Source organism: Arachis stenosperma, chromosome 6, assembly GCF_014773155.1.
Source record: "Arachis stenosperma cultivar V10309 chromosome 6, arast.V10309.gnm1.PFL2, whole genome shotgun sequence".
NCBI classification, from domain to species: domain Eukaryota; kingdom Viridiplantae; phylum Streptophyta; class Magnoliopsida; order Fabales; family Fabaceae; genus Arachis; species Arachis stenosperma.
In genome coordinates, this window is record NC_080382.1 from 8,966,174 (window position 1) to 9,038,262 (window position 72,089).

The following is a 72,089-nucleotide window of genomic DNA, read 5'->3' on the forward strand; positions in this document are numbered from 1 at the left end:
TTTCTTGAGATTGCTTTGCGTGTCGACCACCCCGCTGACCTGAGTGATCTCTTACGCTTCTTCGTCCTCTTTTCGTTACTTTTATTTTAAGCATTTTCTTTCAATTTTGTTTTTCATTTTGAAACGGGGAAAGGAGTTTTGACAATGAGGATATAAAAGCTCCCTCTTCTGAAATCTTTAGTTGAGGAACATTGCTGGCAGAATCGAACCATAAAAACCTTTGCCATCACTGAGTTATCTCCTTTCCCCTCTTCTACAAGTTTTCTGCTCTATTGTCTTCTTCTGCTCTTTCTTTCATTTTTTCCTGTTATCACTGTGTCTTTTTTTTTAACTATAAGTTTTAAAGTACATTATGTACATAAAATTGATTTCACTTTTACTTTCTCTACTAATATTGATCTAGCAAATCTATAATATGGTTTAGAGGGAGGAGATAAGAGTAGTGATTTAACCGAGAACTGTACCTAGGATTGACGAGGATATGAGAATTCCATTCTAGCATCTGAATCTGAATTAGAAGCAGCGAAATGCAGTGTTTTCACACACTCGGATTTCTTTGCGTGTCAATCACCCTGCCAACCTGACTGATCCCTTAAGCCTATTTTTTCAGTTTGTTTTTGTAATTTTGAAATTGGAAAAGAAGTTTGACAATGAAGACGCAAAGCTATCTCTTCTGAAATATTTATTAAGATGCTATTATTATTAAATTTTCGAGTAAATGTCCAAAATAGTCCCTCAAATTTAAATCGGTGTTCAATTCAGTCCTTTAATTTTTTAAATGACCAAATAAATCCCTAAAATTTAGAAACGTGCGTCCCTGTTAGTCCCTCCCAGAATTGTTGTGTTAACGTTGCTGATGTGGAACGTTAATTGCCATGTGGGCATTCTATTAAACGACGTCATTTGAGTTGTGGGTGCCCTAAACCTGTAAAACAACGTTGTTTGAAATAACGTATTCTCCCCCTTTGAATAAACAATTGTTGTTGGTCCCCCCTTCCACTTCAACATTTCCCACCAAAATTTCAGAAAACCTTTCTCTTTTCCTACGTCCCTTCATTCTCCCATACTTCCTAGTTCCTACTCAACATTTCATCGGCGAGGATCATCCTTAGCATATGTTCTCTCCGGTCAGTGAAGAAGTCATCGACGAAGCATCACCTTCGTACACTGCCGACGGTGAGAGGTAACAGTTCGACTTGATCATTCTCTTCCATATTTTTGGTTTTCATTGAGGGTTGTTGATACTTATGTGTGAATGCGTTGTTGTATATGTAAGGGAGTGGTTTAGAATGTTGTGGTTGTTGATGGCGCAAATGTTAGGGTTTAGGGTTTCTAATATGAAACTTGTAATCACATAAATCATAATCTTATTTAAGTTATAGTCAGTAGGAAGTAAATATATGCATCCTTATTACAAATATAGTTTGATTTCTAGTTCTTTGCAATATGGCTGTTTTGCGACAAAATGAATAATCCTGTCTGTTTTGTGCATTGTGTTGTAAACTTCAGATGTCTGATCGATTGAGACTTGTTTTCCACCATGGTGGAGCGTTTGAGACAGGTCCTAGGGGAAATTTTATCTACACTTCTGACTTGTATGATGAATGGGTTGGAGTTGATGAAGACTATCTTGACGTGTTTGCGGTAACAGGTTATTATAAAGAGTTGGGGTATAATAAGGCTGAAGCATGTTGGTATCTGGAGCCTAAACATGTGTTGGAATTTGGTCTTAGGAGATTGAAAGTGGACTAGGACCTTGTTGATATGATAAGCACTGCTATGAGAATAACAACGTCATCCACATCTATTTTGAGCACGGAACTTCGATTCCTGAGATAATTGATGTAATGAATTTGTCTGAGGAGGATGGTGCTATAGGCCAGAAGGTCGGAATGGAAGGCATGGAAGAAGATATAGTAGAAGGTGTTGAATCTGTGAAGAAAACCAGCACAATATTAAGTCAACTTGAAGAACCAGTTACCTTTATCCCAGTTGAACTGAAATCCACTACACCAAGTCCACTGTCCACTACCCACTGCCCCATCTCCACTGCCCCCCAAGCCACTGCTTCCCAAGCCACTGCCCCCCAAGCCACTGCCCCCCATCCCACTGTGACACAGCCCGTTGCTCCGAAGCCCATTCCCCCCTAACCCACTGCCTCCCAGCCCGGTGTGACACAGCCCGTTGCTCCCCAGCCCACTGCCCCCAGCCCACTCCCTCGAAGCCCAGTACACGAAGTTCAACTGCCCTGAATTTTAATGGCGACAAATCATGTTCACAGGCGAAGTCCCCTAAATCTCTATCCCAACCAAATCCCATTACATCCAAACCTGTGTCTCAAAAAGTTTGGTCTCAACCCACTCCTTCAACCAAGAATGCACAAATTAAAAAAAACAGCGCATCAAAGAAACAATCCAAGCCTATTAACTTTAAATTCAACACGTCTACCAAAATGCCTAGAAGGTATATCACAAGATCATAAGGCTGGAGAAAACAAGCAAGCAAGGAGCCAGTTCAGTTGAATGTTGATAGCTTATCTGATTCTTATGAGTCTGCAGATGACAGTTTATACAAGCCACACATGCCACTTGACTCTCTCGACTCAAGCAGTGACAACAATGATGATGTTAGTGACAAATAGATTTTTGCCGGTATAGAAATTATTAAGTAGTCAATCGTAGTATAGTCTAAATCGACGCAAAATCCATCGTCAAAGTAAATCTACAATCTATAATCGAGAGTATTAGTCCCGAGTCGTTCTTCCCTAGGAATGCTACAAGGATGCATGTATTGGTTAAGTGGTCTTTTTGTGGTTTGAAGAGTGTGGCATAAAAGTGCGAATAAAAGAAAACAACAATCAATCAATATTAAAAGCCTTGGCCAAGGTTGAACATTGGAAGTCCCATCACTATAGCTTCCTTCAATTGCGATAACAAAGGAGTGTTGCTTCACTTAGTTAACCCCTAATTATAGAGGAAAGTCAAGTAAAAGTAATTAACTCAAGTCACAAGTCCTAGTCTTACCCTAGGGAAGTCTAGCTTTAGTGCACTCTAAGTCAATTAGCAATCCTCAATTCTTAATCAACAATTGACATCCATTATTCAAGTGTCTCCAATGACTCAACCACTAGGCCAAGTGAGGGAATTCTACTCCATATCTAAAGTTGGCATTTTCTCAAACATGTGGAGAGCAAGAATGAAAGACATAGTAAAATTGAGAAGAGATTTAGAATTAAAGCAATTCAACACAAGAGAAAACAACAATCAACAATGAACAACAATGAAAATGAAATCTTTATTGAATCAATAGAATCCAAAACAACAAAGCTAATTCTAAGATCTACAAGAATTGAACAATTACAACACTAATTGAGATTAGAGAAGATGATCTACAACATGGACAAAGTAAATTGAGAGTGGCAATAGATCTCACCAAGGAGTGGTTGAGAATTGAGAAAATGAAGATGAATCCTAGAGAGAAGTTGGAGTTTCTCTCTCTACAAATGTAACTAACTACAAAATATCTATCTAATGATCTAGAATTAGTCTATGGGTGTGAATGTGTCAAGTTAAGTGTTAATCCCCTTCAATCCTTGGCTCTTATATGCATTTTGGCACCAAAGTTGGTTGCTGAAACCTTCCAAAATCGCCAGGCACGTGTTGCAATAAAAGAATCACGTGCGGACTACGACGCGTGCGCGCACGGTACGCGTGCGCGTCCCTTGCCAATTCTGCGATGTGCGCGCGAGCGCCTTGTGCGCGTACGCGTGCTTGGCCGAGATCAACTCTTTGGCTTTTTGTGCTTCTCTCCACTTGCATGCTTCCTTCCTTGCTTCCTTTGATCCATGCCTAGCCTATTTCAATCCTGGAATTACTAGCAAACACATCAAGGCATCTTATGGAATCAAAGAGAAATTGGAATTCATCAAGATAAGGCTTAAAAAGCATGTTTTTACACTTAGGCACAAATATGGGAGAGATAACAAAACCATGCTAATTCCTAGGCTAAATGTGACAAAAGGTTATCAAAATACTCCAAATTCAATACAAGACAAATCCTCAAATTGGGGTTTGTCAACCTCCCCACACTTAAACCTTAGCATGTCCTCATGCTAAAATAAGAAGGAACTAAGGGTCATGACATTGAATGCAACTAAACTATATGAGTCCTATCTACATGCAACTATCTAAAGCAATTGGAAATACTTGGTTCAAACAAATCAATTCCCAAAAGACATGCGTAAGCACAAGAGCTAGGCATATAGGAACTAAGTCCAAACCACAATTGTATTGAATCATCAAAAGAGTCCAACTTGCAAGAATATAGATAATATGGGTGAATACATGTGATTGAACTTTTGAACCCTCACCGGATATGTGTATCCGCTCTATTCACTCAAATGTTTAAGGGTCAATTCACTCAATTCTCTTCTAATCAAGCTTTCCAAAATTTGATTTCCTTCTAACAATCAACATTTATTCAGTGCATGCATACATTCATCATGAGGTCTTTCATTTAGGTTGTAATGGGGTTAGGGTCAAGGTAGGGTCATTTATGGTTAAGTGGACTAGGGTTTGAATCTTTGATTAGCATAGACTTTCCCACCTAACCTATATAATGACCTATACAAATGCAAGCTATCCTAACTACCCATTCTTCACTTTTCTTCTTACATACTCATGCATTCTTACTTGATTCATAACACTTATGCATTGATTCCTTTTTTATTGACTTCACTTTGGGGTAATTTGTCCCCTTTTTATTATTTTTTTTCTTCTTTTTTTTTTCATATACAATTTTTTTTTTCTTTTCTTTTGTTTTTCTCATTTTTACTTTTATTTCTCTTTTCCTTTTTTTTTTCTTTTCATTTCTTTTTCTTTTGTCAAACTATATACAAGAGCATCAATGCATAAGGTCTATTCATTTAATCAATACATGAATATGTACCCAATTCCTAAACATGAAAGTGTACTACCCCCTTTTATCCCATCCAATGTTCCCAAGCCTCACCAACTTTGAATGATAAACACTCTCACTAGCCTAGGCTATCAAAGATCCAAACAAGGACTTTTATTGGTTTTCCGCCTTGGGCTTGTAATGTGCTAAATTGAGAATAAGTTGGTTAAGCATAGGCTCAAAATTGGCTAACAATGGAGAGTAAAAGGTTGGCTATTTGGGTAAGTGGCTAATGAAGTGATGGCCTCAATCATATAAATGCATAAATTCAAGAAATAAATGGACATATAGAATCAAGCAAATCAAGGATCACAATCATAGAAAGAGAATAAATTCACACAAGAATGGAAGATAAGTGGCTATAAAATGTAACCACATCAATAGGCTCAAGTCTCACAAGCTTGTGTTCTTAGTTCAATACATGCTTCACAAAGTATGAAATTTAAGCAAGTTTCACCAAAAATTTTCTTTCAATCAATTGGGTTAATGCCCTATATTTAAACTTCTTGGAAACTTTCAATGTTCAACTAAGCATTGTTGTGATTGAAAAAATTCAAAAATTTTCTTAGTTCACCCTTCCCTTTCACTTAAAACCAATTTCTTATGCAAAAAGGGTGACTAAGTGCTTGCAAGTCAAAGTATGATTTCTAATCACAACCACGAACTAAAAAGAAAGATATGCAACAATGTATAAAGAAAAATTCAACTAAAAGTAAAAGTATGAAATCTATCATCTAAAACATCTAAAGATATCCATAAGCATCAAAGTATCTAAAATCCAAAATAAATCCAAAATAAGTAGTAAAAGTATCAAGCAGTAAAAGTATCCAAAATACATCAATTATATACAAAAGGTGTGCAAAGTGAGATAGCTAGAAAAGTGGCTAAAAATGTTCACCGGTATCTAATGATGCCACCGGCTACCTCCCCACACTTAAGATCAAGCATCGTCCTCGATGCTAATCCTGAGGATCCGGGATAGGTACACCGGTAGGCTCTGGCTGTGGCTGTGGTACCGGCTGAGACTCCTGTGTCTGAGGTGGTGCCTCCATATGTGCTGGCTCATCCGCATGAATACCCTCAGTCTGTAAATCTGTCTCCTCATCGGAACCGGAAGACTCTGGTAGCGGGGGTAGCTCAAGGCCCTGGGCCACAAACATCTGGTCAATCCGATCCAGGCGACGCATGATCTGGCGCTTACTGCGCTCCATGTACCGGAAGAGACGCTGAACTAATAAGTACATCGGCTGAGGTGCGGCTGCGGTAGATGCTCCCGCAGGAGCTGATGATGAAGAGGGTCCAGCTCCCTCAACTGCTGCTCTGGCTCGAGATCGACGGCGCGAGGCGGGCCTCTCGTGCACCCAGGATCCCCACGGAATAGTAACTGGCTCCTTCTGAGGGAGCGGTGGAGGTGGTGATACATCATCCTGGTGCCACAGAACTCCGGTCCGCTGAATCATCTGAGTGACCAAAACCGGAAACGGAAAGATACCTCGGATGTGGGCTCTCCACATGAACCGCCTGATCAGCTGGGGGTAGTAGACCTCTTTCCCATCCATCACACAGCTGATCAGGATCAACATGGCAACCGGGATCTCTGTGAAGTGAGTCGTCGGCATGACGTAATGAGCAAAAATCTGCTGCCAGGTCTTGGCCTCTCGGCTCAGATAACTGAAGTGCATCCCTTTGGGTGCCGTGTTATCGGCATCCATAACCCACGGAGCATCTGGAGTAGCTACCACTGCCCTCAATGCCTCAAAATCAAAAGTCATGCAATGAAGGTCTATCTCGGCCTGCATGAATGCATCGGTGTCACTGGTCTTAGGCCGGCAAGTAAGGGCATCCTCTATGGCCTGCTCTGTGATGGGTACCTCAATCCCCCTAACAAATACCGAATCAAGGGCGTGGCGGAAGAAATTGCAGTAGAACTCCTGCACCCAAGACCGGTTCACCCGGCTCAATTCCCTATCCAGAAAAGTCAAACCCATCCGGTCAATACGCTGGTGGATGATGTCGGTCAAATCTGATGGAATAAGCAGTTTCTTCTCAGTATTCAGATTCTTGGAATTGTAGCTTGGGAATCTGAGTTCACAATAGAGATTGGGGAATTTGACCGTATCCTGAGCCGGTAGTAGTTGGTTTGCCTTATCTATGTCATTTAGAGGGTTTTGAGCATAGGCAAGTAGTGAAGCAAAGGTGGGGTCTGGTGTTTTCTTCCTCTTTTTGGAAGATGATGCCTTTCCTTTCCCTTTATCCGACATCCTGAAAAATGGAATAAAATATAGGCAATTAAGCACTTAGCACTAAGTAAAACATGATCAGGATGTAAAGTAGATGGCAAGCAAACATGATTAAAAGTGGAATTAGAGATTAGTAGTATGATGAGAGATGCACCTTTCAAGCACACAAATCATGTTTACAATGTTTAATGCAAATCCCGGAAGTCAAAAATAACGAGAATTGGCCCAAAATTCGTAATAAAGATCAAAATGAGATTATATTTCTAGAAAATTGGACAGCATCTCGGCTTAAAATTGGACGTTTCCGGATAGCAAATTAGCACAAACAGCAACAATACAGTATCAACCAATCACAGTAGCAATAATAAGGCATTCAGGCAGCACAAATTGCATACAGAGCAACTCAAAATTCGCACTTAGCAGACAAGCAAACAAACAGAAAATAAACACAAACGGAGCACTTATCAGGCCTAGAATCCTCTATCCAGCCCTAGCTACCTAACCGCAGTTATTTCTAACTAATCCTAACATACAACAGTTGAATGCAGACTATCTAACAGAAATATACAGTAATTAACAGAAATGAAAAAAATTTAATGAAAACGAAAATTGGAGCAGGAACCTGGGGCGACAGGGGGGTCAGTGACGGAAGGGAAAATGGGAGAAATGCAGCCAAGAACAGCGCCGCCGTGAACGGTGGCGGGAAAGACGAGCAGCGGCGGTGAATGGTGGTTCTGCCGGAGGAGTGAGGAACCGAGGGAATGAATGAGAGAGAGAGAGAGTGAGAGGGGACAGAGCGGGAGGAGAGAGAGTGAGATGGGCTGCCGGCGGCGAAGATGAGGTGGTGGCGGTGGGTGTTCGGCGGAGGGAGAGAGAGCGAGTGGATGAGAGGGAGAATGTGGTGAGTGAATGAGATAAGGAGGGTTGATGGAAGAGAGAAAGGGAAGAAGAAGGAAGGGTGGCCGGCGGTGGTGATCGCCGGCAGAGCAGGGAGGTTATGGGAGTTGCAGAAATGGAGATGGAGGTTGGGGGGAAGGGCGCGACTGTGCGACGCTCGTTGAGCGTTAGGGTTATCATCATTTTAAAACGACGCGGGCGCGCACCTTGCGCGTCCGCGTGCATTGATGACACTAGGGGCCTACGCGTGCGCGTACAGCGCGCTTAAGCGTGGAAGGGCGAAATGGGTATGGACGCGTGCGCGTACCGTGCGCGCACGCGTGAAAGGAGTTGGGCTGTAGGCCTAAGGTTGGCCCATAGGAGGCTTAACTCTTGGGGGCTTGGCCTAAGATCTTGCAGCAGCAATTCGACGCGTGCGCGGCAGGTGCGCGCACGCGTGCTTCTCCCTACGTGTGTATGGCGCGCACGCACGTAGTGCGCGTAAGCGTGAAGTGGGTTGGGCTTGCGGCACAACGTTGGCCTAAGGAAGGCCTAACTCTCTGGATTATGGCTGATGATGCATCCGCTCATGGACGCGTGCGCGTACAGCGTGCGCGCGCGTCCACCCCCTCTTTTTTTTTTTTTTGAATGCCTAAAAGCTCTAATTGCCCAAAGACTCCCCATGGTACCTACTGCTCCTTATTTAGTCAAAAACCTACACTTTCTAAAATGCAAGTTGATTTTGAGATTTATTCTATTTCTACTAATCACAACATACATGTCAATATTCTAGCTACTAATGTATACAAACAAGCTAATTATGATATGCAAACCTACCTACAATGGTAACTCAAATCATTTATTAAACAAGGTTAGCAGAGAGTGGAAAGAGTTTACCATGGTGGGGTGTCTCCCACCTAGCACTTTTAGTTAAAGTCCTTAAGTTGGACATTTGGTGGAGTCCTTGCTAGGGTGGCTTGTGCTTAAACTCTTCTTCGAACCCCCACCAATGTTTGCACTTCCAATAACCTCCGGGATCCCAATTTAAGCGTACAAGGCCTTCAAGGGGGCCTAAGCAAGTAACAAGGCCCTTAAGTTGATAGTGATCTATGTATGTTCCGGGGTCCCATACTTTGTTTGTTAACTCCTTTTCTTCTTGATCTTCATGCTTCCAATGTGGTAACAAACTTATTGAATTCTCCTTGTAACTCATACTCATCATCCTAATCCCATTGGATTTGGCTTCATTCCACCTTTGAGACTCAAGGTTTGGTATTCCATCCTTTATGCACCTTGATTCAAATTGTCCACCGACATCTAATCCGTTCTTACTCTCTAGCCCACAAAGAGCTCTAAGTTGGCCATCCGTTTCTAACAATGCATATTGATATGGGCCAAGAAAATTAAAGGATGAGATGATTACCCACTCAATTTGTGATTGGGATGGCGACTTAGCAAGGAAGGTATCCAATGGTCTTGACATTGTAGGTTCTACTTCCTTTGGCTCCTCCATGATGATTTCCATCTTTGATAACTCTTTTCAAATTCTTCTTGTTTGCTAACTTCCTTCAAACCTTTACTATTGATCAAGTCATGTGTTGGAGGTTGCGCACCCTCCTCAACATCGGTTTCACATTCGAAGGGGGAAGCTTCAACAAGATCACCATTGTCACTTGATGTAGAGTTATTTTCGTTGATGGAACTTCCTTCTTGTTCAACCTCCTCTAGGTCTTCTTCCACTTCTTTATCTTCAACATCTTCATTTCCTCCGCTTGTTGCAACACGCACTCCATTTCCTTGTGCTCAACTTGAGACTCTAAAGTCTCTCTCATACCTCCATCTTTGGTTGCTTTCTCACAATCATCCTTGAACTCATTTTGCTTGTGATACGAACCCCAAGAGTCTATCTTTTGACGGATGGTTGCTTGAAGTCGATCCATTTCTTCCTTGAAACAATCCCTTAGTTCTTGTTCCGCTTTACTAACATGAGTAGGATCATATTGCTCTTGGATTAATGGACATTGATATGCTTCCATGGAGGTTTGTGGCGGAGAAGAGAAATCATAATATGGTTGGAAAGAAGATTCATCAAAGCTTTGAGGTGGGAAATAATTTTGGTTATTGGTAGAAGGTGAAATTATGCGGGACGTAAATTCTTGGAGGGTAGAGGTGAAACTAGTGAAGACGGTTGGGAGTTCTTCTTGCTCTTGAAGAATAATGCCAAGTGTATCATCCATGGGAACTTGGGTTGGGGGATAAAAATGTTGGAGTAGTGGTGATTCAAGGGTTGCTTGTTCATAGTCGTCATAAGGGCATGCATAAGGGGAATATAGATTTGGATCATATGTGGGCATTTGGTGGAAATAAGGTGTGGGTTGAGAGTATGGTGCATAGAATGGTGGTGGTTGGGTGGTATAACCATGATAAGAATCGTCATATTCATAGGAATGATATGCATTATAGGGAGGATTACCATCATAGTAGCTTGAAGGGGAAGGTAGCCATGATGATTGCTCATATAGATATGGCTCCCTTCCTAAGGATTCATCTCCCTCATAATGTGAGCCATCATTCAAGTTTTCATCGCCTACAATATAGTCATAGTTATATCCAAAACCACAAGGATGAGAATTCATAGTGGCAAATAGAAACAAAACCAATAGAGATCTTAAAACTAACAAAAACTAACAAACAAACAAAAGACAAACATATTCACAATATTGACATATTTACATTAACCAAAAACATGGCACTCATGCGCATTCCCCGGCAACGGCGCCATTTTGACAAATAGATTTTTGCCGGTATAGAAATTATTAAGTAGTCAATCGTAGTATAGTCTAAACCGACGCAAAATCCATCGTCAAAGTAAATCTACAATCTATAATCGAGAGTATTAGTCCCGAGTCGTTCTTCCCTAGGAATGCTACAAGGATGCATGTATTGGTTAAGTGGTCTTTTTGTGGTTTGAAGAGTGTGGCATAAAAGTGCGAATAAAAGAAAACAACAATCAATCAATATTAAAAGCCTTGGCCAAGGTTGAACATTGGAAGTCCCATCACTATAGCTTCCTTCAATTGCGATAACAAAGGAGTGTTGCTTCACTTAGTTAACCCCTAATTATAGAGGAAAGTCAAGTAAAAGTAATTAACTCAAGTCACAAGTCCTAGTCTTACCCTAGGGAAGTCTAGCTTTAGTGCACTCTAAGTCAATTAGCAATCCTCAATTCTTAATCAACAATTGACATCCATTATTCAAGTGTCTCCAATGACTCAACCACTAGGCCAAGTGAGGGAATTCTACTCCATATCTAAAGTTGGCATTTTCTCAAACATGTGGAGAGCAAGAATGAAAGACATAGTAAAATTGAGAAGAGATTTAGAATTAAAGCAATTCAACACAAGAGAAAACAACAATCAACAATGAACAACAATGAAAATGAAATCTTTATTGAATCAATAGAATCCAAAACAACAAAGCTAATTCTAAGATCTACAAGAATTGAACAATTACAACACTAATTGAGATTAGAGAAGATGATCTACAACATGGACAAAGTAAATTGAGAGTGGCAATAGATCTCACCAAGGAGTGGTTGAGAATTGAGAAAATGAAGATGAATCCTAGAGAGAAGTTAGAGTTTCTCTCTCTACAAATGTAACTAACTACAAAATATCTATCTAATGATCTAGAATTAGTCTATGGGTGTGAATGTGTCAAGTTAAGTGTTAATCCCCTTCAATCCTTGGCTCTTATATGCATTTTGGCACCAAAGTTGGTTGCTGAAACCTTCCAAAATCGCCAGGCACGTGTTGCAATAAAAGAATCACGTGCGGACTACGACGCGTGCGCGCACGGTACGCGTGCGCGTCCCTTGCCAATTCTGCGATGTGCGCGCGAGCGCCTTGTGCGCGTACGCGTGCTTGGCCGAGATCAACTCTTTGGCTTTTTGTGCTTCTCTCCACTTGCATGCTTCCTTCCTTGCTTCCTTTGATCCATGCCTAGCCTATTTTAATCCTAGAATTACTAGCAAACACATCAAGGCATCTTATGGAATCAAAGAGAAATTGGAATTCATCAAGATAAGGCTTAAAAAGCATGTTTTTACACTTAGGCACAAATATGGGAGAGATAACAAAACCATGCTAATTCCTAGGCTAAATGTGACAAAAGGTTATCAAAATACTCCAAATTCAATACAAGACAAATCCTCAAATTGGGGTTTGTCAGTTAGTCCTAGCAGTGATAGGAGAAAAAGGAAGACTGCCAGTGACAAAGACAAAGGCAAGAAAAAGGTTGTTAATGATGAAGATACTTCTCGTCCCCCATCAATGGATGCATTTGATTATGAAAAGGAGGTAGATGATGATGAGAACGAAGAAAACTTGCAATGTATGTACCGCATATTATAATTAATGTGCATATGTATTGATTTTATTCTGTTTCTGTTGGTGATGTAATGTATAAATTTGTATGGCAGTGTCTTTCTCTGATGATAGCTGGAAGTCTGATGAACTGAAGACTCCACCAGACTCTGAAGATGAAGCAGACCTAGCTGCGAATCCCATCTTCAATGATGCTGCCAAGTTTGGACATGTGAGATTAGAGCTAGGTATGGAGTTTACCACTAGGGATGCCTTTAAGAAAGGGGTTAGAAATTATACATTGCAAGAGGGTAGGGGTGTAAGGTACAAGAAAAATGATACTACTAGATGTAGGGTGGTATGCAAGAATGAAGATTGTCCCTGGATGGTGTTTTGTTCTTATAGCAAACCGAATGGATGTTGGCAGATTAAGACCTTTAATGATGATCATATATGTGAGAGAACTTTCAAGAATAGATGTGCAACTAGGTTTTGGGTAACTGACATACTTGTTAAGAAGGTTAGGAAGCTCCCAGCTTTTAGACACAGTGAGGTCTTTAATTACTTTAAAGCAAAAACTGGAATACAAACTGTCTAGGACTACAATTACAAGAGCTTTGGGTGATGCAAGGAAAATAGTGAGGGGTGATGAAGCTGCTGAGTATGCTAAACTCAGAGATTATGCGGAGGAGCTGTTGAGGTTTAATCCGGGCTCAACTGTCAAGTTAGGTGTTAGTCCAATGCCTAACGGAGAAGGTGTCTTCGAAAGGTTTTATGTGTGTTTGCATGGATGCAAGAAAGGTTTTGTGGGTGGCTGCAGACCCTTGATAGGACTTGATGGGGCTTTTTTGAAGACCTATTATGGAGGATGGCTGCTGTGCGCCATGGGTCAGGATGCGAACAATCATGTGTATCCAATTGCATGGGCAATTGTTCATATTGAGAACGAAGACAACTGGAAGTGGTTCTTGGAGCTCTTGCAGGAAGACATTGGAGATCAGACAGAGCATGGTTGGTGCTTCATCTCTGATATGTAGAAGGTAACCTAACCTATATGCTTTAATTAGATGCACGATAAATTATTTGAAGGACCATTTTGGATTAATGAACCAAATTTGAAGGACTATTTTGGAGAATTGCAGAATTTAAGAATTTAAGAATTTCAGTATATGGTAACCTATATACTATTGTTATGGCAATTGCAGAATTTAAGAATCCTTAAGCGCATAAGTTCAAAATAGAACCTGTTTTTCAATTTATTATTATATATCTGGTAAAAATTAAGAATCTGTTATTTGCTCAGGTTTTTAGGTGACTACTTTGTTATCTTGTAGGGTTTAATCCCAGCATTGCGTGAAGTTATGCCAGGTGCGCATCACCGCTTCTGTGCGTGGCACCTTTGGCAAAACTTTCAGAAACAATGGAAGGACTCACACTTGAAGAGTTTGCTTTGGAAATGTGTTAGAGCCATGACTGTCCAGGAATTCAATGGACATATGCAGTCTATAAAGAGGGTGAATGAGAAGGCGTGGGCATATTTAGACAAGTTTCCTCGGCAGGCATGGACCAGGGCTCACTACAAGGACTTTCCAAAGGTTGACAATGTCTGCAACAACATGTGTGAGGTGTTCAACGCTGCCACCAAACCATACAGATGTAAGCCCGTCTTGACTTTACTGGAGGAGGTTAGGAGGTATGCCATGACTAGTATGGCAAGGAACAAACTGAAACTCTCTAGCCATATGGGATACTTACCTCCGATTCAACAAAGTAGACTTGCAAAGGAAAGGCATTACAGCAGGTACTATACACCAATGTGGTATGGAGATGCGGCTGAAGTGATGTTTGAAGTGCATGGTGAACCACATAATGTGGTGGTTGATTTGGGAAACCAAACATGTAGCTGCAGGTCTTGGCAGTTATCGGGTAAGTACTATTTTGTTTGATTGTTTTTATTTTTTTGTGTAATTGCACCGTAGTATACCTATCAAGACACTTAGTTACTCAAATTTTTTATGTGGTAGGGTTACCTTGTCGTCATGCAATAGCTGCGATTTCAGTCATGAATGGTAGATCTGAGAATTATGTCCATGCATGGCTAACAATGGGCTTATACAACAAGACTTATGAGTACCATATCAACCCGGTAAGAGGCCAACAGTTGTGGAAAACATCAGAATACCTCCATTGCTTACCTCCTGTAAGGAGCAAACTCCGTGGCAGGCCATCACATTATGCAAGAAAAAAAGATCAACATGAGGCACCTGTTTGGGGGAGCCAAGAGCGCACAGCAACAAAATTGAAGAGAAAATATGGCAAATTCACATGCGGGACATGTGGGAATGTTGGTCACACAACAAGGAGTTGTAGAATATCAAAGAAACAAAAGGCTGATGAGCTAGCAGCTGCTGCAAAGGCTGCTGAAGATGCTGCAGATAAGGGTGACACTGGTTCTAAAGGTAACAAAGGTGAGGTTGTTACTGAAGAATGTGAGGTTGGGGCTGAAGGAGGACAAATTGATACTCAAACAGAAGTTGCTGCTGAAGGGGGTCTAGGAGCTGAACAAGAACCTGCAACTAAGGTATTGTTGTTATTGATATTGTTGCTATTGATAAATCTGGAAACAAACAAATCCATATAATGACTCTTGTATTATTGTTGTTGATATCATAGGCTGTAAAGACTACAAAGACTGCAAAGAAAGGCCATCTGAGAACTAAATGTGAGAGACGCATAGACAAACTCCCTGTCAAGAGGACAACTTCATCCACTGCTGCTACTGCTGCGGCTGCTCCACATCCAACTGAGATTTCAAGAGAGACTATTCAGGGAGCTAGTGCAGCAACCTCTGAAAAACTTGCCTCCTTCTTGAAATTTGTTCCAAATCCAGGATCCAACCCACCAAGGAAAACTGTCTAACCAGCACAAAGTGTGGTGGCTTTTTGAGTTCATGTTGTTGTAGCTGAATGTTATGCTTAAAGAATTCTGCCTTTTTTTAATGTAACCTATCAAACTTGTATGTATGGCCTTTGAATGTTGTTATGGCCTATGATGCTTTGAGTTGTGATACTATGTTATGCACAATGTGCTTTAGCACAAACAACACTTGTTTCGATATTAGTTATCTTAAATTAATGAAGTTTTTGGTTTAGTTCATGTTGTGATTTATCTCTTTCTGGTTTAGTTGAACACAATTTTTAGCAGAATAAGTGCAGCATCAAGAGTTGAACTCATGTCAAATTAGTGTTTCATTTCATTTCATTCCATCTTCATCAAGACATTACATACCACTTAAGAAATTTAAAATTTCATAACATTATCATCATTTGTTGAATATAAACCCCAACAAACTAAAACCTAAACACACACCAAAAGTAACAACAAAAGCCAGTAGCATCATTGTCATCATCTTCACGGTCCTAACATCACTCTCCAAGGTTGTCATCCTCCAACTTAACTCATGCAAAACTTCTAGTGGAATGGGTGCTGCAGAAACTTGATCTTCACACCCATTAGCCCAGCGAAAAAAATTACAGTGAATTTCATACTGCAAAGTAAAAAATGCAGGTGAATCCAAACTCAAACTCAAACCATCTTAACATTTTCTTCACAGCCATAACCTTACCTCATAGTTCGGACAACCATAAAATGGTCTACCAGGATTTTCTGCAGTTGTTGAGTGCTTCATCACCGTTCGAAGCCCGCAATAACAGAAAACACCATTCTTACCTCCCCTATTTCGCATTCCTTTGTTGCCATAAGGTCTGCCTGCGGCGTTGTTCCTACTTGAGCTACTTTGGCTTTTCTCGCCACCACCCATCATCACTCACACAGACAAGAAATCAATTTGGGTTTTACGGCGAAGAAGAGATGTCGAACAGAAGAGAAGGAGAGTCGGAGAAGAGAAGCAGAATCAAAGAAGACAAGAAAATTAGGGTTTTATAATTGCAATGGACTAATTTGGGTAATATTAGGCAATTCCAGATACCAATTTGAAACAAATTCAACCTTGGCACACATCAGCATCCAGCTGGAACGCCCACATGGCAGTTAACGTTCCACATCAGCAACGTTAAGAGGGCAATTCTGGGAGGGACTAACGGGGACGCACGTTTCTGAATTTTAGGGATTTATTTGGTCATTTAGAAAATTAAAGGACTGAATTGAACACCGATTTGAATTTGAGGGACCATTTTGGGCATTTACTCTTAAATTTTCATTGATTGGTTTATCCCAATTTATGCTATTTATTTTGATTGAATTCTGCATCTGAAATTGATTGAATAATTTTTTTTATTCCGTCAATTTTAGAGTTTATTGATCACAAAATCCTTCTCTATCTAACAAAACTCATTGAATAATTATCCATATGAAATTTGTAAAACTGGGAAATAGTGTTGATAACGTTGCCGATTAGTTCGAAGTTTAAATCATCTTTTTTTTTTGGTCGGAAGTTTAAATCATCTTTGAACCTCGTAGTAATACTTGCAACGGAAACTAACCACTGAAAATGGTGGAGATTAATATCACTTTAGCATTTCTGTTGCAAGGCTTAATGGGCTTTGTGGGCTAATAACACAGTTCATTTGGGCTAATAAACATTACTGGATCCTACATGTGCGCCGAAGACATGTCAAACAACGGAAAATTCTCGAGGGATAGTGAAGAGGAAGTTTATCAGCTTATTACTGTTTTAAATATGTATACAGAGGCTTTCGGGCAGCGAATAAATGTTGACAAGTCTGGGATTATCACGGAGCATGCGCTGCTGCTCTGTCCTTGGACAAGGGCTGTGTGGTTTGGAGCCCAAATTCAGTGCTGTCCTACGGCCAATACAGTCACATCTTTTGGAAAATGGATAATGAATCTTTTTAAAAAAATGAAGGTATGCACAGGGAAGCATTAGCGGTTAGGGAAGCATTAATATTAGCTCAGAACTTTCAACTAGAACGAGTTATTTTTGAATCGACAGTTTAATACTCATCCAAGCTCTTAAATCAAAGGCATCAATTACAGAAATTCAAGTTATCTTGGATGACATTTTGGATTTAATGCGAAATGTCTCAAATTTTGGGTTTACCTGGGTGCCTAGAGAAGGGAATGCCCTAGCCCATGAGGTAGCTAAGCTTACAGCTCACGGCTCTCTTGGACAGAATTGGCCTAGCTGCAAGCCACAATCCATCATGAAAATTTTGAATGAAGAGCGCTGCTTGTCGCTGCATTGGGTGAGCAGATCATGAGCATGGCAGTTTATTTTGGACTAACTGAGTTTCAATTTAATTAGATAGTGACTTACTTTGATTGCACGTTGAAACTTCCAGGGCTTGTTGAAAGCAGAGGTTGGCACCTTCCTTGTTGGGAGGGGATGGAAGAGAGATCATCGTTTTTGGGACTCGGAAAACAACGGAAAATTCTTGCTAAATAAATTACTTGTACAATATTAATTAATGGAAAAAAAAGTGCAAAAGCCTGTTCGATAGAAAATGAAATTTTTAACTTAAATTTTAATGTATTCAAAATTCATTATAGACATAAAGTTGTTCTCACTTTTCACTTCCTTACCAATAGCAAAATCAATAATAATATTAATAACAAGATTAAGAGGGAAGAGTTAGGAACAGGGATGTTGAATTGAAGCACAAACAACATAAAGGTCCTATTCAACCAAAACAATTTTAACTTTCTTAACATGAATTAAGTGACCAATCCTTAATTCATCATTCAAGTCATAATCAGTGAATTTTTAAGAGACTATATCATATCAAAATAATAGTAAACAATATTGAATAAAATTTGATTTAAATGCTTGTTTATCTTTAACAAGCATGGCCGATCAAATGATCTTGTCTTCTCGAAGTATATCATTATCCCTAAATCGAGTTTCTTAAACACTACCAAAATCTCTCAAAGCTATAGAAGAAACTATATGCTAAGAAGAACAAACTAGTATTACTTAAAAAAAGAAACAAAAATCAAGAAATCAAGATATAAAATTTGATGGAGAAGCAAGCAGCTAATAAGGGGTGTCATGGTGAACCTTAAACTGGTCAAGCCGAGAGTCCCCAAGTCTACGAGAATATAGTCCCCAAGTCTACGAGAGTATACAGCTTTCTTGTACTGACCCCATGTAAAGGGCTTACACCGACTTGAGTTTTGCGGTGGTGAAACCATCTCCAGCAGCGGAGTGATCCACCAATTCAGTGGCGGTGCTCCGAAGTACATCATTGACATCTTTGGGTGTGTTTGGCAAATACGTTGAGGAAGAGAGAAGCACGTTTGAGCTTCTTGAAAGTTTCACTTTTTTGTTTGGCCATTTTTATCTTCCTGAACGCAGAAGTAATTCTGTTTCTAAATGCACGTTTAGGAGAAGCTAAAATTTGTAGCTTCTGCGTCTCACTTTCATGGTTGCTTGTTGCCTTTGGAAAATTAGGTGAAATTTTATTTCTTTTTTACTAATCCTACCCTTCATTTTCTTCTATAAAAAGATACTAGTAACTATTACTTTTATAATAATTTTTTGTAGTTCTTACTTCTTCATAGTTATTCGTTACAAATTTTTTTCATTCAAATAGTTCAAATTTGTTTCAATTACTAGCAAATTAAATATTTCAATTTTTTTATTATTTTTAATACTCATTTTTATATTTTAATTTTTATGTTTTTTATTATATTTTTTACTTATATTTTTTATTTATACGATAAATATTTTTATATTATTTGTGTAGTGTTCTGATTTCTTATGTTATGTTTTTATGAGTTTTTTTAATCGTTTATTATACTATTTTTTATATGTATATTTTTTTATAAAATTTTTTTATTTTTGTTTGGCTTTTTTATTTATTTTATTGTATTTCTTTTATTTATATGACAAATGTTATTGACTTTTTTTAGGATATTTTTATTTTTTTTATATGAATTCTTTTTTTTTCTATCCTTTACTGCATTATATTTATGTTGCGTATGAAATTTTTTATTTTTTTTTAATTTTATTCATACGAATTTTATTTACTTTTTATTATATTTTTTTGTTCATATGATATATGTTGTTGATTTTATAGAATTTTTATTATTTCTTATGTGTATGATTTTTTTCTATTCTTTGAAGTACTTTATTTTTGTTTTGTATTAATTTTTTTTATTTTGACTTTGTAAAATTTGTAATTGTAATTATTATATACTACGTTTATTATCAAAATTTTATATAATATAAATTATGATCCTATAAAAAAGGATAAAATAAATAAGAAATTAAATATAAGTAATAACAAAACCATAAATAATGAAAATTTATAATAAAAAATAATACTAAATTAAAGAGTACTAATAGTACTAAAAAATTATAAAATATTTTTTTTGTTTGACATTATAAAATTTACAGTACTCTTTTTTATATTTTTATTTTTTTATTATATTTATTTTATTTATATGATAAATATTTTTATATTATTTTTGTTAGTATTTTGATTTTATATAAAAAAATTATTTAAATTGATGTCTCTTTTAGTAATTTTTCATCTAAAAGTGATTTTGAGTAGTATAATCCAAACAACATTTATTTTACTACAATCAATTTTGATATAAAAATTGCCAAACAAAAATCACGTTAACTCAAACTTACTTTTCATCAAAATCAATTTTGCAAAATCACTTTTATGCAAACTCCCGTTTGCAAACTGAAATCCAAACACACACCTTACCTTTAGGCTCCGTTTGGTTGATATATATGATGAGACATAGACACAAAGATATAAACATTAAAGACATGGACATAAAATATTTATGTCTATGTATTGTGTTTGGTAAAAATAAAGAACAAGACACATATTTTAAAAAGACTGAATTACCCTTCATTCTACCACAAGTTTTACTATTATTACTGTACATCCATTATCCCAAACACTACATGTTATCACCATTGAATTTTATTTCTTTTAATATTTTTTATTTCTTCTAATATCATCTTAAATTATCATTCAAATATTAAATATATGTATATATATATATATTGAAAAAAATAAAAAACTAAAGCTCAGAATTTATTAAAGATTAATCAAAATTTAAATAAATAAAAATTAAATGTACAATTTTTTTGAAGAAAATAGAAAGATAAATTTAGTTATAGAATCTAAAAGAGAAAGAGAAAAAAGAAAGATTTGGGGAGATAAGAGGACAAATTTTAAAATTTCAATAAGGGTAAAAGAGTAAAAAATTAGTGTCTCACAAGTTGTGTCTTAGTGTCTCACCAAATTAAAAATACACAAATTTAATGTCTCTGTGTCCATCCGTGTCCTCCCGTATCCTTCAAAAATCTGTGTCTCACCAAACTAAATAGCAGACATGTGTAACCGTGTACCACTGTGTCTATGTCTCAGCATCTATGTCTCTTAAACCAAACGCTGCCTTAGTGTGTTAGTCAGCACCTGTGTCTCACACTTTTAAACCTTCCATTTGTACAAACCTTCATTCACATAATCATACTTGGTCATTCATAAATAAATGACATAATAACTTATCACTCTATTTTCATGCACGTTACACCAATTAATATAAATAGAATTTAACTATGAAAATGTCCTTAGAAAGAAAAGGAAATTTTCACTGCAAAAAACAAAAATTTTGGAGGTTGAACTATTTATTTAGCAATGTAATTTGTTGTCTTTATGCGAAGTTTATGTTTGTAGACGATTTTAATAAATTTGATTAAATTATTATTTAATAATTTTTAATTATTAATTTTATGTGAAGATAATTATACTTAAGTCTTCACCTATTTAAATATTGGCTTGTCATTTGCCAATAGCAACACATGCTAGCATAGTAAATTACTGAAACGGATTCTCTCCATTTTTATTTTAATTTTTTAATTAATTGGTGTGGTCTTTTGAAATATATTTTGTAAATGAGACCAAAAAAATATGAGAAAAGATATAAAATAATTAAAAATCACACGTAACAATGTTAAATAAAAAAATTGAGAGGATGAAGGTTCACATTTGCGCTATTAAATAAGATTTGATATTTAAGTTATGGTGAGAAGAAACAAAACCTGGAGGGCATCGCCGACCATGACGAAGAAGTAAGGCGGGTCAGGAGGTACAGTGAACCAGATGCCGTGGTGGGTGGTGGCCTGGAGGCCAGCGACGTCGTTGGAGCGCATGATGGTGAGGATCTGTGGGTCAGAGTGTTCCCCAAAGCCAATGGCATTGTTGGTTTTACCTAGTTTTGGACTTGAAGTAGCACATGGGTCCATGTCCCAATCCCAAGTACTACTTTGTTTAATTTTGTTCATGCTGAGAGGGTAGTGATTGATTCTCAGCACTGAGTCACTTTGCACGTCTTTGATTAGCTTGCTAAGTGCAAACTTATTTTGAACTCCCAAACCCTCTACCACAAGATCAAAAATCTCACATGCTACTCTTTTGGCTCCTTCTATGTAATCATTCACCGCACCGCTACAATTTATCAATCAATTTTCAAATTAAGCCAATAATAATTTTGACTTTTTTCTCAAATTGTATCACACAACTTTTAATTTAGTGCTCATCTTGCTATCTTGTATTTTATATTTTTGTTACTTTGTTACTTTATTTATTACAACGTGAGACACAGAATAAACCCCTTTTTGAATTTCTATATTTTTTATGCATATATAGTGTATATATTATACTTTGGGTTGTGTCGTTTATTAATTGATTTCTTCTTAACTTTACCAGTCCTACATTTGCTCTATTTTTTGAGAAGTAGAATGATGATATTAATATCAATACCGTACTAGCATGCAATAAAAAAAAATATTATATATGTAAGGTAGTCAAGGAAAAACTGATTATGCAATTATATCTTGAGTTTTTTTTCGTTTGTCTGATTGATTTTTGAATGGCCAAAAAAATTATATATGTGCCACTGAACAATAGATTACTATAGATCTATTAAATATTTAAGATAAAATTTAAATATTTAATACTTATTTAAAAAAATGAATGAGTTAATCATTCACTATTCGATAAACTTAAATTTGTTTGAAATATTTTGGTTATGTTATTAGTGAAATCTAACAATATAAGGTTACATCGTATCTTAGTATTATTTATTTATTTCTTTATTTTTGTAAGTGCAAATGTGAGTGTGAGATATTGGAATTGTGTATACATGGAACCATATATGATATGATTATGATAGAGTACATGAATAACATAGTAAGGTCCCTGTCTTTTCTAAGGAATAAAATATACGTAGCATAGTTTCATGAAAGGTGAATTCAATGGTGTAGAAAGAAAATTGTTTTTAGATATGTAGAAGGATAGGTGTCAATGCATTAGTAGTTTATGTTGATGATTTTTGGATGAGGAAGAATTAATTAGAGTATACAATTGTTGATTTATTGGACCCACACAAAAAAAGAGAGTGTGTGACATTATATCTGTGTCATAGAGATAACTTATTAGGTTTTTTTATTTTAATAAATTAAATAAATATTTTATTTATTAAAATAAATAATTTAAAAAATTATTACCATGTAGACGATATATATGTATTTATAAATATAAAAATATATTTTATAAAAATAATAAAAATATTAATAATTTAAATTAGACCAAACTCTTAAAAATAGAACATTTCAATTAATATGGAAGGTGGACGATCTTAACTGTACTACTTCCATCCACCGGCGTTTTTTATTAGAATTTACACTAAATCAATTCAAATAATAACAAGGCGGGATTCGAATCCCCAACACTTGCTTAAGCAAACTAGTGAGCTAACCACTAGACCAAGTTCATTAATTAGTTAGTTAAAATCGCCTATTTCTTCTATTATTTTGAAACTGCTCATCTTTTCTATTATTTGAAACTGCTTATCTTTCTTATTATTTGAAATATTATATTTTTAAGAATTTGATTTAATTTAAATTATTAATATTTTTTATTATTTTCAAAAATTATATTTTTATATTTACAAATACACATATCTCGTTTACAGTAAGGAGATATATGAAAATTGAAAAAATATACATATTTCGATACGGATAAAATTATCTCGTTTACAGTATAAACAAGATAAGAGATGCTGATGTATTTTCCTAATAATTTTTAAAATTATTTATTTCAAAAAATAAAATATTTATTTAATTTATTAAAATAAAAAATTCCCACATATTATTTGATTTATTGTTAATAAATATGTATATCACTAATCAAATTAGAATTAAGTCCATTAGATGAAAAAAATTTTTAAAAAAAATATTTTTTTAATATTAACCAAAATATTTTTTATAGAATTTAAAAAAGAAAAAGATTTTAACTTACTTTCACTCTTAAAATTATTACTATTAAAAACGAAAGAATGTATAATTTAAGTAATAAATAATTACTATTCATTTACTGTGGTTAATAAATTTAATTTGTTTTTATAATTATATGTCCTAAATATATTACTAATTATTTTTATATTTTTAATATTTTACATGTTTTAATTTATAAATTGAATTGATATTTTACTATTATTAAAGGTATCCCATTTTTTAGAAAAAAATATTTAACTTTGAACAAAAGACTAAATTAGAATGATACAAAATATTTTAGACAAAAATAAAATATTTTTTCAATTGTAATGGAATGAATCGAAAACATTAAAGATATTAAGGACAAAAGTATATTTTACCCTATTATTAAATATTTGAAAATAAATAACAATTTACAATTGAAAAAAATTGTTTTGGTCTAGTGGTTAGCTCACTAGTTTGCTTAAGCAAGTGTTGGGGATTCAAATCCCGCCTTGTTATTATTTGAATTGATTTAGTGTAAATTCTAATAAAAAACGCCGGTGGATGGAAGTAGTACGGTTAAGATCGTCCACCTTCCATATTAATTGAAATGTTCTATTTTTAAGAGTTTGGTCTAATTTAAATTATTAATATTTTTATTATTTTATAAAATATATTTTTATATTTATAAATACATATATATCGTCTACATGGTAATAATTTTTTAAATTATTTATTTTAATAAATAAAATATTTATTTAATTTATTAAAATAAAAAAACCTAATAAGTTGTCTTTATGACACAGATATAATGTCACACACTCTTTTTTTTGTGGGTCCAATAAATCAACAATTGTGTACTCTAATTAATTCTTAATAATTTAAATTTATTTTATTTAATATTTATTTATTATAAATATATTAAATAAAATAAAAAATAATAATTTTTAATAATTTTTTATTAATATATTTTTGTTATCAAACATTTTTTATTCTACTCTAGCAAAAAAAAAAAAAAAATAAAACGTTTAGTGGGGTAACAGTCAATTTCAGATATAAAGCCAAAAGTTATGCCTGTCTAGCTAGTTGTCCGTGTCTTTCTTCTAGAAATTAGGTTTAATTTTGAATTTGATTTTAAGTACTTTAGATTGATATAGGTCATGAGAGTGGATCCGTAATAAATCATATATATATCCCAAAAGAAAATATCATTTAAACCTTAAAAGTGTGTTATAGATAAGAAAAATTTTAGGTGATTAATATTTTTATTTTATATTTGGATTAATATTAGTTTATTTTCTATTTTTTTACACTAAAAGTGTTGATTTCATAGTATTTTCAATTTTACATGTGTTATATTAAATAATAGATGAGTAATGATATCTGTATAAATTTAAAATTTTATCAAGCAAAAGAAATCATTTTCAACCACATTTATATTGTATTATTGTAGTAAAAAGAGTATAAATGTGCGATTGAAAAGAAATTTTACTAACCCTTTGTTTGTTAACAAAGTTGCCACTTAATTGAAATATCATTCCTCATAAATAATGGACATCACATCAAAATACATAAGTGACAAAGCATACGTTGGTAAAGAGTTTTTTATAGCTTAAATGTTGAATTGAAAAGCATTTTCTTAACCCAAAAGACAGGCTATATGTATAACTAGGTTTAATGGCTTATGGTAAACCTTATAGGTAACGTGATTGCAGTTCATATAATATATACACTATCAGAAATACGGTGATTAGCCACGGAAAAAGCCGTGACTAAAATCAAGAAAAATCGTGGCGATGAAGCGTTAGCAACGAATTGATATCTGTGGCTAACAAGGACGACGCATTTTCAGTTAGCCACGATTTTTGGCCTGTTAGCCACGGTTTTGTGACCCGTGGAGACATTTAAATAGCCACGATTTTCACTATTTTAGCCACGCTCTAAACCGCGGTTAAGTGACAACAATATAATCAACAAGTATAATTTTGCTACAATTTTGTCCGTGGCTAATTTTAGCGGGCTGGGTTTTTTTGCCACAATTTTGTCCGTGGCTAATGTTAGTGGGTTATTTAGCCATGATTTTTTCCGTGGCTAATCATAAAAGATAAATTAAAAAAAAAAAATATATATATATATATATAATAAAGATGCTACTTAGTACAAAATTATATCGTATAAAATTAAAAAAAAATAGCCATATCCATATAAGTAGAATTCTTATTAATAAAAATATGAAATTTAAGTAATAATGTTGAAAAGCAAATATCCTGAACTAAATGAATTTAAACTATTACAAAATCAAGTATCAGAATGCATCATTATTAGATATCTAACGTCTTCATTGGAGTACCTGCGAAAACATTCAAATAAGATTGTGTTATCTCTTAATTCATGAAAAAAAATGTTCCAAGACATTATTTAAAATAATAGTTTAATGTAAAAAAAAAAAGTAAAAATGCATACCCAATAAAGCTGAGTTTTCATTTTCACAACATAAAACATATCATTAAACTCCTCATCAATCAATATTTTATATATTGCTAGACTTATATCCTGGTAAATAATTTTCAATTCAATTGCTTCATGTAAGTAAGTAAGATATCAGATTGCAATCAAAACCATTTAGAGACAGAGTTTAAAAATAAAAATAAAAATGTGTTAGCAATTATCAAGATCAATATTTTAGAGTAGAAAGTTGATCTTACCAAGTAACTATCGAGCATATCGAGCATGCGGATCTACCAGGTAAGTGTTCCCCCTTATTACACGGCAACATGCATCCATTACTCTAAGTTACCATTGTTCACATATTCATCCATTAGTAGCTTAAATATTGAAACAAAAACAAATAAAAATGCTATTGATAATACAAAGAAACAGATACTATGTACTCAGGACTTGTGAGAGCATAGATAATAACTTAAAATGATTTACTTTGCTAAAAATAAATACCTGTTAACTCCCTCCAAGCAGGCACATAAGATGTTTATGTCTAACATGATCTATAGCCTCCACTTCAATTATAAATTCTCTTTTCTTATTCTCTATTAAATAATTTCAAATTTCAATCACACAACAATAACTTCGCTTTAATAATTGAAAGAATCAACAGTCTCAACTACTGTCTAGTGCTTTAATGAAAGAAAGGTTGAAAGAAAGCAAATCAAATAAAGTATTCTTACAATTTTTTAAGAAGGTTTTTTTTACTGCCACCTCATTTCTATTGATCAACGTATAGAATGCTTCTTACCATTCTTGGAACTTCCTTCTTCTTCGTACATCAAACTAAAATCTCTCTCATTGAGATAGTTTGATCTACACTGATTAACATTGTTATGATCACAAAATAACACTCATGTAAAAAAAATGTTAGAGTCAAAAGTAAGAAACACAAGAAATGATAAAAAATATAAATAATAACTCTTGTTTGCTACCTTGCTATGGCTATGAGCATTACCAAAATAATGTTGATTTTAAGAATTTCAGCATATAAAAGAAAACTAAAGTTAATTAGGAATATAATTAATCACATTAGTAGATAATTATATTTATGCATTTAAATTATACTTTATACCAAAAATTTATTCTTTATACCATCAAAAGGATAAATGAATAAAACATGCAAATCCAAGACAATGCACTCATCTCCACCAACAATAAGAAGAGAAAATTTAAATCGACCAGTATTTTAGAGAGGCAAAATTTCAGAGCACTACCTCCAGAGAGAATGACGGTGAAGGAGGTGCAATGAAGCAACCTAGGGTTCCTTCAAGTCTTCTTCGCAATTTGCAGTAGAATCGGATTCCGCCGATTTTGCTTGCTTCTTCGGCGACTCGAACTGACGGTACTCGAACTGTAAATTATGGTCTCTTCTCTTCCACAAAATGTCTAATGCGATCGTATTCAAAACTTAAACAGGAACGGATTGAGCATAATGGATTTACTCTGAAGGTTAGTTGGCTTAGTGCAGGAGCTAAGAAATTACGGATTTGAAAAAACTGAAGAGAATGTTATTAGCGAGAGGGGTTGACTGCATGTTATCAAACTTGAATCAATTACAGGAGCTAATAAATAGGGAATTTGGGAAAAAAAGAATAGTGTGAGAAAGTTATCGTAAAAACTGGGTGAGTGGGCTACTAAATAAAAGTTACATTTAACATTACTGCTAAAAATTTTATTTATCTTATTATCAATGTTAATTTGAATTTTGTTTAGTGAAGTAACTATCGTTTTTAATTTAGAATAAAATTTAATTTTAATAAAAATATTAAATTGTAAGTTTTATAACTTTAAATTATATTTTAAAAATTTTACATACAAATTAGAATTTAGAATTTTGACCCGTTAGATTTAAAAAAATGGCATCAATAAAAATTAAAATAAATAAACTTAAAACTTAAAAATTTGATACCTTTGGATTAAAAAAGAATAAAAATTTTGTACATAGTTAAAAAATGAATTTTCATAAAGTTTATTTTATCTTATTTTTTTATTAAATTAATAAAATGTTAATAAATAGATAGAATAATAAAATGTAGTTATAAAACTAATATTCTGAATTTTAAGAGTTAGAACTTTGTTCATTAATATTGCACTAAATTAATAGTGAGTAATTAAATTAGTTATTATTCCAATCAATCATAGTTAATATTTTTTATTTTTTAGAATTAGCTAGAGTTATTTTATTAAAGATAAATATGTGCTTTTTTTGTACTCTTTTCATACTCTTTTTATAATTTTAATATTTATTTTTAATTGAATCATTTTATTTCATTACTAAAGTCTCTAAATTAATGCATAATGTAGAATTGAACACTGAAATTGTATTTGACCAAAAAGAGTACGAATAAAAAAAAGGTGACAACTAAAAAATATAAATAGTAAAATTGTATGTATATGAATTAGTTTTTTTTATTATATTACAATATGATTTTTATAAAGTAATGAATAATACAACCACACAAAAAAATTATTTTTAAATCTTAACCAAATCAGCGCATAATTAGTAGTAAATAAAAAAAAATTCGGAGATATGACAGAGTATAATTTTTCAGCGGCAGCACTAGAAAGGAAGAAGGGAGAAAAAACCAACAATTGGAGAATTAGAAAAGCCTGCATAAAAATTGAGAAAAAGTATAAACTGCATAAAAATATTTTGAAAGGAATTGAGGAAAACGCCAAATTAAAGGCGAAATTTTGAAGTGAAAATCGTTTGACACGGTGATCATTAGGTCTGTGGTAAATGAGGAAAGTCATCTCAAGTTAGCTACGAACAAACAAAACCGTCAAAAAAATTCACAAAATTTAGTCACGGAGATACAAGACGTTGCAAGTAATTACCACAATCATATAATTTGCCACTATTTTTCATTCGTAGGTATCTTCCCGTTAGTAATACCCGTATTTCTGGTAGTGATACTTTAATTTGTTTTTATGTATATTTTACCTTTTTTAGGAAGTAGGCTCCATGTTAACAAATCAATTATCTCACATATTTTGTCAATTTAAGATACAATATAACTTAAAGGTTCTGATTTCATGATTATATGCTGCTTTCCGTCAAATATAGTTTGTTATTAAAGAATCACATCATTCTCGCACATAATCGATTGACCCATCAATTTAATAATGTAGAAATTAAAATATAAATTAAATTAAGGAAAAAAGTCGGAGAATAACTCATTATTTAATTAGTAATTTATAGAAGTACTATAACACCTTCAGTATGTTAATTAAATTGCTGGACCAAATTATAATTGTTTTTAAAAGAATAATTATAATAAACCTATAAATAGGATTACAAAAATATTATATATGTACACTAAAAATTAATTATTATATATTTATGTATAAATATATGTATAATTTAATTTATTTTTAATATATATATTTTATTAAATAATTAATTTAGTAGCTGGTTATATATATATATATATAAGGTCAACATTATACTGTGTGTGGATCAGAAGTGAAGAACATTAATCAATCAGAGTGGCCTTATTACCTTCCAACGTGTAACAGTCTTTATTTATATATATATATATGAAAATAACTACGTAATACATACACTATATATTGATTTGTGAGTGCTAATATATATTTATTGATAAGTTGACTTCACCACACCTTGTTTTATTTAGAACTTCTACTCCGATCCGTACATGTATGATAAGATATGGCCATTAAGGAGCATAACCCACTGTAATTCTTCCAAAATATTAATTACTGGATTTTCCTTCTGATGTTCCTTCCTTTTTCTTATTATTATTATTATTATGTTTGAGTAGTCTTTCAAATAATGTTACGTCTCACGTGACGAATAATAAGGAAAAAGAAATAAAAACTTAAGGAAATTAGAGAAAATTAAATTAGAGAAAATTAAGGAAATTAAATCAAGTGCATGTCAAAGTCGTAACAGTAGTCAGAGCAAAGTCCCCTATCCTAGCTACTAGCTATTAGGGGTGTGCATGGGCCGGGTGAAACCGGGTTTGATGTGATCCAGACTCGGTCCGAAATATGTACTGGGTCCATTTATGAGACCCGAACCCGACCCTAAACCCGATGAAACCTATACCATTTCGGGCTACAACTATACCGGGTGAAAACCGGGCCGTTAACATTATATTACCTTGATACCTTCTTGTAAGTTAGCATGTAAAAATATCCAAATTTCCAAGACTCCAACCATTATTTGACATGGTAAAATTCACTTAGAAAAATATAACAAGAACCAACTCTTCTCTAAAATTAAAGCATAACCATAATCAATACTAATATTGCCTAATAACACCAAATATTTAAATCAATATAAATAACACAATATTATGCATTAGTCTAAAGTCTTATGCATTTTAAATATAAAACATTAACTTATAGTCTTATATATAATGACTAATAACACAAAATATTAAGGTTTACAATACTTAAATTCCACATAATAATAGTCATCATCCATCACTAATAATACAAAATATTTATTGTGTATGGTGACCGGGCCACCGGGCCGATTTCGGGTGACCCGAGCTATGGCCCGGACCCGACCCGAAATAATGACCGGGTCTATTTTTGAGACCCTAACCCGACCCTAGACCCGATGAAATCACACCAAATTAGTCCCTAAACTGTTCGGGACCGGGCCGGGTCTTCGGGCCGGGCCGGGCCATGCACACCCCTACTAGCTATATAATGAATCTAAACTATGAAGTGATATATAAATAAAAATATTTGACTCAAATTATATATTGTGTTTACCAGGTGTAAAATGATACCAAGCTTAAAATTCAAGTGAATTACAAAAATAATTATAAGAAAAAAAGAAGGTTGGTGATATACTCTCAGGTCATTGAAATTTAAAGTAATGGAAGAAGAATTGAAAAGAAGTGAAAAGAGAGAATAATTGATTAAAAGAACCACCACAGAGTACTGAGTACCAATTACAATATATATAGCAAAAGGGAAAATAAATTACTAACTAATAGTGCTATAATTATGTCTAACAAACTAACCAACTTGACAGCTATACAAAAAACAAACTCTATTATGTTACATCCCCCCGCAAGCTGGTATTACGTGGTTTGTGCAAATCAAGTAATCCCAGCTTGGAAAGCAAATGAGAGAATGGTCCTGGAGGAAGGGATTTAGTGAATAGATCAGCCGGTTGTTCACTGGAGACAACGTGCCTAAGATTAGAAACCCCTTCTTTGAACTTGTTTCGAGCCACATGACAATCAACCTCAACATGCTTGGTTCTTTCATGAAAGACAGGATTTGAAGCAATATAGATAGCAGATTTATTATCACAGAAGATATCAACCGGAAGAGGAGGAAGAATGTTGAATTCCTTTAGTAGTTTGAGTAACCAAACGAGTTCACAAGTGCCATTAGCAAGGGCGCGATATTCTGCTTCTGAGGACGACCTTAAAACTGTAGCCTGCTTCTTACTCTTCCAAGAAATAAGAGTTTGGTCAAGGAAGAAACAATAACCACTGATGGATTTTCGGGTGTCTTTACAAGCTCCCCAATCAGAATCAGTGTAACCAGACAGTGTGAAAGAATTGTTGACAGAGAAAAATAAGCCAGTTGCTGGTGATTGTTTTAGATACCGGATGATCCTATAGGCAGCCTTCAAGTGGGCATCAGTTGGTGAGTCCATGAACTGAGATAGGCATCCAACAGAGTAGCTGAGATCTGGTCTTGTGTTAGTAAATCTACGATAGATGGTTGCATCAGGAAGAGGGGAGCCTGAAGCCTTAGACAGAGAAGTAGTGTACTCCATAAGAGTAGATGCTGGTTTTGCACCAAGCAAACCGCAGTCTGTGATCAAATCCAATGCATACTTTCTTTGATACAGCGCAATACCAGCATTGCTTCGTGCTACCTCCATCCCAATAAAGAACTTAAGAAGGCCAAGGTCTTTAATTTTGAACTTATCATCCAAAAACATTTTGACAGCTTGAATTTCACTCAAATCATCTCCAGCTAACACAAGATCATCAACATAAACAAGAATAGCTGTGAAAGTTGTACCTATGGATTTGGTAAAAAGCGAGTGATCATTTTCAGATGGAGTAAACCCCAGATCAGCAAGTGCAGCAGACAACTTGATGTTCCATTGGCGACTAGCTTGTTTCAAACCGTACAAAGATTTTGTCAACTTGCAGACTACGTTTGGATCGGAACACTGCAACCCCTTTGGAAGTTTCATATAAACGTCCTCATGTAGGTCTCCATGGAGAAAAGCTGTATTCACATCAAGTTGATGAAGATACCAATTCTTTGCTGCTGCAACGGTAAGAAGAACACGCACAGTGCTCATTTTCACAATGGGACTAAAGGTGTCAATGTAATCGACTCTAAGAATTTGAGTGAAACCTTGGGCAACAAGACGTGCCTTAGGCCTCTCGATAGTGCCATCTGGGTTGAATTTTGTTCGAAAAATCCACTTACAACCAACTGCATTCTTTTCAGGAGGAAGAGAAGTGATGATCCAGATTTTGTTTTGCTCAAGAGCAGTGAGTTCAGCCTCGATAGCCTTCCTCCAACAATCATGCATAACAGCCTTAGAATAGTGTTTGGGGTCCGAGTTATTTATGAGAGCAAAAGTGAAGGCCTGGTGCTTGGGAGTGAACAATGAATATGACAAATGGTGAGAAAGGGGATACTTACATGTTGAAGGTAATTGGGCCGCATTGATTGGATCTCTATGTGATGAAATATGGAAACAATGAAAATCTTTAAGATAAGAGGGTGTTTTTCTTTCTCGTTCAGACCTTCTCAAAACTGGTGCAGCAGATTGTGACTCAATATGAATGGGTGAATGTTCCAATGGTGCCAATGCAGATGCTGATTCTAAGGTGGCGGGTGATGCAGAATCTGTTATATCATGAAGAGATGCCATAGGTGATGTAGAAGTGACAGATAAATCAGGTGTAGTGTGTATGGTGTGAGGTGCAATTATGCCATGAGTATGCTCATATGAAGAAGTATGTGCAGAGTTATTATAAAAGAATGCAAAAGGGTCAAAATTGGATGATTCAATTGAAGGCTGATCTATAGAAAAATCAGTGCTTGGTATTTGTTTGAATGGAAAATAGTGTTCATAAAATTCAGTGTTTCTTGATATAAAAATTTCTTTGGATTTTAAATCAAACAAAATGGACCCTTTTGTTCCTGATTGATAACCAAGAAAAACACATTTTCTAGCTCTAGGATCTAATTTTCTTCTATTAGTACTCAAAGTGGTAGCAAAAACAAGACAACCAAATACCTTGAGATGAGTCAAATCTGGTTTATTCTTGAAAAGTGCCTCATAAGGCGTTTGATGATTCAAGAAGGTGCTTGTTAGTCTATTTATTAAATGTACTGAATGTTGCATAGCATAGTGCCAAAAACATTTTGGCACATTAGAATGAAACAAAAGTGCTCTTGCAATATTCAGTATATGTTGATGCTTCCTCTCAACAATTCCATTTTGTTGAGGAGTTTCAACACAAGATGTTTGATGTAATATTCCTTTTGAGTTATAGAAGGAGTTCATTTTAAATTCCATCCCATTATCTGTTTTAATTTGTTTCACAACTTTATGAAATTGAGTTTGCACCATTTGAACAAAATTTTCTACTAACACTCTAGTTTCGGATTTTAGTTTCATGCAATAAATCCAAGTAAACCTCGTTTTATCTTCTACAATTGTAAGAAAATATTTATGGCCAGCAGTAGATAAAAGTGAGAGTGGTCCCCAAATATCTATATGTAACAAATCAAAAATATATTCTGATTGTGTATTACTAATGGGAAAAGACAATTTCTTTTGTCTAGCCAAGTGGCAAGAATCACAAACATGAGATGATGAAATGCATTCAATAAATGGAAATGTATTTTTCATGATTGACATTCTTTTGGATGGTAAATGACCTAGTCTAGCATGCCATAAAGTTCCTAAATCTTGCTGCACTGTGACATTTACAGAATGTGTGTTAACTTCTGGTGTAGTTAGTTTCCAAGGTTGAGCATCCATCACATAAAGATCACCAATGACTTTAGCTTGCCCAATCATCTTCAATGATGGGAGTACCTGTATCTCACAAAAAGAATCAGTAAATTTTAATTCACAATGTAATGACTTTGTGAGTTTAGACACTGAAATCAAATTATATTTAAAGTGAGGTATGAATAAAACATTGGTAAGAATCAAATGTTTAGAGAGTTGCACAGTGCCACAAATGTTTGTTGTAGTGGTAGAACCATCAGGTAGATTTACCAAAACTGGTCTCATATAATGAAAAGTTTTGAAAGACTCTTGAATATAGGATGCATGATCAGTAGCTCCACTGTCAAGTATCCAAGAAGTTTTAGTAAAATTTGATGATACACTCAAGCAATGCCTACCTTTTGGTTGAGTAAGGGTGGCCGAAGAAGTAATGTGGTTTACACTATTTGAAGTTGGCATGCGCGGTTGTTGAAGGAGTACTAGTAAGGTTTCCTTCTGATCTGGAGTCAACACAAGTACTGTATCATCGCTCTTTTTATCCTGGTTAGAATCAGCAATCTCAGCACTAGAATTCTCAACTATCTCGTCAGTGCTAAGTTGATTGGCTACTCGCTACTTTTGGTGAGTAGGAAAGCCATTTTTCTTATAGCATGTCTCTGCTAAATGACCAATTCGATTACAGTAGCTACAAAACTTTGAAGTGTAGCCTCGACTATAAGATTTTTGATTTCCTCCTCTGCCTGAATTTCGTCCACGGCCTCTGCCTCTTCCAGAAAATGAACCGCCTCCAGTTGAGGTTTGCACCTCTAAAGAGTTAGTCACTATGTTGCTATTTTACGGGTCACAATTCAATTCTTGCTCTTGTTGGGTTAACATAGATAGTACTGTGTTGATTTCAGGTAACGGCTTCATTAGCATGATTTGTGATTTAACATTTGAATATTGCTCATTCAATCCTTTTAAGGATTTGACAACATATTCCTCAGAAGCATAGTCTCGAACAATTCGTAATCCACATGAACATCCATTAACACAAGCAACACAACTAGGAATAGCACGTAAATTTTCTAATTCTTCCCAAATAGCTTTCAACATAGCAAAGTAAGAGGTAACAGTAAGATCACCTTGTTTGAGTGCATAAAATTCTTCTTTTAACGCACCAACTCGAAAGACATCTCCCTGTGAGTAACGACGTTTTAAATCATTCCACAAGTCTGGAGCTGAGCTAATCCACATCACGCTCTTAGCGATTTCAGGGCTGAGAGAGAGGTTGATCCAGGAGAGGAGAAAATTGTTACACCTATCCCATGCTTCAAAATTAGGATCACCTTCACCTGGTTTTAGAATGGATCCATCGAGGAATTTCACCTTGTTCTTCAATCTGAGTGCTCTCCACATATCGTGCGACCACTGATAATAATTTTGAGGTGTCAACTTAAGCGGAATTAGAGCTAAACCAGGACTTTCTCCTGGATGAAGAAAATAAGGGCTAATCGGATCAAAAATTGCAGAAGAGGAACTAGATCTGCCAAGATGTGCCTGGAACTGAGAGAATTGACGCATGAAAGCGGTGAAATTCTCAAAATCTGCAGCAGAATTTAATGAAGGGCTTGCATTCGGATTAGCTAAATTATCTGCCATAGTTGGATCTTCTCGCTCTGATACCATGTAAAATGATACCAAGCTTAAAATTCAAGTGAATTACAAAAATAATTATAAGAAAAGAAGAAGGTTGGTGATATACTCTCAGGTCATTGAAATTTAAAGTAATGGAAGAAGAATTGAAAAGAAGTGAAAAGAGAGAATAATTGATTAAAAGAACCACCACAGAGTACTGAGTACCAATTACAATATATATAGCAAAAGGGAAAATAAATTACTAACTAATAGTGCTATAATTATGTCTAACAAACTAACCAACTTGACGGCTATAAAAAAACAAACTCTATTATGTTACACCAGGGACGACAAGACAATAATAATAAGATAAAAATACTAAATTTCAGTCTTACATATATTATATAACTTGTTTTTACTCTTATTTAAAAAAAATTTAAGAAAAGTGTTAGGAGGCCAATAAATTTTACGATTTTTAGCTATTAATTAATTATTATTAGTGTTTTTAGTGGTGTGTGTGAAATTTCATATGGAATTACTCACTTTTTTTATACTAATTAAATATTGATCAAATTTTAATAAATGTGCTAGACTCTAGACTTTTTTAAAATGTAATGTGACTAAACATATTTATATATATATCATATACCACATCTAGATGTATATTTTATCATATGAATTTTTTATCAATTACTTCTAATACTAAAAATAAAAAAATAAAAAATATAATATAAAGTAATTTTATACATAAATTTAATCATATAATATTACATCAGTAAAAATAAGTATTTTTTATATTAATCGCGTGAATAATCATCTAAAAAATGAATGTGATAGTACGACTATAACTTTCTGTACATCAAAATTAGACTTACTTATAAATAAGATGCATATAAGATTTGTCTTTGATCTAATTTTAAAAGGAGGTGAGGACATAGATACCTGAACTTGTTTGGGTGATTGGAGATGGATTTGGAAGATTGAAAGATGAAGAGAGGATTGGTGTGAAGAAGGAGATACTCAAGGTCACCGACATCGCCATTGTTGCCAATGTTATTGCATCCATAGCAAAACAGGTTTGGTGGGCCAGCTTGTTGCTTCTCGGAGCTGGTTTTGGCAAAGAACTCAGCACATTCCTCTTCCATTCTCAAAACCACCTCTCTTGGAACATTGTGATTCACAACCTTGAAGATTCCGAATTCTTCACATGCCTTCACCACTTGTTCCGACAACTCTGACCTATTTTCCATCGATAGGTCAATTCTTGGAATTGCCATTGTTGTTTCTTCCTTGATTTTCCTCTTTATTCTTGTAGCCTTCGAATTCATACTAGTGTCTGTGTTTGGAGAAGACACTACCATATTGCTATATATATAGAATAATATAAAAGTTATTATAATTAATATAACGGAAGAAATAATTATGAAGCAACTAATTAACCTTGGAATGGTATATATATAGGAGTAATGCTAGGGAACCAAAACGGTATTAACCAAAAATCAGCCAAATACTTTTGGGTGAATTTAAAATCTCTACGAGTTAATATATATGGATGTTTCTTTTGCTAAGTATCAGAATGTTTCTTTTTCATACTAAATGGATGTTCTTTTATATATTTTTCGAATTTTTTTGTATTGCAAATGTGAATGTTTCTACTTCTTTAAAAATTTCATATTGTTTTTTAATTTTATAGATATTTAATTATTTTTGCTAAAATATAACTGGATATTTCTTTTATTAAGTATTAGAATGTTTTTTTTTTCATATTAAATGAAGGAAAAGTATATGGAACCAAAAGGTTACCGGCCAAAAACTAAACAAAATCATATTAATTTATATTAATTATTAATTTTAAATTTTTTAAATTCAAAATTTAAAAATTTAAATTTGATTAAGTAAACCTAATTAAATCCTATAAAAACCTTCATTTTCTCTCTCACATTAACCTATCCACCTCCAACAATCACACACAGAGACCTCTCTCTCTCTCACCAATACTGCTGGAAGCGCCGGCGACTTCCATAATCTCCGTGACGCCCTCAACAAGCCAATATGGAGAAAGTCCCTGGCCTTGATGATACAAAGGTTGTTGATATTGCTGCCAGTGCCGAACACTCCATTCTTATCACAAGTAAGATGTTCTTCTCTTGTTCTTAGGCAAGAAAAAGATTGCACTTAAAATTGTGTCGTCTCCTCATCTAAAAGTAGGTTTGGTTTTAGCGTGGAGACCATGTTAAAATATGGAAGCAATGCAATAAGTATTGATAATTCGACATAGAATACAGTATCAAGAGGTTGATTTTTTTTCTATACTTTCATTATATTAACATACTGATTTCGTTCTTGTTTTTACCCTTATTCTTTAAATCAGATAATGGAGAAATAAAGACATGGGGTTGGGGTGAGCATGGTCAACTTGGCCTGGGGGATCCTTGTGACAGGCCCGTCCTGGAGAATGGAGAAATAAAACCATTGACTACGCGCCGCGCGTAATGGATTTCATGTCCACGCTTGGCATGAATATGGATCTGACGGGACACAATTATAGAATTATAAAAAAAAAACATTCATTTAATATGAAAAAAAATATTCTAATACTTAACAAAAGAAATATCCAGTTATATTTTAGCAAAAATAATTAAATATCTATAAAATTATAAAATAATATGAAATTTTTAAAAAAATAGAGACATTCACATTTGCAATACAAAAAAATTCAAAAAATATATAAAAGAACATCCATTTAGTATGAAAAAGAAACATTCTGATACTTAGCAGAAGAAACATTCATATATATTAACTCGTAGAGATTTTGAATTCACCCAAAGATATTTGGCTGATTTTTGGCTAATATCTTTTAGTTTCCTAGCATTACCCAATCTAAAATTTATCTTGATGATGAATTTATTATTTTTCTTCAAGAAATAAATGTAGTCTTCATAAATATTAAGTTGTATATTAATTAATTAAGGCTAATATATTAGTAAAAGTACTTATAACATTACTATTAATTAATTTTGAGTTTATTAATATTTGTTTTTTAAGCCACTCTATTCTAAATCATTTATACATAATTTGATTAATAATTATGTGTAAAACACATCTCATCCTTGCATTGCTTATTACTACAAGGGGCATGATTTATCATTACATAAAATTATAGACATTATTGCTGAAAAGAAAAAAATTTAACCATGATATAAAAAATTATTATCAATTTTTTCTTAAACACACTTTTGGGTTGGACACCGTCATGACATATGGCAATATTTTGATTGCTAGCGTAAGTCACTCTTTACAAGTATACATCGATAGTTACTACATGCTTGATACTCAAAAAGGGTGAGTTATATATTCAAAAATTACGATAAAATTTTGTGAAATTTAAATAAAATTAAAGTAAACAAACAAATAATTTTATATTTGTATTTTGAGTCATTTTACTGTACAAATTTGAGTTTTATACAGATATACAAAGATTTATGTATGTTTAACATATTTGCTGTTTCTTCTGTACGATGTGTCAGCCTCTCTCTATTTAGCGATAAGAAAAGCGTGTTAGGAGCCTTGTTTAGCAACAAGTTTGAGCCAAGTCGCAACTAGGAAATTAGATGAGGTCTATTCTGGTTAGGTCTGTATTGGGCCGAAATGCGCGTTGGGCCAAATGGGTTGTTCGGTGATGATAGCAAATGGGTTGTTTTCTTTTGTTGGGCTCCACAGATAAGGTATTTTGCAAGAGGCGACTTGTCTGTGGTTTGAACGGGCATGGGTTGGGGTGAATTTCGGGTCGGGTCATCATAAGTTATTTGGGGAATTTAATGGGGACGAAATTCAATGAGAAAAATCAAGAAGAATTGGATGGTTAATAAAGGAAGAGGGTGATAGGTTGGTGAGAACCGTAAATACCGAGAAGAACATAGTCTCGCTAGAAATAAGCTCAGGGATTCCTGGAAGGGTGTTTCGAGGTCTCATTGTTTTTGCCATGAGATCCATTACAGCAGTGATACTTTAGGGGTGATCGATGATGCATTGTTTAATTTGGGATTGTTGTAGAATGAGCAAATTGGGCAATAGCATCGACGGAGCTATAGGTAAGTGTTTTTTTCCCATGGGTCTAATATGAAAACCTTTTAGGTGAACTTTGATTTGGATTTTGTAGGTGCTGCTTATTGTACTGTGATGTAGTTGTTGAATACGCAGTGCGATATGGATAAGTTCATGGAAGGCAGAGGGATTGTGGGTTTTGTGTTTAATGTTATCTAATCAGCAGCTGCCGGAAAAAGGAGGACCATGAAAAGACATCTGTCATTTGAATATTACAGAGCAGAGGATAAAGGACAAATTACTTACTGGCCTGGCAAGGGAGGTAGGGAATGGAAGGAGCACCTTGTTTTGGGAAGATAACTGGCTGCCAGGTGAGCCCCTAAAACTCACTTTTCCAAGACTCTTTTCTATTTCACATCAGCAAGGTTGTATGATAGGGGATTGTGGATTTTGGGATGGGCTCGAGTGGATATGGAATTTCCAGTGGAGACGAGAGTTATTCCAATGGGAGCTGGAGCTTGTCAACCAGCTCCATGAGAGGCTAAGGCTGGTGAAGTTGGCAGATGGCCAAGAGGATCAGTTAGTGTGGAAGTTTGATTGTAAAGGGGTATTCTCTACCAACTCTGTGGTGCAAGTCCTACAATCGGAGAGTCTATCAACTGAGATCACGAGCTACAGTTTTACAAGTTCGGTTTGGAGAGGAGTGGTACCTTCAAGAATTGAGCTTTTTGGATGGTTTGTACTTGTCGGTAGAGTTAATACCAAGGAGAGATTGAGTAGGCTAGGCGTTATTCTGCCAACTGATAACATATGTGTACTTTGTAACAAGGAGGTAGAATCGGTCAGGCATCTATTTCTTCTCTGTGAACTAACATGGCAAGTGTGGTGTAGTTGGTTGCGGTCCTTTGGTGAAGTGTGGGCTATACCTGGCACAATAAGGACACTATTTGAGAGTTGGACTGGCTGGCATAAGCGAAAAAGAGAGCAGAAGAGGTGGCTGGCTGGGTTCTTTGCAGTGATTTGGAACATTTGGGTGGAACGTAATGCTAGGATCTTTAACAACGAGGAAGCAGGTGTTGACTTGGTAATAAAGAGGACAATTCTGAGCTACAATGAATGGACCGATAGTGATTCTTTTGGTTGTTGATGGCTCTGCTGACATCGGCTGGGATGTTATGTTTTTCATTTAGTACTTATTTTGGTTTGTTTGCTCCACTTTACAGTGTTGAATTTTCTATGTTCAAAAAAAAAAGTTTTTATTAGGTTATATATTTATTTAGAATGTTTAGAATTTGAGTAACCCACGTTAATGTTAAATTTGGTTTTATTTGTAAAATAAAGCGGTTAAGAAGTTTAGCATTTTATTCACCTGCATTAATGTTATGTTTGATTTGATTTGGAACGTAAGTTTGATAAGAAGTTTCGACTCCTTACGTGATAAATTGGTGATAATAGGATTCTTGTCCATAAACCGGTGTATATTTTACTAGAGAAATAAAGTAGTTATCCGAGAGATTCATTCCGTTTACGTTGTTTATGGATGAGAATGTTGACTTTTATTCGTTTATATTTTTGTATGATCGATTGTAGTTCCTGCAATCATTAGATAAAATGATGAGAGAGGTTTTGGCGTTAGTTGTTGAATTTTAACAATATTTTCATCTGCTGCGACAGATTATTATGTTGCTCATGATGATATTAGTTGTTTTATTATTCATAATTATTAATATACATGTAATTAAACACGTATAAATAAAAAATATCAAACATTTTTATTAATTACAAGATGCTTATATTTTTATGCTTATATGATATTTATTAATATTATTTTTCAATAAATACATATAGTATATAATAATATAATAAATATAAATTAATTACTTAGTTATTAAAATAAAAATATTTACTTGAATTTAAAAATAAAATTTAAAATTTTTTATTACGAAAAAATACTAAAATTTTATACATTAATTTAATAATAATTAAATTAATACTTGTTGGCTATAATTTGTTGAAATTTGATTGTGTTTAAAATATTAGTGAAATATATATATATATATATATATATATATATATATATATATATATATATATATCTTAAATTATTATTTTTTTCGTAAATTTTATATTTTGTACTTATGTCGGACCGGTTCTGCTGGTTTAACCAATAAGTCATCGGTTAAATGCATGAACCAATAAATCAATAGCCTGACTGGTTCGATTTTTGGCTCGGTTTTTATAACTATGGTCCCAACAGAAACATGCAATAACATGGAGGATTTGGGTTACGAACCACATTTGCTCTCATCAATTTTGAGCTTCTCAACTAACCACTTTCATTTAGCATATTTCCACCGGTCTTCGTTTGATTTCACCGGTTCTTGCCAGCTCTCAAGCTTCACGAGTCCTGACAACTAACTGGACTACCTGTGATCCTTTTTACTGATTTATCGGTCGAACCTATGTTACCGGTTTTCATAACTTCGACCCAGGAATCCATAAGTACATGAGACGACATACGGTCCGTGATCAATGGTGCAGTGTGATTGGTTTCCACAACACGCTTTCCATTTAAGATTGCGGTTTAGGGAATCTGGTTTGCCGTTCACAGTTTCGACTTCATTGTTCACGCTTCATCGGTCAACCGTTGCGTTCACGTACTCAGGTTTTCAACCAGCATACCGACATTTACACTAATCAAAGTGACCCTTTCTATTGCCTTCTTTTAACTAACAGTAATAGTCAGAAGTCAACAAAACCTACACCCCACACTAGCCTTATTCATCATTCAGTAATTATAGCGCCAATCAGTGAGGAACCTAGAAAAATTTAGATTTTGGGGCAAAAATAACATACGAAAATAATAAAAATGTTAACGTCAGTATATTTATATATTTAAATATTGAACTATATTATTTAGTCAACACTACAAAATTTTTGTTTGTTTGTGAAAGTTTTTTAGTGGAAGTTATTAAAACCTCCGTAGTATATTTTATTTGTGACAATTTTAAATAATATAATAAAAACTCCCACTATTATAATATTCTTAACCTAATTAATTATTAAAAGCCCAACCCAAACAAATATTAACTTAGCATACCAAAAAAAAAATCAAAAAGAGTTCTAAGAAAGAGAGAGAACGAAAGAGTCTGAAGTTTGAACCCTAAAACAGCGATTCCAGCCACTGCCATTCATCTCCTCGCCGCCGTTGCCGCCATGTCTCCTCCATCAAAGCGTCGCCGGTGGAGTTATGAGGACGAGGTGATCGTGGAGCTTCTCAATTCGTGGAGCTCTCGCTTCTCGGGATAGTAATGCTTTAGATCTTCCGCTTCTGCGTCGTCTTCCACGGCGGATGCTGCCGCTGGTTCTGCTTTTGCTCCAGCGGCTTGAAGTACTCATAGCAGTTTGGGCGCAGACTCGGTGGCACTTGCTGAGTAGATCTGTAAGGCAAGCGAGCGAAAGACTTTGGAAGCTTCGATTGAAGCTGCGATAGTGCGATCAAAGCTATCAAATCTTATGGAACTAATTCTCATGTTGTTCCGAGTCATTGAGTAAAGGGTTTCCATGAACTGAACTAGGATTTGTTCCTACTTTGTAAAGGTTTCCATGAACTGAACTAGGATCTTTATTTGTACGAACTTTTTGACAATTGAGCTTTCAGTCTTATTGAGAAATCAAATTTTGAGGTTTCATGCTCCAAAGAATGTAACAAGAAAAAGGGGAGTATGAATTCCAGCTTAAACTTTACTAGATTTGCTTGATATTGAAAAGTTAAAATGATTTATGCTCCATTTAACATGACTTGCAAATTTGTGGTTGCTTTCTTGAATTGCTCTGGTTTGATTTGGTGATTGTAGAATAGCATGCTTTGTCATCTTTAAAGCAAATTTGGTGCCTACTCCACCAAGTTTGTGTCGGAAGATGACTAAATCATTATGTTCTCCATATCATCTATATTCATGAAATTCTATTATATTCATGTTGTAATGCTGAGGGATAAATCTTTTAATATTAACTCTTTCGCTACTGCTTCTTTTGTTATGTCATTATATTGCTCTGATTGGTTTGTTACATTGTAAATTTTATTTTATTTTTTGAATGAATTATGTTTTGTATTTATTTGGATCTTCATTTTTTTTAGATGTTAGGGGCTGGTGTTAGTCAGGTTGCTGTATGCGCATTCTTCTAATGAATAGGATAATTCCTTTGCTGTTTATCTGTACTACTAAATAATATGAAATTTATTTCTAAAACTACTTTTGCAGGGCCTGCTATGGTGTTTTGAGGTTTGTTATGGAAAATGGCGCCAAGGGATGCGAGGTTTGTTCTTGACAGCATCTGATTTCAGGTTTCTTTGTTGCTATGCTTAGGTTGTGATAACATTTTGATTCTGCGCAGGTCATCGTTAGTGGTAAGTTGAGGGCTCAGCGCGCTAAATCCATGAAGTTCAAGGACGGGTACATGATTTCCTCAGGGCAACCAGTCAAGAACTACATTGATTCTGTTGTAAGACATGTACTCCTTAGGCAGGTTAGTATATACTCTTTTAGACAAGTCTTCCTTTGATTGCATTGATAGTGTATGCATCTTGTTTTTGTTATGAAGGGATTTGGATAAGAAATGTTGCAGATGAGTAACTTCACAAAGCTTTCATGAAGTACAAGTTTTTCTTTTGTTCTTTTCTTTTGTTTTTTGCTTCAAGTCTTCATTTTTTTTTGGTTTTGCTATGTATTATTTCAGGCATATACGAGCGAGTAACTATTTGCTGTGTATTATTTCAGGTATAGCTTGGTGGCGAGGATGTTTACGACAAAAAGGTTCATTATATTCTTGCATTACGACAAAAATTGTTCTTTGGTTCATTTGGTTCAAACATCCTTAAATTATTTATTCTTGCATTACGCTTTTAACCCATCCCTTTAAACCATAATACCCCATGCCCCACAGTCATCCAAGGCCTCATATGGAATTCATTCTATCCAGGCCTAATCCTTGCAAAAGCATGCGCATCTCCATCTTTCCAAATGGAACCATCACCTTTTCAGCATGAGTAAGTCGGTTCTATGGTAGCTTCTCTAGACACCGTTCTGCACACCATCAAAAGTTGCTCCCCTTTTGCATTGCTTAAGGACACCTGTCATCACCAGATTACTCCAATGAGAATATCTATATTATAAAATCTGTACATTATAATTTTTCATATGTTTTTCTAAAGATTTAAGCCAATTACTAAACATTTATAAGGAGTTATATATTTCACACCATTTAGTAAATTAATGACGATAAAAATAAATGAGATAGAATTAAGAGAAAGTAAAAACGACGATATATTTTAATTCGGTCTAACCTCTTCGACTACTTCCAGTCCTTCCATTAAGGTGTCGAAATTTTTTACTGTCATTAAGCTTCAAGAGTATTTAATAAATCATTACAATAATGGACACTTGATTTATACTTCATAGTATATGATCACTATTCCTATATTAAGCTATTTTACTTAAAGAATCATTCTCTAAGAACTTGAAGAAATATCAACTTCAAGTATTTTGTCTTAAGTGCTTAATAAAAATCTTTGGCATACTTACCAAATCTAGTGTATAACAAGTCTCTCTTTTGAAGAATTACACTCCAAATTTTTCAACAAAAAGAACTACAAAACTCTCCTTTCACAATGGAATTGAAACAAAATGTATAAAAACTCTCAAGAAAAGTGAATGAATACAATTGAAACTCTATGAATCAAACTTTGAGTATCTCTTAAATTTATGCAAAAATCACTTTGAAATATATAGAAATTGATCTGAATTCTCAAAAATGCTTAGAATTAATGTTGTGTATCAAATGAGACTTCAATATCTCTCTTTATAACAATGCCCAACCTTAGAATATTGAAAATTAAGTGAAATAAACGTGAAATTATTTTGCCAAAACTAGTCGTTTAAACTTTTGAACACTTGTAAATCGATTTACTTCTAGTCATTATGTAAAATATTTGAATTTTCAAATGTATTAACTAATTTTCTCAATGAGTAAATTGATTTTCTGTCTTCAAAGAAATGAACTTTTGAAAAGCTCTCAAACAACCGATTTTCATAAGTGTAAATCGATTTCCTTGTATAGAAAAAGAAGAATTCAATTCTATTTCAATGTAGTAAATCGATTTCCTGAAGAAGTAAATCAATTTTTTTAGATAAAAGCTACTCAAAAAGCGTTAACACACATCTCTAATCAATTAGGCTTAGTTTCTAGTTGATTTAGGTTTTATGTCTTAGCAAATTATAGATTTCAAAGTCATATATAATAACATTTTGTGTTAAGTGTATTGAGAGAGCTCATGACAGAGCACATATACTCAGCCAAAGTTAGTTACTTATTATCCAATTAGTTCAGTCAGTTACAGATAAGTAAGTTAGTTACAATTAGAAGGACCTAGAACCTCGACTCTTTTCTCTCTAGAATCTCCCATCCTTTTCTATATATAAATAGCTGTACACTATACCAATTTAGCTTTTCAGTTGAATACACAATAATAGTACTTCTCTCATGGATCTCATTGCACTTCTTCTCTCTAATTTTCTCTGATTTACTCTGTTTCTTTGTTTGTCAATCATTGGAGTTTGATACCTCACATGGTATCAGAGCTCAATCAACGATCCTTGGATTCCACTGCATCAGTACCACAAGCTCTGACGAGCTTCCTCAATCAGAACCTATTTGCTGCCTTTACAGCAATCAAGGTCAATGAGAACAAGTACAAGACATGGAAGAAACAAGCATTAGCGTGCATCAAAGTTAATAAGCTTCAGAATCACCTTGATCCAAAGAAAATCCCTGCAAAGTTTAGCTTAGAATCAAACATAAACAAAGGTATCGAAGCTTAGGAATACATAGATTGGAAAGTACAAGATCAGTACCTTGTGGCCTAGTTAATTGCAATAATGGAGTCAAACTTTGTCAATCAAGTGATAGAATATGATTATGCACATCAGATCTGAACACACTAAGCGAATACTTTAAAACTAGAGTTAAATAAAGGATCAAGCAGCTTAAGACACAGCTAAAAGCATTCAAGAGGCACGTATCTACAATTGCAAAATACATGTCTAAGATCAATCAAGTTGCAGACGCACTCAATGAACTTGGAGCTCCTCTGAGCAAAGAAGAGTACATTGAAGTTACATTGGGAGGATTCAGTGAAGAATACAACGCCTTCATCACCATGGCAACATCAAGAATTGACCGCATGACAGAAAGTGAGTTTGAATCGTAACTACTAACTCAAGAAGAATTAATTGACATGTTTAGAAGAGTAGATCTAGGACCAATTCAGGCAAACCTAGCTCAGAATACAGAAGCTTAAGAGAGAACACAAGGAAGAGGATTTGACAGCCACAACAATTATCGAGGAGGATTCAGAGGTTCAAGGGGTAGAGGATACTTCAAAGGCTCAGGAAGATCGTCTTGGTGGCACAGAAGCAGACCTCAATGCCAGCTTTGTGAGAAGATTAGACACACAGTAGTGCAGTGCTATCACAGATTCAACCAAGACTTTGTAAGCCCACAGATGCAGTCTCTCAATCCACCGCAACCTCCATCAGCAGCATTTTAAAATGGCACTGGTGCTTAAAACTCTCATCAAAAGCTACAAGAAGTAATGACGCAATCTCCTTAACCACAGGCCTTCCTTGCTATTCCCTTAGCATTTCCAGACACAGCCTGGTATTCAGATTCAGGTGCATCTCACCATATCACGTATGATTAGAGGAACCTCATCACAGGATTTGATTATGACGACACAGAATAAGTGTATGGAGGTAATGGTTAAGGTATGAAAATTAAACACATTGAAAACTCATTCATGCATGCATCACTTTCACAAAAACCTTTCAAGTTACAAAACCTCTTACATGTGCCTACTATATCCAAAAACTTGTGAATGTAGCCAAGTTTACCTTAGATAATTATGTATTTTTTTAGTTCTGGCCTTACTTGTGCAATGTTAAATGCCAGATAACCAAGCAGGTCCTCTTTCGAGGAATTCTTAAAAATGGACTTTACAGGTTTGAAGGGATCTATATTGGACCAAGAATAAAGCATATGGCTACAGATTCAACCTGTTTCTACAAACACCATTGAAAATCAAAAGTATTTCCACACTCAACCTGGAAAGAAGCATGTTCAACCCTCTGCCAATACTAACTCAGTGTTGAGCAATAATAGTTAAGCTATTATTTCTTCAAATACACCAAGCCTAGCTGCCACAATTCCATCCCAAACCATTAAAACACTTCCACACCTAGACAATGGTGCTACTACCAATTGTACTACAGTCATTGCTGCTACAACTTTGATCACTTCAGTAGATAGTCCCTCAAATGTACAAAGACATACTAATAGTGCAATTGTGAATAAAAATATTGTTAGAGTAGCGGCTAACAAAAATGTTAAAAGTGCAATTTTGAATAAAGAATTGAATCATTATGAGCCTGTAATTACTTCTATCAATTTTCAGCCACAGAGTTTATATATAGCTCTTTGCCTCAATGTCAAAATCTAAAACTAGTCCAATTGTGAATGCCACTATTAATGTCGTATGCAAAAGAGTCAGTGACGCAAGCCAATTACGGCATAGAAAGCTAGGACACCCATCTGATATGGTGGTCACCATAGTTATGAACCAATGTAATGCTCAAAATGCTGATGAAACAGTAAATAAAACCAGTTATGATCCCTCTTTATGCCATGCTTGCTGCATAAGTAAAATTCATCAATTGTCCTGCCCTAATTCTTTTACTAACTATGCACCTTTAGATCTTGTATTGTTTGACATTTGGGAGGCCAGCACCCTTGTACAACAGATCCGATTTCAGGTTTTACATATGTTTCATTGATGCAAGCACAAGATACACTCACACATACCTACTCCAAACCAAGAGCCAAGCGTTTGAAGCGTTATAGCAATACAAGACTACAATTGAGCTTAAAACTGGCTTGACAATCAAAGTCATACAAACTGACAATGGTGGAGAGTAATGTCTTCAGCATTCACACAGTTCCTAACAGCTAATGGCATCCAACATAGACTTACATGTCCCTACACACACCAACAAAATGGCCTGGTAGAAAGAAAGCACAGGCATATAACAGAAACTTCTTTTTCACTATTAGCCCAAGCCAACCTATCTCTAAGCTTCTGGGATCACTCAACCCTTATGGTTACCTACCTCATCAATAGATTACCCACCCAAACTCTAAGCAACAAATCACCCCTCGAGGCCCTCACCAATACCAAGCTAGGATATACCATCCTAAAGCCCTTTGGTTGCACCTACTATCCACTCCTAAGACCTTACAACTCACACAAATTTGACCATAGATCTCAAAAGGCCATTTCCATTAGCTATGCACCTAACCACAGAGGTTACAATGCCTTCTTCCGAATGGTAAAGAAATTATCTCACAAAATGTGCTATTCAATGAGTATGAATTCCCTTACAACCAATTGTTTAATCTCTCGGCCGCTCAATCCAACCCCCCAGCTCAAATCCACTCATCCCATTCAGCCCCACCATTGCTCCCAAATCTCTCCATCAACCCCAGCCCAACCTATACTCTTCTTGCCATAATAACTCCTCCTTTCCCCACCTCAACCCCTCCACTAGTTCAAGGCACTGCACTATTCCCCATTGCATCTATGTTGCCACAGCCAACCCTACCTGCTCCCCCTTCCCCTGCCCCTCCCAGTCCTTCCACCCACACCACCTAGCATGTATTGTATCAGTTGAATGATACTTCCAATGTCTTTAATCACATAGCTGACTCATTAGCTGCTTTACTTTATTTTATGTATGTTAATCATGATTCTACTACTACTGCTACTAATTCCTCTTTTCATGATGCTTCCCTAGCTGCAGGTGCTCCCTCATAGGTGCGAATTGATGTTGTCCTCCCTACACCTCCAGCAGCCTCTGCGGATTAGCATCCCATGCAGATAAGAAGTAAGTCAGAGATCTTCAAGCCCAAGGCACATGCAGTAGTATTGCAAGGAATTGATGATGAGCTCTCTCAGACCATCTCCTAAACATAGGAGCAAGCCTTAACCAGTGAACACTAGAAGAAAGCCATGCTAGAGGAGTATGAGGCACTCATGAAGAACCAAACCTGGGAGCTAGTGCCAAAACCCCTTTCTGGCATAGCCCATGTAATCGGCAACAAGTGGGTCTTTAGAATAAAAAAGCACCCAAATGGTACGTTCCAAAAATATAAAGCACGCTTGGTGACCAAAAGGTTCTGATGCATGAGCATCTTTCTTATATTTCCTAGTGAATTTGTATTTAAATTGTTAAGTTTAATCAAGAATTAGTTATTTTTTAGCCACTATGGATGCTACTTTGAGTCTCGTGCAATTTTGTTTATTTTAGGTAGCATTTGGTTGGATTTGATGGAGAGGAAGCATGCACAAATAGAAGGAGATCAAAAATTAAAGAAGATGATCAGCGAGGAGTGACGCGTGCACGTACCTGACGTGTGCTCGTGATTTGAAGATTTGTGCAGCGACGCATGCGCGTACCTGACGCGTACGCGTGACACGCAGAATAGACCATCGACGCGTGCGCGTGACTGACACGTACGCGTGACATGCGCCACGTGCAGAAAAACAGAAAATGTTGGGGGTGATTTCTGGGCCCCATTTTGGCACTCAAGTAAGGCGCATCTCTCTACCAAGTTAGGCGCAGATCCAGTGAAGTCAAGTGGTTCCCACATTACAAGGCGTGGTTTATTTAATTGATTCTGATTCAAATTTGAATTTAAAAAGAGGAAAATATATTATCTTAATTTTGGATATTAGATTTTAAATTAATTAGGATTAGATATAAAAAGGAAAAACTTTTCTTCTTTATAGGGATTCTATTAGGGAATTCTATACCAATTAACATTCTGTATTCCACAGTTTACCTGAATCCTAGTTTTTTCTCTGAGTCATGAGCAACTAAACCTCCATTGTTAAGGTTAGGAGCTCTGTCTATTGTATGGATTGATATTATTATTTTTCTATTTTAAATTCATGTTTGGGTTTATATTTCAATAATTGTTTTTGTTCTTTATTTTATGAATTTGGGTGGAACGGAAGTATGACCCATGTTCTAATTGAGTTCTTGTATAACTTGGAAAAGTTCTTTAATTGAACAACAGCTTAAAAACATATTATCCTGAATTTCTAATTGTTTGTATTTAACGGGATACGTGACATATAATTCCCTTATTTTTGGATAATTAGGATTCTTGTGGCATATAAACTGGAATTTGATCATCACCCTCTAATTGGAATTAATTGACCAAGGAATTGGCAGTTGATGAATTTTGGAGGAGATTAGAAAGGTCTAAGAAATTAGGGTCTAGTCACAAATAGTTTGCCATGAATTAAATCTTGCATGATTAAACTAGTTAATAAGAAAAGTTAATCAAAAAAATAGATAACTCTGAAGCCTTAACTGTTTTCTCCCATATTTTATTTTCAACTTAATTACTTGCGTGCCTGCCTTATGATATTTTGAAGTCACTTCTTAACCCTTTTGAACATCTCAAAACCATTTTCTACTTGCCTAACTAAGTAAATCATTTAACCATTGTTGCTTAGTCCATCAATCCTCATGGGATCGACCCTCACTCACCTGATGTATTACTTGGTATGACCCGGTGCACTTGCCGGTTAGTTTGTGGGTTATAAATCCCGCACCAGGTTCCACCAAAAAGAGGGCATCAACTTTGATCAAGTGTTCAGCCTTGTAATTCGAACTCCCACTGTCAGAGTGATGTTGAGTGTGGCAATCGCTAAGGGATGGAAGATACGTGACGAACAGATTTCTGCTAGTAAAGAATTTCATAGAAATAATCACGTTGTAAGTATAGCTTCTAAACTAACAAAAATCCTTTCGTGCAAAAGTTTTGGTTGTCACTTAAGCAAACCCAATAAAATTTATAACCGAAGTATTTAAACCTCGAGTCGTCTCTCAAGGAATTGTAGGGAAGTATGATTTATTATTGGTTATGGAAAAAGGTATATTTTTGGGTTTTTGAAATAGGGAACAAGTAATTTAAATGGCAAGGAAGTAAATTAATTATCATGACCACCAGTGCAAGGTATAAGAATTGGAAATTCCATCCTAGTTATCCTTATCATGTGAGATGAGAATTGGATTTTGCTCCCACTTAGTTAACCCTTACTAAATAAAGGAAAGTCAAGTGGACTAATCAACTTGATTCCTTAAGTCCTAGTCAACTCCTATGGAAAGACTAGCTTTAGAGGGATTCAAATCAATCAGCGATTTCCAATTTTCAATCAGCAGCTGAGTTTGACAACTTAAGTGTCACCAATTACTTAACCAAAGCAAAGGGGAAAAATATAAATTAAATTAAAAGCATTAATAACATAACTTTAAAGAAAGCAATCTTTAGATCTGAAATACCTCAATTTATATTAAATAAGAAAATCAATTCTAACATGGAAAGTTCATAAGCCAAATTGAAAAGATAAATAACAATTAAAGTAATAGAATAAATAAAGTAGAAAATAAATTAAAGGAACATTGAACCTGGAATGAAGAGAAGTAGCCTAATTATAATAGAAATCCGGAATCCTAATCCTAATCCTAAATCCTAAGAGAGAGGAGAGAGCCTCTCTCTCTAAAAGCTACATCTAAAAACCTAAAATTCTGAATTATGAATGTTGTATTCTGTTGTATTGAGTCTCTACATGTTCCCTGGCTTTATTCTGTGTTTTTGGACCAAAAACTGGGTCAAAATGCGATCCAAAATTGCCCTCAGCGATTTCTGTTAATTCTGCAGATCGCGCTTGTCACGCGTACGCGTCGTTTGACGATTTTTCTCTCCACGCGTGTGCGTCAGGCACGCGTTCGCGTCATTTGCGCGAACTCCAATCCATGCGTACGCATCAAGCACGCGCACGCATCGCTGTAATTTTGTCCAAATCGCGCGCACGCGTCAGCCATGCATGCGCGTTGCTGTTCGCTGGTTTGTCTCCTTTATTTCTTGTGCTCCTTCCCTTTTTGCAAGCTTCCTTTCCATCCTCTAAGCCATTCCTGCCCTATAAAGCCTGAAACACTTAACACACATATCAAGGCACCGACTGGTAATAAGAGAGGATTAAACATAGCAAATTTAAAGCCCAAAGAAGCATGTTTTCAATCATAGCACAAAATTCAGAAGGAAAAAACAAAACCATGAAAATAGTATGAATAAGTGGGTAAAGAGTTGATAAAATCCACTCAATTGAGCACAAGATAAACCATGAAATAGTGGTTTATCAACCTCCCCACACTTAAACATTAGTATGTCCTCATGCTTAGCTTAAGGAGATAAAATAAATGAGTAGGGAAAAGCAATACTCATGCAATGCAATCTATGAATGTGAATGCAACTACATGCTAAGACGTTTCTATCTACTTGGTTAAAAGCAAACAAGTTCTCCAAGACAAATACAAACCAAATTCCACTAATTCAAATCGTACAATAAAAAATAAGTAAACTTGTAAGAAGATAGCTCATGAAAGCAGGGAACATAGAATCAAGCACTGAACCCTTATTGGTAGTGTATATCACTCTAACTCTCAAGTGTCTAGGGTCAATCACTCTACTCTTCTCTAGTCATGCTTTCTCAACCTTGTTCTTCATATAACCAATCAACAAATATTTAGCATATCAATGCAAACATCATGAGGTCTTTTCAGGGTTGTAATGGAGCTGAGGTAAAGGTAAGGATACATGTATGGCCAAGTGAGCTATAATATGAATCTTTGACTAACCTAAGGTCTTACCTAACACACACACATACTCTATGTAATTCTAAAAATCACACCTAGCCACCCATAATTCCCACTTTTGTATCACATACTCATGTACCAAATTTTTTGATATTTCTTTACTTTTATCACATGTGCATTGATCTTTCTATTAAAGCTTAACATTTAGGATATTTTTGTCCCCTTATTTATTTACTTATTTATTGAATATTTTTGGATTTTTTTTAAATAGAGAAATAAACATAACTTATCAATGCACATGGATTTTCCATTATTTAATTATTTTGGTTTTTCATGAGTAGGTTCCCAAATTTCCAATATTCAAATAAATTAGAAACATGATACATTTTCTTATTAACCCATATTCCCACAGTTTCTCCACACTTAGTTGATGCACAATCTCTATCTTAAGCTAGCTAAAGATTCAATTTGGGATAATTAATTTGTTTTTTTGCTTAAGGCTAGTGATGTGGTAAAATATTAAATAAATGGGGATAAAAGACTCAAAGTGGCTAACAAAGGTAAATGAAAGGGTAGGATTTGTGGGGTGATGAGCGGATAATTTGTACGCTTTTTGGCATTGTTTTTAGTATGCTTTTAGTATGATTTAGTTAGTTTTTAGTATATTTTTATTAGTTTTTAGTTAAAATTCACTTTTCTGGACTTTACTATGAGTTTGTGTGTTTTTCTGTGATTTCAGGTATTTTCTGGCTGAAATTGAGGGATCTGAGCAAAAATCTGATTTAGAGGCTGAAAAGGACTGCAGATGCTGTTGGATTCTGACCTCCCTGCACTTGAAGTGGATTTTCTAGAGCTACAAAAGCCCAATTGGCGCGCTCTCAACGGCATTGGAAATTAGACATCCTGGGCTTTCCAGCAATGTATAATAGTCCATACTTTGCCCGAGATTTGATGGCCCAAACCGGCGTTACAAATCAGCCTCAGAACTTCCAGCGTTTAACGCTGGAACTGGCATAAAACTTGGAGTTAAACGCCCAAACTGGCATGAAAGCTGGCGTTTAACTCCAGAAAAGATCTCTACACATGGAAGCTTCAATGCTCAGCCCAAGCACACACCAAGTGGGCCCGGAAGTGGATTTTTCTGTCATTTACTCATTTCTGTAAACCTTAGGTTACTAGTTCACTATTAATAGGATCTTTTGAGATTGTAACTGTACCTCATGACACTTTACACGTTTCTTTGTGTACATTCCATGGCATGAGTCTCTAAACCCCATGGTTGGGGGTGAGGAGCTCTGCTGTGTCTTGATGGATTAATGCAATTACTACTGTTTCTCATTCAATCATGCTTGCTTCCATTCTAAGATATTACTTGTTCTTAAACTGGATGAATGTGATGATCCGTGACACTCATCATCATTCTCAACTATGAACGTGTGCCTGACAACCACCTCCATTCTACCTTAGATTAAGTAGATATCTCTTGGATTCTTTAACCGGAATCTTCGTGGTATAAGCTAGAACTGATGGCGGCATTCAAGAGAATCCGGAAGGTCTAAACCTTGTCTGTGGTATTCTGAGTAGGATTCAATGATTGAATGACTGTGACGAGCTTCAAACTCCTGAAGGCGGGGCGTTAGTGACAGACGCAAAAGAATCACTGGATTCTATTCCGGCCTGATTGAGAACCGACAGATGGATAGCCGTGCCGTGACAGGGTGCGTTGAACATTTCCAATGAGAGGATGGGAGGTAGCCATTGACAATGGTGAAACCCTACATACAGCTTGCCATGGAAGGAGCCTTGCGTGTTTGAAGAAGAAGACAGTAGGAAAGCAGAGATTCAGAAGATGGAGCATCTCCAAAACCTCAACCTGTTCCCCATTACTGCAAAACAAGTACTTATTTCATGTTCTTTTGCTTTTCACAATCAATCCTGATAATTTCTGATATCCTGACTAAGATTTACAAGATAACCATAGCTTGCTTCAAGCCGACAATCTCCGTGGGATCGACCCTTACTCACGTAAGGTATTACTTGGACGACCCAGTGCACTTGCTGGTTAGTTGTGCGGGATTGCAAAAGTGTGATTGCAATTTCGTGCACCAAGTTTTTGGCGCCGTTGCCGGGGATTGTTCGAGTTTGGACAACTGACGGCTTATCTTGTTGCTTAGATTAGGAATGTTTTATTTTTGTTGGTTTAGAGTCTTTTATTTGAGTCTAGTTTCATATTTTAAGTTTGGTGTCAATTGCATGCCTTTGTTCTCTTTTAATTTTTCGAATTTGCATGTTTTTAGTCCTTTTTGATCCTTAAAAATTCTAAGTTTGGTGTCCTCTTTGTGTTTTTCCTTTAAAATTTTCGAAAAATTGTGTTTGATTTTCTAAAAATTTTAAGTTTGGTGTCATTTTGTTGTTTTTCTCTCTCTTCATTTCAAAAATCAAATCTTTTTCATAAAAATTTTTCAATCATATCTTTCTAATTGCTAATCTCAAAATCTTTTTAATTAACTAATTGATTCAGTTTTCAATTTGCTTTGATCTTATTTTCTTTTAATTTTCGAAATTTTTTTATTTTTATTTTATTTTCCTTTTGTTTTATTTTATTTTATTTTTTTTTCGATTAATTCAAAAAAAAAAAAAACAAAATTTATCTATTTGCAATCCATATCATTTCCCTTTATCCATTATGGACCTAAGTGGGATTGATCAGTCCAGAAGGACTCTGGGGTCATATGCTAACCACCCCATTACATCTGCATATGGGAGTAGCATCTGTACACCTCCCATCAAAGCAAGGAGCTTTGAGCTAAATCCTCAACTCATTATCATAGTACAGCAAAATTGCCAATATTCCGGTCTTCCACAGGATGAACCTACTGAGTTTCTGGCACAGTTCTTACAAATTACTGACACAGTACATGATAAAGAGGTGGATCAGGATGTCTACAGACTATTACTGTTTCCATTTGCTGTAAAAGATCAAGCTAAAAGGTGGTTGAATAACCAACCTACAGTAAGCATAAAGACATGGAAACAGTTATCAGACAAATTCCTGAATCATTTTTACCCTCCAAAGAGGATGACACAGCTAAGGCTGGACATCCAAGGCTTTAAACAAGAGGATAATGAATCCCTTTATAATGCCTGGGAGAGGTATAGAGGTATGCTAAGAAAATGCCCCTCTGAAATGTTTTCAGAGTGGGTACAGTTAGACATCTTCTACTATGGGCTTACAGAAAAAGCTCAGATGTCTTTAGACCACTCAGCTGGTGGATCTATACACATGAGGAAGACAATTGAAGAGGCTCAAGAACTTATAGACACTGTTGCCAGAAACCAATATTTGTACTCTAGCAATGAGTTCTCTCCAAAAGAGAAAGTCATGGCAGTAGCCACTGACCCTAATCCTCAAGAACAGATGATTGAGCTTAATCAACAATTGCTCCTGATGACAGAACAGTTAGCAGAATTTAAAGAGATGCTCCATGAAACTAAAGTTGCTAACAAAAACCTGGAACTGCAGTTGAATCAAGCAAAACAGCAGATATCTAAACAGATAACAGAAGAATGTCAAGCAGTTCAACTGAGGAGTGGGAAGACATTGAATAACACTGCTCAAAGTAGCAAAAAGCCAAACAAGGAACAATTGACAGAGGATAACCAAACCACTGTTCAAAATCCCTCTGAGGACAGTAAGAGCCCAGAGAGGAATGCTATTGGCGTTCAAACGCCAGAAAAGGAGGGAAAGCTGGCGTTAAACGCCCATTCCCTGCCCAATTCTGGCGTTCAAACGCCAGAAAAGGGGGAAAAGTTGGCGTTAAACGCCCATTTTCCACCCAATCCTGGCGTTCAGACGCCAAGGGAGGATCAGACACCTGAGAGTGCTGATAGTAATCCCTCTAAAAAGGCTTTGTCAACCACTTCTGTAAGGAATAAACCTGCAGCATCTAAGGTTGAAGAATATCAAGCCAAGATGCCTTATCCTCAGAAACTCCGCAAAGCGGAACAGGATAAGCAATTTGCCCGCTTTGCAGACTATCTAAGGACTCTTGAAATAAAGATTCCGTTTGCAGAGGCACTTGAGCAAATACCTTCTTATGCTAAGTTCATGAAAGAGATCTTAAGTCATAAGAAGGATTGGAGAGAAACTGAAAAAGTATTTCTCACTGAAGAATGCAGTGCAGTCATTCAGAAAAGCTTACCAGAAAAGCTTCAAGATCCAGGAAGTTTTATGATACCATGCACATTAGAAGGTGCTTGCACCAAGACAGCCCTGTGTGACCTTGGAGCAAGCATCAATCTAATACTTGCATCCACTATCAGAAAGCTTGGGTTGACCGAAGAAGTCAAACCAACCCGGATATGCCTCCAAATTGCTGATGGCTCCATTAAATATCCATCAGGCATAATTGAGGACATGATTGTCAAGGTTGGGCCATTTGCCTTTCCAACTGACTTTGTAGTGCTGGAAATGGAGGAGCACAAGAGTGCAACTCTCATTCTAGGAAGACCTTTCCTAGCAACTGGACGAACTCTCATTGATGTACAAAAAGGGGAAATAACCCTGAGAGTCAATGAGGATGAGTTCAAGTTGAATGTTGTCAAAGCTATGCAGCATCCAGACACATCAAATGACTGCATGAGCACTGATATTATTGACTCTTTGGTGGAGGAGGTCAATATGACTGAAAGTCTTGAATCAGAGCTAGATGACATCTTTAAAGATGTTCAGCCTGATCTGGAGGAACTAAAGGAAATAAAAGAAATTCTGAAAATTCCTCAGGAAGAAGATAAGCCTCCTAAACCAGAGCTCAAACCACTACCACCATCCCTGAAATATGCATTTCTGGGAGAAGGTGACACTTTTCCAGTGATCATAAGCTCTGCTCTAAATCCACAAGAAGAGGAAGCACTAATTCAAGTGCTAAGGACACACAAGACAGCTCTTGGGTGGTCCATAAGTGATCTTAAGGGCATTAGCTCAGCAAGATGCATGCACAAGATCCTATTGGAGGATGATGCTAAGCCAGTGGTTCAACCACAAAGGCGGCTAAATCCAGCCATGAAGGAGGTGGTGCAGAAAGAGGTCACTAAGTTACTAGAGGCTGGGATTATTTATCCTATTTCTGATAGCCCCTGGGTGAGCCCTGTCCACGTTGTCCCTAAGAAGGGAGGCATGACAGTGGTTCATAATGAAAAGAATGAACTTGTTCCTACAAGAACAGTTACAGGGTGGCGCATGTGTATTGACTACAGAAGGCTCAATACAGTCACCAGAAAGGATCATTTTCCTTTACCATTCATAGACTAGATGCTAGAGAGACTAGCAGGTCATGAATACTACTGCTTTTTGGACGGCTACTCAGGTTACAACCAAATTGCAGTAGATCCTCAGGACCAAGAGAAAACAGCATTTACATGTCCTTCTGGAGTATTTGCCTACAGAAGGATGCCTTTTGGTCTGTGCAATGCACCTGCAACCTTTCAAAGGTGCATGCTCTCTATCTTCTCAGATATGGTAGAAAAATTTCTGGAAGTCTTCATGGATGACTTTTCAGTATTTGGAGACTCATTCAGCTCCTGCCTTAACCATCTAGCACTTGTTCTGAAAAGATGCCAAGAGACCAACCTAGTTTTAAACTGGGAAAAATGTCACTTTATGGTGACTGAAGGAATTGTCCTTGGGCATAAAATTTCAAACAAAGGAATAGAGGTGGATCAAGCTAAAGTTGAAGTAATTGAAAAATTATCACCACCTACCAATGTTAAGGCAATCAGAAGCTTTCTGGGGCATGCAGGATTCTACAGAAGGTTTATAAAGGATTTTTCAAAAATTACCAAACCTCTGAGTAATCTGCTAGCTGCTGACACTCCATTTATTATTGATAATGAGTGTCTGCAGGCGTTTGAAACTCTGAAAGCTAAGCTGGTCACAGCACCAGTCATCTCTGTACCAGACTGGACATTACCATTTGAACTAATGTGTGATGCCAGTGACCATGCCATTGGTGCAGTGCTGGGACAAAGGCATGGTAAGCTTCTGCACGTCATTTATTATGGCAGCCGTATTCTAAATGATGCACAGAAGAACTACACAACCACAGAAAAGGAGTTACTTGTAGTGGTTTATGCCATTGACAAGTTCAGATCTTATTTAGTAGGATCAAAAGTGATTGTGTACACTGACCATGCTGCTCTTAAATATCTACTCACAAAGCAGGATTCAAAACCCAGGCTCATAAGATGGGTGTTGCTTCTGCAAGAGTTTGATATAGAAATAAGAGACAGAAAAGGAACAGAGAATCAAGTGGCTGATCACCTGTCCCGGATAGAACCAGTAGCAGGAGCAGCCCTCCCTCCTACTGAGATCTCTGAAACCTTTCCGGATGAGCAATTGTTTGCTATTCAGGAAGCTCCGTGGCTTGCAGACAGTGCAAACTATAAGACTCAAAGTTCTCCTTCTGTAACCATAGAGAGGAAGCATAAAGAGCTTCTCTCAAAACAGAGTCAAACAGAGCCCCCACAGTCAAACTCTAAGTTTGGTGTTGGGAGGCCACCACCAACTTCTAAGTTTGGTGTTGAACCCCCACATTCAAACTCTAAGTTTGGTGTTGGGAGGTTCCAACATTGCTCTGAACATCTGTGAGGCTCCATGAGAGCCCACTGTCAAGCTACTGACATTAAAGAAGCGCTTGTTGGGAGGCAACCCAATGTTATATTTATTATTTTCCTTTGATATTTTATATTTTCTATAGGTTGATGATCATGGGAAGTCACAAATTCAATTGAAAAAGCAGAAACAGAATGAAAAATAGAAAGAAAAATAGCACACCCTGGAGGAAAACCTTGCTGGCGTTTAAACGCCAGTAAGGGCAGCAAATGGGCGTTTAACGCCAGAAAGGGGCACCAGACTGGCGTTAAACGCCAGGAATGGGCACCAAGCTGGCGTTAAACGCCAGAAATGGGCACCAGCCCGGCGTTTAACGCCAGGATTAGTAGTAGGAGCATTTTTGCTCGCCACTTGGTGCAGGGATGAATTATCCTTGACACCTCAGGATCTGTGGACCCCACAGGATCCCCACTTACCCCACCACTCTCTCTCTTCTTTCTTCTTTTGCTCGAGGACGAGCAAACCTTCTAAGTTTGGTGTGGTAAAAGCGTTGCTTTTTGTTTCTCCATAACCATTTTTGGCACCTAAGGCCGGAGAAACCTCTAGAAAGAGGAAAGGGAAGTCAAAAGCTTCCACCTCAGAGCCATGGGAGATGGAGAGATTCATCTCAAGGGATGCACTTTCCTCCACAAAACTATTGGGAGCAAATCAACACCTCCCTAGGAGAATTGAGTTCCAACATGGGACAACTAAGGGTGGAGCACCAAGAACATTTCATCCTCCTCCATAAAATTAAAGAAGATCATAGAATCATGAGAGAGACAAAGGCAAGGAAGAGACATTGAGGAGCTCAAGCACTCCATAAGATCTTCAAGAGGAAGAACAAGCCGCCATCACTAAGGTGGACCCGTTCTTTAATCTCCTTGTTCTTTATTTTCTATTTTTCGAATTTTTATGCTTATGTTTATCTATGTTTGTGTCTTAGTACATGATCATTAGTATCTTAGTGTCTATGCCTTAAAGCTATGAATGTCCTATGAATCCATCACCTCTCTTAAATGAAAAATGCTTTAATCACAAAAGAACAAGAAGTACAGGATTTCGAATTCATCTCTGAAACTAGTTGAATTAGTTTGATGTGGTGACAATACTTTTTGTTTTCTGAATGAATGCTTGAACAGTGCATATGTCTTTTGAATTTGTTGTTTTAAGAATGTTAAAATTGTTGGCTCTTGAAAGAATGATGGAAAGGAGAACTGTTATTGAGGATCTAAAAAATCATCAAATTGATTCTTGAAGCAAGAAAAAGCAGTGAATAAAAAAAAACGAAAAAAAAAAAGAAAAAGAGAGAAATAGAAAAGAGAAAAAGAAAGAGCAAGCAGAAGAAGCCAATAGCCCTTTAAACCAAAAGGCAAGGGTAATAAAAAGGATCCAAGGCTTTGAGCATCAGTGGATAGGAGGGCCTACAGGAATAACATCCTGGCCTAAGCGGCTAAACCAAGCTGTCCCTAACCATGTGCTTGTGGCGTGAAGGTGTCAAGTGAAAACTTGAGACTGAGCGGTTAAAGTCGTGATCCAAGGTAAAAAGAGTGTGCTTAAGAACCCTGGACACCTCTAATTGGGGACTCTAGCAAAGCTGAGTCACAATCTGAAAAGGTTCACCCAATTATGTGTCTGTGGCATGTATGTATCCGGTGGTAATACTGGAAGACAGAATGCTTTGGGCCACGGCCAAGACTCAATAAGTAGCTGTGTTCAAGAATCATCATACTTAACTAGGAGAATCAATAACACTATCTGGATTCTAAGTTCCTAAAGAAGCCAATCATTCTGAATTTCAAAGGATAAAGTGAGATGCCAAAACTGTTTGGAGGCAAAAAGCTGCTAGTCCCGCTCATCTAATTTGGAGCTAAGTTTCATTGATAATTTGGAGTTTATAGTATATTCTCTTCTTTTTATCTTATTTGATTTTCAGTTGCTTGAGGACAAGCAACAATTTAAGTTTGGTGTTGTGATGAGCGGATAATTTGTACGCTTTTTGGCATTGTTTTTAGTATACTTTTAGTATGATTTAGTTAGTTTTTAGTATATTTTTATTAGTTTTTAGTTAAAATTCACTTTTCTGGACTTTACTATGAGTTTGTGTGTTTTTCTGTGATTTCAGGTATTTTCTGGCTGAAATTGAGGGATCTGAGCAAAAATCTGATTTAGAGGCTGAAAAGGACTGCAGATGCTGTTGGATTCTGACCTCCCTGCACTCGAAGTAGATTTTCTGGAGCTACAGAAGCCCCATTGGCGCGCTCTTAACGGCATTGGAAAGTAGACATCCTGGGCTTTCCAGCAATGTATAATAGTTCATACTTTGCCCGAGATTTGATGACCCAAACCGGCGTTACAAATCAGCCTCAGAACTTCCAGCGTTTAACGCTGGAACTGGCATAAAACTTGGAGTTAAACGCCCAAACTGGCATGAAAGCTGGCGTTTAACTCCAGAAAAGATCTCTACACATGGAAGCTTCAATGCTCAGCCCAAGCACACACCAAGTGGGCCCGGAAGTGGATTTTTCTGTCATTTACTCATTTCTGTAAACCTTAGGTTACTAGTTCACTATTAATAGGATCTTTTGAGATTGTAACTGTACCTCATGACACTTTACACGTTTCTTTGTGTACATTCCACGGCATGAGTCTCTAAACCCCATGGTTGGGGGTGAGGAGCTTTGCTGTGTCTTGATGGATTAATGCAATTACTACTGTTTCTCATTCAATCATGCTTGCTTCCATTCTAACATATTACTTGTTCTTAAACTGGATGAATGTGATGATCTGTGACACTCATCATCATTCTCAACTATGAACGTGTGCCTAACAACCACCTCCGTTCTACCTTAGATTAAGTAGATATCTCTTGGATTCTTTAACCGGAATCTTCGTGGTATAAGCTAGAACTGATGGCGGCATTCAAGAGAATCCGGAAGGTCTAAACCTTGTCTGTGGTATTCTGAGTAGGATTCAATGATTGAATGACTGTGACAAGCTTCAAACTCCTGAAGGCGGGGCGTTAGTGACAGACGCAAAAGAATCACTGGATTCTATTCCGGCCTGATTGAGAACCGACAGATGGATAGCCGTGCCGTGACAGGGTGCGTTGAACATTTCCAATGAGAGGATGGGAGGTAGCCATTGACAACGGTGAAACCCTACATACAGCTTGCCATGGAAGGAGCCTTGCGTGTTTGAAGAAGAAGACAGTAGGAAAGCAGAGATTCAGAATATGGAGCATCTCCAAAACCTCAACCTGTTCCCCATTACTGCAAAACAAGTACTTATTTCATGTTCTTTTGCTTTTCACAATCAATCCTGATAATTTCTGATATCCTGACTAAGATTTACAAGATAACCATAGCTTGCTTCAAGCCGACAATCTCCGTGGGATCGACCCTTACTCACGTAAGGTATTACTTGGACGACCCAGTGCACTTGCTGGTTAGTTGTGCGGGATTACAAAAGTGTGATTGCAATTTCGTGCACCATGGGGATAAGTGAGCTAATAATCAAATGATGGCCTCAATCATATGCAAGCATGTAAATACACTAAATAATGGACATATAGAATGGAACAAAATCTAGATTGCAATTATAGTGAAGGAAACACACAAGAATAAAATTCATGGTTAAATAATGTAACCATATAATTAAGTTCAAAGTCTCACATGTTGTGTGTTCTTTGGCTCAAAAACCATGCTCCAAATACAACTTCAAACAAATTTAACACATAAAAAATTTTAATTTTTAATTAAATTAGTGAAATAATTTTAATTTTTTAATTTAAATTAGTGAAATTTTTCAAAAATAGAGTACTAGAAAGAAACTTATTATTTTTTAACCAAGTAGTACTTAAATGCAAATAATCAACTACACATGCAATCTATTATGCAATGCAACAATGAACTAATAAAGAAAATAAGACATTGGTGTTGAGAAGAGAATAACTAACCCATGGAGATCGGTATCGACCTCCCCACACTTAAAGATTGCACCGTCCTCGGTGCATGCTAAGATGTGCAGGTGGACGGGCGGTTCCAACTGGCGCTTTTCTCCAAAGATTATGCAGATGGACTTGTCTGTTGCCCCATATAGAAGTTTCTCCCTTTTTCCTTCTTCGGTGGCTAGCCTGAAAGAAGAGAAAAAAGAAGAAAAGTAACCCAGAAATAAAGATAAGAAAATAAATAAAGTATGGTTGGGTTAATGCCAAATAATGAGGGTCTCATTTACATGGCAGCTACAACATGTACATGAGAAAGCAATAGAAGCACATGGCATACCAATGGTGCAAAATTTGCAACAAAGGGGAAGAGACAATAGATAGTGAAAGATAATATAAATTCATGTCAATGCAAAAGGAATACAGGTATCATAAAAGATTGGCATCAACAGATAATTAATATCATCCAACAGTATAATACAAGTCATTAAGCACCAAAATAGTACCAGAAAAGATACAACAGTGGAATAAGAACATTTAACTCCAATGGTAAAATAACAACTTAGAGAAGAAAATAAGAATATGCACAAAATTAAAATGCAATGAATGAAAGTATGCAAATAAATTAAGTAAAATAGAATGAGAGTGAAGAAGGATGAGAAGTTAAAGAGATAAAGAAGTAGAAAGTAAGAAAGGATAAGGAAGAAAGAAGGAATAAGAGAGAATTAAAAAGGGAGAAGAGAGAAATAGGATTGGGGAAAAGATAAGATATGAAACTGTCGTCGCATGTGATGCGGACGCGTGGGTCACGCGTTCGTGTGATTTCCAAAATCTTCAAGTGACATGGACGCGTCAGTCACGCGGACGCGTGACTTGATTTGCGCTAGTGGCGCGAGAGCAGCCGCGCGCTCGCGCAAATTTCTGTCTCAAACGCCTATTTGCCAAAATTTAGGGTGACGCACACGCGTGAATGGCCTTACTTCCAAATTGACGCGGACGCATGAGGTACGCGTTCGCGCAATGAGGCTTTGTGCTTCTAGCACCATTCCAGCCTCACTCCATTACAACTTGCTGCCATACACCCATTTACGTCAATTTCGCAGGGTCACGCGTGCGCTTCATTGACGCGTACGCGTGAAGGGCCAAAATCTCAAATGACGCGTATGAGTGAGGGACGCGTACGCGTGGTGATGCTTGTGCGATTGGCACACTTCCTGCACAGTTCCCACGCAACTTTTTGTTCAGTTTTTTTATGCAGAATGCAAATGCTAATGCAAACATTATGAATGACACTAATAAAATTAAAATAAAATAAACTAGGAATAAAAGGAACGATTATACCATGGTGGGTTGTCTCCCACCTAGCACTTTTAGTTAAAGTCCTTAAGTTGGACATATAGTGAGCTCCTTGTCATGGTGGCTTGTGCTTGAACTCGTCTTGAAACTTCCACCAATGCTTGGACTTCCAATAAACTCTATCATTCTCAAGTAAATTTGCCAAGCCTTGAGGGAGTTCTTCGCAAGCTTTGAGCTCCCAAAGTCGATCCTCATGTATGTCCGGATCCCAAATCTTGTATCTACACCCATCTTGAAGTGGATCATCATTGTCCCAATCGGGTGACAAGCAGTCTGAATTCTCTACGAAGTACCAAACTCTTCTTTTAGATCTAACCAAATTATCACCAGTTGAGCCCTTACATCTAGCTCTTGAAATATCAACCTCGATGAGCCTTGATTTGTAACTCCAACCACTAAACAGTCTCCTCTTATGCTTTATGCCACAAAGCTTCCTGAGTTGGCCGTCCATTTCAAGAATACCATACTCAAGTGGGATAGGAAGATGAACAGAGATAAGTTTTATCCACTCAAGTGAAGGAGTAGACGGCAACTGATGTGCGGATAATTTATACGTTTTTTGGCATTGTTTTTAGTATGTTTTTAGTATGTTTTAGTTAGTTTTTATTATATTTTTATTAGTTTTTAGTTAAAATTCACTTTTCTGGACTTTACTATGAGTTTGTGTATTTTTCTATGATTTCAGGTATTTTCTGACTGAAATTGAGGGACTTGAGCAAAAATCTGATTCAGAGACTGAAAAGGACTGCAGATGCTGTTGGATTCTGACCTCCCTGCACTTGAAGTGGATTTTCTGGAGCTACAGAAGCCCAATTGGCACGCTCTCAACGGCGTTGGAAAGTAGACATCCTGGGCTTTCAAGAAATATATAATAGTCCATATTTTGCCCGAGATTTGATGGCCCAAACCGGCGTTCCAAATCAGCTCAAAACTGCCCGGCTTTAAACGCCGGAACTGGCACAAGAATGGGAGTTAAACGCCCAAACTGGCACAAAAGCTGGCGTTTAACTCCAAGAGAAGTCTCTACACGAAAATGCTTCAATGCTCAGCCCAAGCACACACCAAGTAGGCCCGGAAGTTGATTTTTATGTCATTTACTCATCTTTGTAAACCCTAGGCTACTAGTTCTCTATAAGTAGGACCTTTTGCTATTGTATTTTTATCTTTTGATCTTTGGAATCTTTTGATCACTTTAGATCTTAGATCACGTTTTGGGGGCTGGCCTCACGGCCATGCCTAGACCTTATTCTTATGTATTTTCAACGGTGGAGTTTCTACATGATGAGCGGATAATTTATACGCTTTTTGGCATTGTTTTTAGGTAGTTTTTAGTAGGTTTAAGCTACTTTTAGGGATGTTTTCATTAGTTTTTATGTTAAATTCACATTTCTGGACTTTACTATGAGTTTGTGTGTTTTTCTGTGATTTCAGGTAAATTCTGACTGAAATTGAGGGATTTGAGCAAAACTCTGAAAAAGGCTGACAAAAGGACTGCTGATGCTGTTGGAATCTGACCTCCCTGCACTCGAAGTGGATTTTCTGGAGCTACAGAACTCCAATTGGCGCGCTCTCAACGGCGTTGGAAAGTAGACATCCAGGGCTTTCCAGCAATATATAATAGTTCATACTTTATCCGAAGAATGACGACGTAACTTGGCGTTGAACGCCAAGTACATGCTGCTGTCTGGAGTTAAACGCCAGAAAAACGTCATGATCCGGAGTTGAACGCCCAAAACACGTCATAACTCAAAGTTCAACTCCAAGAGAAGCCTCAGCTCGTGGATAGATCAAGCTCAGCCCAAGCACACACCAAGTGGGCCCCGGAAGTGGATTTATGCATCAATTACTTACTCATGTAAACCCTAGGAGCTAGTTTATTATAAATAGGATGAATTACTATTGTATTAGACATCTTTGGTCTCAGTTTTGTTTTATTCTTCATCCTAAGAGACTATTGATCACGTTTTAGGGGGCTGGCCATTCGGCCATGCCTGAACCTCTTTCACTTATGTATTTTCAACGGTGGAGTTTCTGCACACCATAGATTAAGGGTGTGGAGCTCTGCTGTACCTCAAGTATTAATGAAGTTCTATTTTCTTTTATTCAAATCTCTCTTATTGTTATTCCAAGATATTCATTCGCACCCAAGAACATAATGAATGTGATGAGTTAGATAACCCTCATTATCATTCTCACTCATGAACGCGCGTGATTGACAACCACTTCCGTTCTACATGCAACAGAGCTTGAATGTGTATCTCTTAGATTCCCCAACAGAATCTTCGTGGTATAAGCTAGATAGATGGCGGCATTTATGAGGATCCGGAAAGTCCAACCTTGTCTGTGGTGTTCCGAGTAGGATCCTGGGAATCCGGAAAGTCTCACCTTGTCTGTGGTATTCCGAGTAGGATTCCGGTAATGAATGACTGTGACGTGCTTCAAACTTGCAAGTGCTGGGCGTTAGTGACAGACGCAAAAGAATCAAGGGATTCTATTCCAGTAGGCGCGGGAACCAACCAGTGATTAGCCGTACTGTGACAGAGTGCGTGAGCATTAGTTTTCACTGCGAGGATGGGATGTAGTCATCAACCATGGGTGATGCCTCCAGATGATTAGCTGTGCGAGTGACAGCCGCATAGGATATTTTCCCGAGAGGATTGAAAGTAGCCACCGCTGATGGTGAACCCCTATACACGGCTTGCCATGGAAAGGAGTAAGAAGGATTGAGTAGAAGCAGTGGGAAAGCAGGCGTCCTTGAGCCATACAGCATCTCTATATGCTTATCTGAAATTCCTACCAATGAATCTACATAAGTATTCTATCCTTTTTATTATTTCTTTTTATTATTTATTTTCGAAACCCATAACTTTTTAATCTGCCTAACTGAGATCTACAAGGTGACCATAGCTTGCTTCATACCAACAATCTCTGTGGATTCGACCCTTACTCACGTAAGGTTATTACTTGGACGACCCAGTACACTTGCTGGTTAGTTGAACGAAGTTGTGAATTCAACCAGTGCCATAATAGTGATTTCATACAAAGACAAACAACTTGAAAAGAATAGTGATCACAATTTCGTCCACCAAGTTTTTGGCGCCGTTGCCGGGGATTGTTCGAGTATGGACAACTGACGGTTCATCTTGTTGCTCAGATTAGGTAATTTTCTTTTCAAAAATCTTTTTCAAAATTTTTCTTTTATTTTTCGTTTTTCTTAACGTTATTTTCGAAAAAATTAAAATAAAAATACAAAAAAATTAGAAAATCATAAAAATCAAAAATATTTTGTGTTCTTGTTTGAGTCTTGTGTTAATTTTTAAGTTTGGTGTCAATTGCATGCTTTTAAAAATTTTTCTTGCATTTTTTCGAAAATCTCATGCATTCATAGTGTTCTTCATGATCTTCAAGTTGTTCTTGACAAGTCTTCTTGTTTGATCTTGATGATTTCTTGTTTTGTGTTGTTTGTTGTTTTTCATGTGCATCTTTGCATTCATATTTTCCATGCATTAAAGATTTCTAAGTTTGGTGTCTTGCATATTTTCTTTGCATAAAAAATTTTTCAAAATTATGTTCTTGATGTTCATCATGATCTTCAAAGTGTTCTTGGTGTTCATCTTGACATTCATAGTGTTCTTGCATGCATCTTGTGTTTTGATCCAAAACTTTCATGTTTTGGGTCATTTTTGTTGTTTTCCTCTTTCATAATTAAAAATTCAAAAATAAAAAAAAATATCTTTTCATTATTTCCCTCCAAAATTTCGAAATTTTAGGTTGACTTGGTCAAAAATTTTTAAAATTAGTTATTTCTTACAAGTCAAGTCAAAATTTCAATTTTAAAAATCTTATCTTTTCAAAATCTTTTTCAAAAATCATATCTTTTTCATTTTTTTTCTATTTTTTCGAAAATTTCAAAAATCTTTTTCAAATTATTTTCAAAATCTTTTTCTTATCTTTATATGTAATTTTCAAAAATTAGCTAACAATTAATGTGATTGGTTCAAAAATTTGAAGTTTGTTACTTTCTTGTTAAGAAAGGTTCAATCTTTAAGTTCTAGAACCTTATCTTGTAGTTTCTTGTTAGTGAAGTAATTAATTTCAAAATTTTTGAACTAAATCTTTTTATCTTTTATTTAATCTTTTTCAAAAATTTTATCTTTTTCAAAATTTGACTTCAAAATATCTTATCTAACCTCTTATCTTCATATCTTTTTCAAAATTTGATTGCAAATCTTTTTCAATCAACTAACTAACTTTTTTGTTTCTTATCTTTTTCAAAACCACCTAACTACTTTTCCCTCTTCTATTTTCGAAAATATCTCTCTCTTTTTCAAAAATTCTTTTTAATTAATTAATTGTTTCATGTTTAAATTTTAATTATAATTTTCGAAAATCACTAACCACTTTTTCAAAAATTATTTTCGAATTCTCTCTTCTCTTCTTCTTCTATTTAATTATTTAATTACTAACACTTCTCTTCACCTCTCTTCATCCAAAATCCGAACCCTTTTCTTCATTCTTCTACCCCTTTCTTTTTCTACTAACATAAAGGAATCTCTATACTGTGACATAGAAGATTCCTCTTTCTTTTCTTATTTTCTTCTCTTTCATATGAGCAGGAACAAGGATAAAGGCACTCTTGTTGAAGTTGATCCAGAACCTGAAAGGACTCTGAAGAGAAAATTAAGAGAAGCTAAATTACAACAATCCAGAAGAGACCTTCTAGAAATTTTCGAACAAGAGAAAGAGATGGCAGCTGAAAATAATAATAATAATGCAAGGAGAATGCTTGGTGACTTCACTAAACCAACGTCCAAATTTGATGGAAGAAGCATCTCCATTCCTGCCATTGGAGCCAATAACTTTGAGCTTAAGCCTCAACTAGTTGCTTTAATGCAACAAAACTGCAAGTTTTATGGGCTTCCATCTGAAGATCCTTATCAGTTTTTAACTGAGTTCTTGCAGATCTGTGAGACTGTAAAGACGAATGGAGTTGATCCTGAAGTCTACAGACTCATGCTTTTCCCTTTTGCTGTAAGAGACAGAGCTAGAATATGGTTGGATTCACAACCCAAGGATAGCCTGGACTCATGGGATAAGCTGGTCACTGCCTTCTTAGATAAATTCTTTCCTCCTCAAAAGCTGAGCAAGATGAGAGTGGATGTTCAAACCTTCAAACAAAAAGATGGTGAATCCCTCTATGAAGCTTGGGAAAGATACAAGCAGCTGACCAAGAGATGTCCATCTGACATGTTTTCAGAATGGACCATATTGGATATATTCTATTATGGTCTCTCTGAATTTTCGAAAATGTCATTGGATCATTCTGCAGGTGGATCTATTCACCTGAAGAAAACGCCTGAAGAGGCTCAAGAACTCATTGACATGGTTGCAAACAACCAGTTCATGTACACTTCTGAGAGGAATTCCGTGAATAATGGGGTACCTCAGAAAAAGGGAGTTCTTGAAATTGATGCTCTGAATGCCATATTGGCTCAGAACAAAGTGTTGACTCAACAGGTCAACATGATCTCTCAAAATCTGAACATGCATCCAACAGTACTAGAGAGGCAGCTTCTGAAGAAGCTTATGATCCTGAGAACCCTGCCATGGCAGAGGTTAATTACATGGGTGAACCTTATGGAAACACCTATAACTCATCATGGAGAAATCATCCAAATTTCTCATGGAAGGATCAACAAAAACCTCAACAAGGTTTTAACAATGGTGGACGTACTAGGCTGGGCAATAGCAAGCCATATCCATCATCTTCTCAGCAACAGACAGAGAATTCTGAACAAAACAATTCTAATTTAGCCAATATAGTCTCTGATCTGTCAAAGGCCACTTTTAGTTTCATGAATGAAACAAGATCCTCCATTAGGAATTTGGAGGCACAAGTGGGCCAGCTGAGTAAGAAAGTTATTGAAACTCCTCCCAGTATTCTCCCAAGCAATACAGAAGAGAATCCAAAAGGAGAGTGCAAGGCCATTGATTTAATCAAAGTGGCCGAATGCACTAGGGAGGAGGAGGACGAAAATCCTAGTGAGGAAGACCTCCTGGGACGTTCCTCAAGCAAGAAGGAGTTGCCTATTAAGGATCCTGAGGAATCTAAGGCTCATTTAGAGACCATAAAAATTCCTTTAAATCTCCTTCTGCCATTCATGAGCTCTGAAGAATATTCATCCTCTGAAGAGAATGAAGATGTGACTGGAGAGCAAGTTGCTCAATATTTAGGAGCTATCATGAAACTGAATGCCAAGCTGTTTGGCAATGAGACTTGGGAAAGTGAACCTCCCTTGCTCATTAGTGAACTAGATACTTGGATTCAGAGAACTCTACCTCAAAAGAAACAAGATCCTGGCAAGTTCTTAATACCTTGCACCATTGGCACCATGAGCTTTGAAAAAGCTCTATGTGATCTTGGGTCAGGGATAAATCTTATGCCACTCTCTGTAATGGAGAAGCTGGGAATCATTGAGGTACAACCTGCCTTGTTCTCATTACAATT

General features: G+C 35.9%; 4 protein-coding genes, 2 non-coding genes and 1 pseudogene across 21 annotated transcripts in view; 5 read left to right on the forward strand and 2 right to left on the reverse strand.

Annotated features, from left to right (window-relative positions):
- Window positions 1–49, forward strand: part of LOC130938683 (small nucleolar RNA Z107/R87) — a 110-nt gene extending 61 nt beyond the window's left edge. The window contains exon 1 of the small nucleolar RNA XR_009069840.1: window positions 1–49. This exon is cut by the window's left edge and continues 61 nt beyond it. This is a non-coding gene — a small nucleolar RNA (small nucleolar RNA Z107/R87).
- An 85-nt stretch (window positions 50–134) lies between these two features.
- On the forward strand, window positions 135–237 carry LOC130937004 (small nucleolar RNA R30/Z108). The gene has a single exon (XR_009068243.1). It is a non-coding gene; the product is annotated as a small nucleolar RNA R30/Z108 (small nucleolar RNA).
- Window positions 238–12,890: 12,653 nt separating this feature from the next.
- On the forward strand, window positions 12,891–15,435 carry LOC130932375 (uncharacterized). The gene is made up of 4 exons (XM_057861693.1): window positions 12,891–13,476; window positions 13,771–14,362; window positions 14,461–15,017; window positions 15,110–15,435. The coding sequence occupies exons 2-4, from the start codon at window positions 13,798–13,800 to the stop codon at window positions 15,353–15,355; spliced, it is 1,368 nt and encodes a 455-aa protein (XP_057717676.1). The 5' UTR covers window positions 12,891–13,476; window positions 13,771–13,797; the 3' UTR covers window positions 15,356–15,435.
- A 323-nt stretch (window positions 15,436–15,758) lies between these two features.
- Window positions 15,759–16,256, reverse strand: LOC130933599 (uncharacterized). Its single transcript, XM_057863224.1, has 2 exons — window positions 16,062–16,256; window positions 15,759–15,983 (listed from the first exon to the last, which is right to left on the reverse strand). The coding sequence occupies exons 1-2, from the start codon at window positions 16,254–16,256 to the stop codon at window positions 15,759–15,761; spliced, it is 420 nt and encodes a 139-aa protein (XP_057719207.1).
- Window positions 16,257–18,327: 2,071 nt separating this feature from the next.
- On the reverse strand, window positions 18,328–37,166 carry LOC130933600 (gibberellin 2-beta-dioxygenase 2-like; annotated as a pseudogene).
- Window positions 37,167–40,178: 3,012 nt separating this feature from the next.
- LOC130933601 (uncharacterized) lies at window positions 40,179–41,078 on the forward strand. The gene is made up of 4 exons (XM_057863225.1): window positions 40,179–40,220; window positions 40,271–40,584; window positions 40,741–40,933; window positions 41,073–41,078. The coding sequence occupies exons 1-4, from the start codon at window positions 40,179–40,181 to the stop codon at window positions 41,076–41,078; spliced, it is 555 nt and encodes a 184-aa protein (XP_057719208.1).
- Window positions 41,079–42,931: 1,853 nt separating this feature from the next.
- On the forward strand, window positions 42,932–54,886 carry LOC130933070 (40S ribosomal protein S3-2-like). 16 transcript variants are annotated; one of them, XR_009067600.1, is made up of 6 exons: window positions 42,932–44,169; window positions 44,248–44,379; window positions 44,455–44,506; window positions 44,631–44,666; window positions 44,833–44,899; window positions 49,758–50,929. XR_009067600.1 is itself a non-coding variant. In XM_057862577.1 (5 exons), the coding sequence occupies exons 1-4, from the start codon at window positions 43,202–43,204 to the stop codon at window positions 44,634–44,636; spliced, it is 288 nt and encodes a 95-aa protein (XP_057718560.1). In that variant the 5' UTR covers window positions 42,932–43,201; the 3' UTR covers window positions 44,637–44,666; window positions 54,370–54,886. The 16 variants fall into 16 exon arrangements, 7 of the variants coding, with proteins under 7 accessions (XP_057718560.1, XP_057718559.1, XP_057718557.1 ...); XR_009067602.1 differs by lacking the exon at window positions 44,833–44,899; XR_009067601.1 differs by lacking the exon at window positions 44,833–44,899 and having other exon boundaries at window positions 49,764–50,929.
- The last annotated feature ends 17,203 nt before the right edge of the window (window positions 54,887–72,089 follow it).

Coding starts and splice junctions, on each gene's coding strand:
- LOC130932375 (XM_057861693.1), top strand. CDS start 13,798: ATGCCAGGTGCGCATCACCGCTTCTGTGCGTGGCACCTTTGGCAAAAC. Junction 14,363..14,460: donor CAGGTCTTGGCAGTTATCGG/GTAAGTACTATT, acceptor TTTATGTGGTAG/GGTTACCTTGTCGTCATGCA. Junction 15,018..15,109: donor AACAAGAACCTGCAACTAAG/GTATTGTTGTTA, acceptor TTGATATCATAG/GCTGTAAAGACTACAAAGAC.
- LOC130933599 (XM_057863224.1), bottom strand. CDS start 16,256: ATGGGTGGTGGCGAGAAAAGCCAAAGTAGCTCAAGTAGGAACAACGCC. Junction 15,984..16,061: donor ATGGTTGTCCGAACTATGAG/GTAAGGTTATGG, acceptor TTTACTTTGCAG/TATGAAATTCACTGTAATTT.
- LOC130933601 (XM_057863225.1), top strand. CDS start 40,179: ATGGAAGGAGCACCTTGTTTTGGGAAGATAACTGGCTGCCAG. Junction 40,221..40,270: donor GGAAGATAACTGGCTGCCAG/GTGAGCCCCTAA, acceptor ATTTCACATCAG/CAAGGTTGTATGATAGGGGA. Junction 40,585..40,740: donor AGAATTGAGCTTTTTGGATG/GTTTGTACTTGT, acceptor AGTGTGGTGTAG/TTGGTTGCGGTCCTTTGGTG.
- LOC130933070 (XM_057862571.1), top strand. CDS start 43,202: ATGCTGCCGCTGGTTCTGCTTTTGCTCCAGCGGCTTGAAGTACTCATA. Junction 43,297..44,114: donor TTGCTGAGTAGATCTGTAAG/GCAAGCGAGCGA, acceptor CTACTTTTGCAG/GGCCTGCTATGGTGTTTTGA. Junction 44,170..44,247: donor ATGGCGCCAAGGGATGCGAG/GTTTGTTCTTGA, acceptor GATTCTGCGCAG/GTCATCGTTAGTGGTAAGTT.